Genomic DNA, 53,556 nt, shown 5'->3' on the forward strand with positions numbered 1-53,556 from the left:
TTGCCTGCTTAGCCCCATTTTACAGATGAGGAATCTAAACCGAGGCTCAAAGACATTTTGTGATTTTTCCTAAGGTCCAATTGCTACTGAGAGATGGGCTGGGCTGGGTCTAGATTTGGGCCCAGCTGACATCATGAACATGCTCTCAACCGCCATGCTGGAGGCTTGTGTCTGCACTTAGGTTCCATTTGACCAACGTTCTCAGTCACCATGGCAGTTTCCATAGCACCCAGCAGATACTTCTAGCTTGGTATGTATTTGAAATGGAAGGAAAAATAAGTGAACTTTCTAAGCAGGTATTTTCCCACTGGTGTCTCCAGAGTTTTATTCTGCAAAATATTAATAAATGAACCCAGAAAAAGTATTGAGTAGAAGCAAGTTTTGCTGTTTAGCACTTCTTCAGCCAGGCTCAGTCCATAGAGCATGCAACTCTTGATCTCGGGGTTGTGAGTTCGAGCCCCATGTAGGCTCCAAGTAGAGCCAACAGACCCAAGTTTAGGAGTTCCTCCTATAATGTATTTTTAAAGCCTTATTTAAGGTCCAAGTATTTCTTCTTAAGACATTTATACCTAATACAAATGCACATACACAGAACATCTTTTTCAAGGTGGACATTAACGTTTCCTTCAGAAGTGAACTGACTAACAAGGGCTCTAAAGAAAAGATTCTTGATCGATGAAGTCTTTTGCAGAAGTTCATTGTGCTCAGTGGTAACTGAGATTATTTTAGAGAATCTTAAGCAACAGATGTTCTGGAGTCTAAATCATATGGTGCCAAGCTTCAGATGGAAGATTGCATTTTCTGAGAATAGAGAGCTTCAGAACACAGGAAAAAGGAGACTAAATTCAAGCTCTTATCATTATTTCTAATTAAATAACTCCATTGTTCAGTTCCTCAAAAAATTAAACATAGAACTACCATATGATCCAGTAATGCCACTGCTAGGTATTTAACCAAAGAATACAAAAACATTAACTGAAAAATATATATGCACCCCTAGGTTTATTGTGGCATTATTTACAATAACCAAATTGTGGAAGAAGCCCAAATGTCAATCGATAGGCGAATGGATAAAGAAGATGTGGTGTATATATACAATGGAATTTTACTCAGCCATAAAAAGAATGAGTTCTTGCCATTTACAACAACATGAATGGATCTAAAAGGTATAATACTAAGTGAAATAAGTCAGAGAAAGACAAATACCATATGACTTTACTCAGATGTGGAATTTAAGAAATAAAGCAAATGAACAACGAAGAAAAAAGACAAACCAAGTAACAGACTCTTAACCATAGGGAACAAATTGATAGTTACCAGAGGGGAGTGGGGTGGAGGAATGGGAGAAATAGGTGATGGGGATTAAGGAGTACATTTGTTGTGATGAGCCCCTGGAAATGTTGAATCACTCTGTTGTACACCTGAAACTAATATAAAACTGTATGTTAACTCCTCTGGAATTTAAAGAAATAATAATAAAAACTAAAAATAACTCCATTGTTTAGGGGATTAAATAACTGAGTCCTGAACTTAGATCTCTGAAAACCTAACAAGCAAATAATATTGCTAGACTGGGAAGAAGATGCTAGAAAATTTCTTATGTCAGAGTAGGAGAATTCACAGAACCACAGATCATGAGACAAATAGCTAGACTTCACTCTTACTTTAATAATTACTTGCACAGATTATTCTTCGAAATTTATTGACACTTGCTTTGTGACCCAATATAGGGCCTTATATTGATGAATACTCCATTTGTATTTGGAAGAATGTATATTTTGCAATTATTGTATATAGTGCCTCATAATTAAAATGGAACCAGTTAGATCTGGTTCATTGATAATATTGTTCAAATTTTCCATATCTCTATTGCCTTTTTCTTTGGCCTGCATATTTTATCAGTTACAAAGATTACAGAAGATTACAGAGTATACAAAGAGTAACATCCAACTGTAATCACGGATTTGTCTATTTCTGCCTTTAGTTCTGTGCATTTTTGCTTCATGTTTTTTGAAGCTCTATTATTAGATGCATACTCATTTGGAATTGTTATGTGTTCTTGATAAATTGAGTCTTTTATCATGATAAAATTTCTGTATTTCATTTTGGTAATCCTTTTTTGATAATCCTTGAAATCTACTTTGATATTATCCACACTAGCTCTCTTATTTATTTATTTATTTATTTATTAAAAAAATTTTTTTAATGTGTATTTATTTTTGAGAGAGAAAGAGAGCGTGAGCAGGGGAGGGGCAGAGAGATAAAGGGAGACACAGAATCTTAAGCAGGCTCCAGGCTTTGAGCGATCAGCAGAGCCCGACGTGGGGCTCAAACTCACGAACTGAGAGAATATGACCTGAGCCCGAAGTCAGTCCCTTAACTGACTGAGCCACCCAGGTGCCCCACACTAGCTCTTTTATCTTTTTTACTTTTGACATGTCCAATCTGTCTTCACATTTAAAGTATGTCTTTTTAAGCAGCATGTAATTGGGTATTGCTTTTTTTTTTTTATACAGTTTGACGATCTCTGTCTTTTTAGTGTTTATCCAATTGAGTAATTACTGATAGTTAAGCTCAAATCTGCTATCTTCCTATTTGTTTTCTATTTTTCCTATTTTTTTGTTCCTTTGTTCTTTTCTTTCCTGCTTTCTTTTGTATCAAACACACATTTCTATTATTTCATTTTATTTCCACCATTGGCTTTTTATATTTTTATTTTATGTTATGTTTATATATGTTATGATATGATATACTTCTATAATTTATTTTTGTGATTGTTCCAAGGATTACAATATGCATTCTTGATTTTTCAGTCTATCATGAGTTACTATTATACCACTTCATGTATCATGTAAGAACCTTATCACAGTACCCAGTGGACCCTTGAACAACACAGGTTTGACCTGTGTAGGTCCACCTATCTGCAGATTTTCTTTCATAAATACAGTACTATGCTATAAATGTATTTTCTCTTCCTTATCCTTATGATTTTCTTAATAACATTTTTCTTTTCTCCAGCTTTCTTTATTGTAAGAAATACAGGATATAATATAAAATATGTGTTAATCGACCTTTTATGTTATCGGTAAGGCTTACTGTCAACAGTAGGCTATTAGTAGTTAAGTTTTGGGGGAGTCAAAAGTTATACATAGATTTTTGACTACACGGGGGTGTCGATACCCCAATCCCTGTGTTGTTCAAGGGTTAACTGTAATTTAATTTACATCCCCTTCCATCTTTTGTGCTAACCTTATATATTTACTTCTATGTATGTATAATAGATTATTTAACCTCACAATAATGCTGTGAAATGGCATTACTATCCACGAGTTTTGATTCTGGCTCTATATTTCCCATCTGCGTAAACTTGGACAACTTACTTACCCTCTCAGTTTCCTCTCTGTAAAATGTGGATAATGATTTTACTCATCACGCAGAGTTATGAAAATCTGAGTTAATCCATGTAATATACTTTCGACAGCCCTGACATTTAATAAATGCTCAACAAATGTTAGGTGCTGCTTTGTAATTATCCTCTGAAGGATAATTTGAAGAAACAGAGGCTCAGGGAAGTTAAGGGCCTTACCCAAGATCACATGGCTAGTAAGCTGTAGAGGTGAAGATTTTCAAACCAGTTCTACCCAACTCCAACCAAAGGCTTTTAACCATTTGACCAGATGTTGCTTCCTTATCTACTACGGAGTGAGACTGAGACAAAATGAGAATGAGAATAAGAATTTGATAATGGTCAAAGGGCTCTTGAGAGGTTTTATTGAGATAGTGCAGAAGAACAGTAAACATGCACTATGGTAGCTATGCCATCACCAAAACCACTCATCTCCTCCCACATCTGGGTCTTGTCGCCTAGCTGGGACTCAAACCCAGGTCTTCCCTTGCCACGTCTGGTGCCTCTTCCCAGTAATGGGGTTGCATAAATATTCCGCGCAGGCTCTATGTATTTCCTGTACTTAATTGCTTCTATCAAAAAAAAAAAAAAAAAAAGCTCCTATCAATGTTCATACCAATGGAGGAAACTCCTCTGATACAAGACTAGTAAAAGAACTACCCAGCTTGCCAGAGAAGATGAGACAACAGATCTATGCTCACGGTCTCTGTGGGGCGCTGCAAGGGTGGGGATTTGTTATCCTGTGTTCTAAACCATGACCGACCCTGTGCAAGGGCACTCTCTCTAACAACCTACTGGTATGCCTGCTGCATTCTAGGCAGAGAGAAGTGAGCTAAACCGCAGCTGAATTCTTAATACATCCTTATTCTGATCTAGAGAGCAAGTATCCCTCTTCACTTCAGCCCTTCTGGCTTCAAAAGCTTCTAAACCCAAACTACTCACTGGCCCAGGAAAAGGGAAGAGTAACAACCCCTCCCTCCTCTTACTGGGGTTTTCATGCCTATTTTCACTTTCCAGTTCACTAGGAAGATAGGCTAACAATTAATTCTGCCTCATCTCTAGGTCTATCTCTCTCTCTCTTTTTTCCTAGCAATTTGTGAGTGGTAACTCTATGTTTTAACAAAATCTGTTAGCAAGGCTACAATGTCCTTTGTTGTAGAGAAGCAGCATCCGTTGCTACAGAAGTTAACTGATTAACTGGTAGGAAATTGGTAGGGAAAGTGGGGCAGGGGTGAGAGGTGGGATACTCTGAGATCAAAGCAGTTTGGGCAACTGACAGGTAAATGAGACCCCAAATTATAGCTAAGGTATATGTCTATCACTGGCTCTAAGTTTCTAGAACCAGTGGGCAATCATGAAATACATAGTCTCTTTATATTGAACTTTTATCAGACAACTGAAATTAACAATGAAAATACTCATTTTTATTTTTTTTTTTATTAAAAGGATTTTGTTTTAATGTATATTCTTTGAGAGAGAGAGAGAGAGAGACAAAGCATGAGCGGGGGAGGGGGTCCGGGGGGGGGGGGATGGTGGTGCAGAGAGAGGTAGACACAGAATCTGAAGCAGGCTCCAGGCTCTAAACTGTCAGCACAGAGCCCGACATGGGGCTTGAACTCACAGATCATGAGATCGGGACCTAGGCCGAAGTCAGTCACTTAACCAGCTGAGCCACCCAAGTACCCCGAAAATACTCATTTTTAATAAGTCTACAGAGTGCCTTTGGTATGGCTAGAAAAGAGAGAAATCTTCCAAAGATCTTCTTCAGGGAGGTTCTCAGTACTTTTCCTCCAGTTTCCCACTTTTGTAAATTTTATAAGTTTCACATAATCTTCATGATAAGCACCACCACCTCCATGATCATATAACCTTCTACTTAGATAGGATTGTGTCATTTTCAGCATTATCTCTGCTATATTACTTTGACAACTCCAGAGAGGAAAAAAGCAATTTCTCTCATATGTCTTTTGCTTTCCCGAAGTAGGTGGCAAAATGCTAGAACCCAACATAAGACCTCAATGAGGGTCCGATGAATAAATGAGTGTATTGTATCATTTACACTCACAAAAGCCCATGCCGCTGGCAAGGCAAGTCTTATCACCATTTTGCTGGTGAGAAAACTGATGCTCAGAGAAGTCAGAAATCACTCAGTGAATTAGTACTACTTAGAATTCAGGTCTCCGCATACCTGGGTCACTCAGTCAGCTAAAAGTCGACTTTAGCTCAAGTCATGATCTCATGGTTCATGAGTTTGAGCCCCACATCGGGCTGTGTGCTGACAGCTCAGAGCCTGGAACCTGCTTCAGATTCTGTATCTCCCTCTCTCTCTGCTCCTCCCCTGCTCACACTGTCTCTCTCTCTCTCAAAAATAGACACTAAAAAAAAAAAAGAATTCAGGCCTCCTCATTTTCCATTTGGTTTTTCAGATATCATGTCTGGAAAATATTGCCAGATAACAACACTGGCTTTCAGTTTTTACTTTTTATTTTAATATTTTTCATCAATGTCTTTTTCTTTGTATATTTGGCTAGTGACCCCTCTTCAAGCAAATATATAAGGCACAATGGTCAGGCCTCCTGGCTTATGGTTTGCATTTAATTCAGGTGTCAATCTGTTTCTGTTATATATATATATATATATATATATATATATATATATGTAGTGAGAGATGGCACAAGTGAGGGAGGACAGAGAGAGAGAGGGAGACAGAGAGAGAAGCAGGGCTCACTTGAGGAGGGGTCATGTTCACCCCAAGCAACGCTTGAGCTCACCCCAAGTGGGGCTCATGCTCACCCAATGCAGGGCTCAACCTCATGAACCATGAGACCATGACCTGAGCTGAAGTCAGATGCTTAACCAACTGAGCCACCCAGGCGCCCTACTTCTGTTTTAATGTTATCTATCTTTATATATTATTACAAACTTATGAAAACTTTTTATTCTATGAATGGCTGTAAGTATATACACATTTGTATACAAGTGCCAAGGTATCTGTACAGAGACGGTGTTAACAACCATGTCTATGATGGAAAAGATCTGCAAACAACTCCTTTCTCTATGGAGAATGAAAGAGGTATTTACACACACACACACACACACACACACACACACACATTCATACACACATACGTACACATATATACACACTGACAAGAGAATGAATAAATTGTGCTATGTTCACATAATGGAATAGTAAGTTCAGTGAAAAAAGTAAGACTGAGAAACCACTTAAAATATGGCAAGATTTTTAGGGCTCAAAAACAACTAAACAGTATGTTTGATTTATTTGTTTAAGTAGACTCCATGCCTAATGTAGGGTTTGAACTCATGACCCTGAGATTTAGAGTCATGTGCTCTACTGACTGAGCCAGCTAAGCACCCCAAAATAATATATTTTAATCAGCTTTTCTTTTTTCTTTATTTCCTTGTTAGTTTCTTTGTCTATCTATCTATCTATATCATCTATCTATCTTATCATCTTTCTATGGTGTGTGTTTGTGTTTGTAAACCAAGGGAATAATAAGCACAAAGTTAGAGCAGTGGATACTCCTGGGAATGGAAAAGCAGGGAGATTGTCAAGGAAGAAGCACACAATTTATTAAAAATGTTTTAGTTTTGGGATCAGGAGATGGGTTCATGTATGTTCATCTTATTAAAATGAGATCATATATGCTTTCATGTGTTTCAAACAACATACTAAAATAATAAAAAACAATAGACAAAGGGAACAAATGATGTCAGAAAGCCATCTAACAAAGTAAGTTCTAGAAAGAGAAAATAATAAGAAAACATTTTGCTTTGAGTATGAAAATGCTCACTAGTCAGTGTTGCAAAATTACATTTTTTATTCTATTAAAAATCCTTCATGATTTAAATATAATCTGTGTAAATTTATTATAGAAGTTTAGATATGACAGTAATGAAGAAGTCTGACAGTTTACAAAACCAGTTCTGTCCCCCTCACCTCAGCCTCCAATCAATTCTAAGTGCTGTTTCTTGTTTGAAGCCCTATGCTCAAATGGGAGTAATTTTGCCATCAGATAGTAACACTACACTTTACATATGGACTGTAGATTGTTTTCTTGGCGTGCCACTTTGGAAAAATATAAAAGCAAACTCATCTGGTTTTAAATATATTTGGTAAGTCATCTATGACTTCTTGTTTTGTCCACTGAGAAACCAAAAGGCCCACTTATTTTTCTTTTGCATTCATGGTGCAAATTCTCACAGTTTCTGTGGAAAAGAAGTTAAAGATTCAATTGTCAGATTTGCGGTACTGATTGTGCTAATGTGCCTAAATACTCATGTGTTTGCAAGGATCGCCATCAGATGATGTTCAGAGTGAGAGTCTCTCAGGAACTTGGACAGAGGAAAGACAATATTGCTCCCATTTGATTAAACAGCAAGGAGAATAAAACCAAACTCAAAATCTTTTGAAAAAGAAGGGTGAGCAGGGATATTCAAACAGAGAATGAGTCATTCAAGAGAGAGGGCTGCTAATCCAGGAACCTAAGAGAAATAAGCCTGTCCTAGAACTCTCCAAGAAGTATCCACAAGGAAAGGTAATCCAATTCTGGGGAAAACCATTGCTATTGTGGAAAGGGATGTTGGGTGTGGTAAAATACGTAGGGAATCTCTTAGGAGACCATCCTCACAGTGAGATGCAGAGCCAGATAAGGGTGGGCAGGGCAGGCAGGTTCCAGGAACGACAATCTACAATATCTAAACTTGAGCTATCTCCACAAATGTTTAGAGGTAAGGGAAACATATTTACCCAAATTCCTCTTGAGGACAAGGCTATCATAAGTAGTTGGGGAAAAAAAAGTTTGAAACAAAAGATGGGACAGTTTGGGGAAGTGAAACACGTGGACATCAGTGGGAAGACAATCTAGGCAGAAGAAAACACCAGTGAGATAGCAGGTCAAGGGCTGAAAGGCAGCACTGGGGCCACGGGTTTCTTAGGAGGGAGAGTCCCAGTTAATTACAGGATTATATTAGGTGCTTGGAGACACTGACAAAAGTGATCTTTATTTGACCTTTCCTGCAGTCAGAACTCACTTCTAAATGCTTTAAATGTCAGAAATTTTAGGGATATGGATTTGAGTGTGCACCAAATTAGGAGCCTATCTAGTATGCCCATTTGTTTCCATCTCTTCTGATGCCGTTAAACATTTGCTGTGGCTGGCTCTGGGTAGGAGGGAAATTTAAATTCCCCCTGGAGCAATTTGGGTTGAGAGCTTGTGGGCCTTTTACCCTTGGAGTACATCAAAACGGGAGGTAGACTTGCCCTACTGGGAAATGTAGCCCAGTTTTGTACCTGTCCTTCCAATCCCTGAAATTGGATTAAGACAACCCCTGCTGTTAATGTCTTTAGGCACTTTTCCGGTAGAAGGTTACATGATAGCCTCAAATTACCTCTGCATTGTTTTCAAATAAAAGGTTCAAGAGACCTTAAAGAATCATCAGGCACTTAGATTAGGCAAACTTGAAGGAGAACCAGTAGTTAACAGCAGAAAATAGAGATAGCCACACAAGGGCTTTTGACACTGGGCTTGTCAGCCCAGGCTTTAAAATAATATTTATTGTGTTTAAGGAGGTAAACAGAAGATTGAAAACCTCAGCAGAGAACTGACAATTATTATTTTTTGTTAATAGGAGAGTTGGGGGGCATGGCAGATATGAAGGACCAAATAGAAATTCTAGAGCTGAAAAATGCAAAAACCATAAATAAGAACTCAATACATCCATACATCCTTTCTCTATTTTACAAAAAAAAAAAAAAATATTTTTGCTGACCTTTTCAAAAAAATGGACACTGCTGCTTTTATTATTTCCTTCTTCAATTCATTCTCACATTTAATATATCCTTCCTTTATTCTCTTTGGCTTTATTCTGATTTCCTTTCTAATCTCTTATTTGGGATACTTGTTTTTAATTTTTGTTTGTGCTTGATTTTGTTTTTGTTTTTTAACTATGAGTCTATATAAGACTAAAAATGTCACTTTTGCTCTATCCCACAAATTCTGATATAGAATGTTTTCACTATCATTCTGTTCTAATTATTAATTAACTTCCATTATGATTTCTTCCTTGACCCAGGAGTTGCTTATAAGTCTGTTTTAAATTTCTAAATACAGTATCTCAACAACTTTTTTTTTTTAATTTTTAAAAAATGTTTATTTCTTCTTGAGAGGAAGAGAGACACAGAGCATGAGTAGGGGAGGGGCAGAGAGAGAGAGAGAGAGAGAGACAGACAGAGTCTGAAGCAGGCTCCAGGCCGTGAGCTGTCAGCAGCACAAAGCCTGACTCCGGCTCAAACTGACAAATGGTGACATCATGACCTGAACTGAGGTTGAACGTCTAACCCACTAGGCCACCCAGGTGCCCCTCAATGGCTTTTAGTATTAACTTCTTTGTTACTAAATTCTAACTCAAAGTATAGTAGCAAAAACAGAACCTAGCAAACTTTTTCTGTAAAGAATCAAGTAGCAAATATTTTAGGCTTTGTGAACAATATATGGTTTCTGTTGCATATTGTTCAATGGAATGCTACATAGCCATTACAATGAGGTAGTTTTTTTTTTATATCAATGTGGAATTCTGAGATATATTAAAAAATAAAAAATGTATGATGCTAGTGTGTATAGAAGAATTTTATTATATTTACAAGACTGTATTAAATATTATATGTGCTTACATACACATAGAATAGCCTGGAGGTTATGTAAGAAATTGTTTAAAAAAAAAGTGTGTGTCTTGGGGAACACTAGGGATTGTGTACCAGAGATGGGAGAGTTACTTTTCACTATATAGTTTTTGATACTCTTTGAATTCCTTTTTTTCATATGTATTACCTAGTTTAAAAATATAAAACCTTCTTAAAAATGAGAGGCTGGCACACGTTTAATATATACTTTTTTCCTTTGTCCAGAAGAAAATTTTCACAATTAGGAATAAAAGAGGGCAGATGAATGAAATAGGTGAAGGGGATTAAGAGTGCATTTATTGTGATGAGCACTGAGTGATGGATAGAATCATTGAATCACTGCATTGTAAGGGCACCTGGGTGGCTCAGTTGGTTAAGTGTCAGACTCTTGATTTCGGCTCAGGTCATGATCTCACACTTTGTAAGTTCGAGTCCCACATTGGGCTCTGTGCTGACAGTGCAAAGCCTGCTTGGGATTCTCTCTCTCTCTCTCTCTCTCTCTCTCTCTCTCTCTCCTCTTTCTCTGTCCCTACCCCACTTTCACTCTTTCTTTCTCAAAATAAACAAACTTAAAAAGATAAAAGAATTAAAAAAATAAAAACTTTGAATCACTGTATTGTACACATGAAACTAATATAGCCCTATATGTTAACAATACTGGAATTTTTTTTTAAAGTACTGTGAAAACAGGTAAGAATACTCCATTAACACATAATCTCAATAGAATAAAGAAACACTCTTAGATGTTGACAGAACAAAAGAAAAACAAAAACCCTCAGTCTATATTTAAAAACTTGCTGGGTGTGGCCTTTAAAAGTTACATTTTGAACAGAATTTCTTCTTGCTCCAAGTTTATTGTTCATATTCCAGAAGAGTGTAGTTCTTTTGAAAAGGAGAGTTAAGTTGACAAAATTAAAATTTAGAAAAAAATAAAAAATTCTGAGAGACAGAACTGAAAATAAATTAGGAAGTTAAACTTCAAAAGCATCATGAGAGAAGCAGCAGAGTGCAGGGCAGAAGCTTAAACTTTGCAAATCTCTAGTCAGAATCTGGGTAATGTTTATCTATTGGTTCATTTTTTCAGCTATAAAATAGATAAACTACTTATTTCTTTGGCTGTTACGGATCAGCTGAGAACACACATCCCACAGACAGAGTATTGAACAGATGTTGCTTTTCTCCCTCTTCCCTTGGTATAATGTCATATAGAAGGAAATGTGGTGATAGAAATACTGCGTTATATATATAATTAGAAGAAAATGAGAAAATAATACACTTGCCAAGCAATTTTATTTTATACTTTACAGAACTGAATACCTGATTTAAATGGAAATGATTGTCAGGTGTTGTAAAAAGGAAACATAATAAAGTAAAAAAGGGCTTATTTCCTCTCTTATTTCAATCTCTTTACAGCAAGACCCAGTTTATTAAACCTAAAAAAGGAATAAGAATTCTAAGTGGGGACTTCTTTCACAGCAACTGGGATTTCTATTGGTCTTAGTTCACAGTTCAAGGAAACCAACTTTGTTTACTTTTGCTTCTACATGCTGTAGTCTAACAATATGTTAACAGAAAAAAAAAATCATGTGACAGTGTGGTTTAGAAATCAAAAGTCAGAATTTAATCTATATATTTAAGCCAAATATTATGGAAGTATACCTTCAGAGATTAAATTGTAGAAACAATATTTTTTAAAAAACCAAGAAGTAAACAACCTTCCAAAAAGATAACAGTGTACCTGTATTGATAAAGAAGAAGGTTGTTTTTTGTTTGTTTTGTTTTGTGTGTGAGTGTGTGTGTGTGTGTGTGTGTGTGTGTGTGTGTGTTTGTCATTCTCAATAATTCCCCCTTATTTATTGCTCTATCCCCATCACAGACAGCTTGGTCAAATATTTTCTCAGGTTTATCAGAAGCTAAATTACCTCAAATCTTTATGCTTCCTGTATCACCATCATCAAATACTTTGAAAACCTTCAATATTTTTTCTTTCATCATTTTTGAACATTTTCAAACTTAACATAGGAAGAAAAGTTTCCAAGTCAATTGTCTCAATAATTTCTTTCTTAACTTTAGCCATCATTGTTTTCCTTTTATTATTTTTTCAGATCAAGATCAGGAATTGCAATTTCAACTCTTTTGCATCTGTGATTCAATGCCCATCACACAATAAAAGGCCTCTTTAACTTTTCATTTTTGTGATATATGCAGTTCAATTTTAAAAAATCAGTGTTGGGATGCCTGGCTTAGTTGGTAGAGCATGTGACTCTTGATTTAGGGGTTGTGTGTTTGAGCCCCACATTGAGCATAGAGACAACTAAAAAAAAATCAGTGATATTGAGATTCATTAAGAGATAAGCTGATGCTCATTAAAGTTTACAAGAGTTTAAATGAGTAAATATTGATTTGAACTAGGTAGCACCAAACCAAAAGTGATGAGGAGCACTCCCCTTCCAGAAGCTAGGGGAAAGGCTTGTAGGCTCCTATTGAGCAGACATAGAAGACATAGCACAAACAAGGAAATTATTTGATTGATTATAACTTAAGCAATTTAAAAAACTTTTTTTAATGTTTACTTTATTATTTTTGAGAGAGAGAGAGAGAGAGAGAGACAGAGCATGAGCAGGGAAGGGGCAGAGAGCGAGAGGGAGACACAGAATCTGAAACAGGCTCCAGGCTCTGAGCTGTCAGCACAGAGCCCAATGCAGGGCTTGAACTCAGGAATGGTGAGATCATGACCGGAGCTAAAGTCAGACACTTAACTGACTGAGCCACCCAGGTGCCCTCAAGTGGTTGTTTTATTTGGGAAAGCCTAGTTGGCTGTTTGTGATTGGTTGTTCTTAAATTTCATCCTCTTGGATATGAATGCATTTACAATTGACTATGTCCTAGGTTTTGGTTTGCTTACATAGGCCATCGAGGCAAGAGAGTCACCTCAGTAATAGTCTCTTTAACTGCTTTAACAGATACGATTTACATTCAATAAAATATACCCACTTCAAGTGTATAGCTCTATTTAATATTGTACTGTAGGTCCTGGCCAGTGTAGTAAAGCAAGGAAAAGGAATAAAAAGCATACAATCTGGAAAAGAAGCTGTAAAATTGTCTTTATTTAAAGATGATATGATTAAATAAATAAGCAAACAAATGTGATATGATTAGCTATATATACAATACTAAGGAATCCACAAAACAGCTGTCACTGCTAATAAATGAATTTAGCAAGGTTGCAGAATATAAGTTAACATAAAAAAATCAATTGTGTTTCTATATACTGGCAACAAACTATTGGACTTTGAAATTTGAAAACAGTAGCATTTATAATAGCATTAAAGAATATTTTTTAACATTTATTCATTTTTTGAGAGACAGAGAGAGAACACAAGCAGGGGAGGGGCAGAGAGAGGGGGAGATACAGAATCCGAAGCAGGCTCCAGGCTCTGAGCTGTCAGCACAGAGCCTGAACTCATGAAACGTGAGATCATGACCTGAGCTGAAGTCGGACACTTAACCAACTGAGCCACCCAGGCACCCCTATAATAACATTTTAAAAACACAAAATACTTAAGGATAAATACATGTAAGACCTGAACACTGAAAACATTGTTGAGAGATATCAAAGATCTGAATAAGTGGAGAGTTATACAATGTTCATGAATCAGAAAACTCATTACTGTTAAGATGTCAAATCCTTTCAAATTTAATTATAGATTTTAGATGATACTAATCAAAATGCAGCACATGACTTGTAGAAATTGACAAGCTGATTATAAAATTTCTATAAAAGTTAAAAGAATGTAAAATAGCTAAACAATTTTACAAAAAAAATAATGTTGGAGACTTACCATAAAGCTACAGTAATCAATATCATAATCTGGTATTGGCATAAGGATAGACATGTAGGTACAGTATAAGTCTAGTTATACATGACTTATACATGTATGACTGATTGAGTTTTTAAAATGAATCTGGAAAATTTTGATATACAGTTGGAAAAAGAAAACCCTGACTTTTACCTCATAGCATATAAAATTATTAACTCAAAATGACTCAAAGCTTTAAAGAGATAAAACTCTGAAACTTCAATATGAAAACATAAAGAAGAAAATTGTATGCCCTTATGTTTCACAAAGATTTCTAAAATAAGACACAAAACACACAGAACCTAAAACACTAAAAATTGGTAAGTTGAACTTCATATAAATTTGTACTTTGGCTCTTCAAATGATCCTGAGAAGATAATTAAAAGCCAAGACACAAACTGGGAGAATATATATGCAAAACTTATTTCTGATAAAGGACTTGTATCTAAAACATAAAAAAATAAAAAGCTTTAAAACTCAATAAGACTAAAACTCGAGTTTAAAAAGGAGACAAAATATTTAAACAGATATTTCACTAAAGAAAATATATCAATGATAAACACCTGAAAAGGTACTTAACATCATTCATCAGTGGGGAAATTCAAATAAAAAACCACAATGAGCTACATCGACACACATATTAAAACGGATATAACTAAAAAGATTGATAGTTACTAAGTGTTAGCAAGGATATGAAGCAAGTGGAACACTCATACTTTGCTGGTGGGAATATAAGATGGTATAACCATTTGGGAAATAGTTTGTTAGTTTCTTATAAAGTTGTACATGCACCTTACTGTATGACCTAGCTTTCTACTCCTAAGTATTTGCCCAAGAGGAATGAAAACATGTCCACACAAAGACTTGTATGAAAATGATCATGGCAGCTTTATCCATAATATGCCCAAACTGGAAATAATCCAAATTTCCATCAACTCTTGAATGAATAAACAAATTGCAGCATACCCATACAATGGAATTTTACTCAAGAGAAAAAGGAACAAACTATTTTACACACCCACTCAATATGGATGAATTTCAAAAGCATTTTGCTAAGTAAAAGAATTCAGACACAAAAGACTACATACTGTAAGACTGTAAGATTCAAATTATATGAAATTCTAGAAGAAGCAAAACTATGGTGTCACAGACCAGATCAGTGGCTATCTAGGGTCTTTTTCTCAATTTAAGAAATCAAGAAAAATGGATAAGAGCCCAGACTCTTAAGGGTGGAGACAGAATTCCTTGGGTTGAAATCCCAGTACTGCCATTTTCCAAATTCAATTTTTCCTATGCCTAATATTAACAACAGTAACAATGACGTCACTGACATTATTTATGATATAACACAGAGGGGTTAAATAACTTGCCCAAGTTCACGTAGCACTATCTACCTGAGGAAAAGCTTCATTTTTATGGAGATACTTGGCAAAGGCAAATTAATCCTTTAAATACTATTTTTTTATATGTTTATTTATTTTTGACAGAGAAAGAGACAGAACATGAGCAGGGGAGGGTCAGAGAGAGAGGGAGACACAGAATCCGAAACCGGCTCCAGGCTCTGAGCTGTCAGCACAGAGCCGGATGCAGGGCTCGAACTCACAGACCGCGAGATCATGACCTGAGCCGAAGTCGGACGCTCAACCGACTGAGCCACCCAGACGCCCCTTTTAAATAGTATTTAAAACACGGAAAGTAAAATTCATTGAGCCATTGATTGAGCCTATGCAAAAACAGGACAAGACTTCTTTCCTCTGGGCTCTGAAAGTCTTTATGGTGTTGTATGAAGAAACAGCCAGAATAGTTGTGTAAGAGAAATAGACATGGGAAAAGAATTTTGGCAACTTAGTTCTGCATGGATATGAGGTGAAGGTCTGAATGAATTAGGAAAAGCCACAGAGAGAAGGAACCTTGGAAAGGTACTTTAATGTATATATTTTTAATGTTTATTTATTTTTGAGAGAGACAGAGCAGGAGTGGGGGAGGGACAGAGAGAGAGCGAGACACAGAATCTGAAGCAGACTCCACACTCCAAGCTGTCAGCACAGAGCCTGACTCAAACTCAAGGACCGTGAGATCATGACCGGACTGAAATCGGACACCAACTGACTGAGCCACCCAGATGCCTCAGAAAGTCACTTTAGAACATGGTTTCAGAATTGTCTTCAGATGAAGTTCTAGGTCCCTAGGACACTGTAGTGGAAGCTGATTTATTCCCATATAACTATGATTTAAGTGGGAGTCAATCTTAACTCTGTTCAGCTAATAGTTTTTATCTCTTTTAAAAAATAAGTTATTGAGATTGTAGTATGTGCATGACATTGTTCTGATCACACTGCCTATGTTAAATTATTTATCCAGTATTTCTTTTTTTTTTTTTAATGTTTATTTATTTTTGAGAGAGAAAGAGACAGAGCATGAGCAGGGAAAGAATCCAAAGCAGGATCCAAACTCTGAGCTGTCACCACAGAGCCTGACGTGGGGCTTCAACCCACAAACTGGTATCATGACCTGAACCGAAGTCTGATGTTTAACTGACAGGACTGAGCCATCCAGGCGCCCCCATCCTGTATTTCTTGTATTAATCAGAAGCATGCAGAAGGAGAGAAATTCAAAAGCTTTTTATACTCTTTCAAAAATGATGATGGCTGGTTAGATAAAACAAATCTGTGAGAAATGGAAAATATATTTATGCTTCAATAAGTATTTCTCTTGTATATAAGTGATTTTGCTTTCTCACAGCTAATCTCTGCCTTTACAGTATACTGATTTATAACCTATTTGTATCCCTTGTGAATGAAAGGGCGGGCCTACGCCAGCCGACTCCATCTTGTTCTGTGTCCTTCGCCTTGACCACGCCTCCTCCCCTTGAGTAACCTCCCGCTCACCGGTTCAAACTTCCCGATCAAAACACGCCCGGTGACCTGCGTAACAGGACTCCGACCCTTCCCCAGCCAGTCGGCTGAGGCCACAGCCATTACCTCACCAACTGCCCCTAGGCCCCAATAAAACCTTTGTCCTTTTGAAAGGGGGGTATCTCACCACTGTGTCAGTCGGTGCAGGTAGGGGACTGAGCTGGAGCTAGCTCGAATAAAGGCTCTTTTGCTTTTACATCGGACTCGGCTCCCTGGCGGTATTTGGGGATCACGAATTCTGGGCATAACAGTGAACACAATTTTATTCACCCAGTTTAAGGTCTTCTGTGAAACTACTCTTGGCAATTCAGAAACTCTTCTGACCTTGGTGGAAAGAAGGTTTGGAAACGTTGCCCTGGTTTGCTTGTTTTTCTCCAGTAGTTTATATGCCCGCATGCTTTAGGGAAGGATGGGAAGCCACCAGCATCTGTGGTTTATGTTGAGCAATCTACTTAGTGCATTAATGCTCTGAGTGAGAGTGAATTTGAATAGAATGGGCGGTTTTTCTAATTCTCAACCACTCCACCAGAGCCTTGGATTTCTGTTGCCTGAGAATGCCTTTGCTTTCAAAGGGGATTTCCATTTCTCTTCAGTTTTTATATTACCATGGAACTAATGGTTACAAAAATTCATGGCCCCTTCTGACACCCCACTGAGACTTCATTTCTTTCCTCCCTCAAAACCTCCAAGGAGGAGGAAACCATAACCTTCCTTTGAAAACCAAGCCTAATGAATCAAAAGCCTTTATGATAAAGGAAATCAATCACAGCTTGGGTTCTACCCGTCTTACCTACAATGAATTAGATGCATAGCATTCTGTACATATCCTTGCCTAAAACTTACTTTTCTGTGGCCAGAAGCAGTGCCTAGTGCCAACCAGGCCATGAATAAACGCTTCTTCTTTTTTTTTTTAATTTTTTTTTCAAAAAAATCAAAATTTAAACAACTTTAAGAATAGTGCAGATTCAGTAATTGTTAGTGATTTGCTATTTTTGCTTATCTCTTTTTATTTATACATATAACTATGAATCATTTGAAAGCCAGTTTTATTTTATTTAAAAAAATTTTTTTAATGTTTATTTATTTCTGAGAGAGAGAATGCAAGCAAGGAGCACAGAGAGAGGGAGACACAGAATATGAAGCAGGCTTCAGGCTCTGAGCTGTTAGTACAGAGCCCAAAACAGGGCTCAAACTCAGGAACCGCGAAATCATGACCTGAGCCAAAGTCAGATGTTTAATGGACTGAGCCACCCAGGCGTCCTGAAAGCAAGTTTTAGACATCATGCCCCTTCACGTCTAGATAGCTCTATAGCTAAGTCCTAAAAACAAGAACATTCTCTTAGTTAACTGTGAGAAAATCGAAAATATATATCGGTCTCTGCCCCTGGTTCCTGACACAGAACTTTTGAAACTCTTGTAAATTCCTAAGTGATAAGAGCATTAGGAGCATCTTTTGTTCTATGAAGTGACTCTGGGTGGGCTCCTGGATGGCTTCTGGATAGGAGTAGTCACCAGAAAGACCTAGTCTTGATTAGAAGCTTGGCATCTTCAGCTCCAACCCCCATTCTCCAGAGAGAGGAGAGGGGTTAGAAATGGAGTTAATATTTGATCATGCCCATGTGAGGAAGCCTCCATAAAATCTAATAATATGAAGTTCAGTGAGCTTCCAGGTTGGTGAATGCATCCACACCAGGAGGGTGATGAATCCCAACTCCATGGGGACAGAAGCTCCAGTACTCAGGACCCTCCCAGACTTCTCCCTATGCATCTCTTCATCTGGCTATTCATCCATATCCTTTACCATATCTTTGTATAAACTCATAAATGTTAAGTGTTTCCCTGAGTTTTGTGAGCATCTCTAGCAAATTAATCAAACCCAAGAAGGGGGTCACTGGAACCTCCAATGCAGAGCTAGTTGGTCAGAAACACAGGTGACAACCTGGGCTTGTGACTGGAGTCTGAAGTGGGTATGTTGAGGGAGAATGCATGGCACTAAACCCTTACATGTGGGATCTGACACTGTCTCTGGATAAATAGTATCAGAATTGAGTTAAATTGTAGGACACTGAGTTGGTGTCATAAAGAATTACTTGGTGTGGAGAAAAATCTCTACACATCTGGTGACCAGAAGTGTTTTCTGGGAGCTGTAAAGGAGATTCACAGGGAAGAAACACACAGGTGGAAAACTGAGGATTTCCCTTTTCTTTTTTTTACTTTTCTTTTTTCATTTTTCTTTTCTTTTCAAGAGACAGAGAGAGGCACGAATGAGTGAGTGTCAGAGAGAGAAAGAGGGAGAGAGAAAGAGAGAGAGAGAAACAGGGCTCACCTGAAGGGGGGACTCATGTTTTACCAGAAGTGGGGCTTGAGCTCACTGATGTGGGACTCCAAGTCAAGAACTGTCAGATTATGACCTGAGCTGAAGTTAGATGCTTAACCAACTGAGCCACCCCAGTGCCCCTTGAAGTTGTCCCTTTTTTTTTTCATTCTTTTTTTTTTTAATTTTTAATTTTTAATTTTTTTTTAATTTTCTTTTTAACGTTTATCTATTTTTGAGACAGAGGGAGACAGAGCATGAACGGGGGGGGGCAGAGAGAGAGGGAGACACAGAATCGGAAGCAGGTTCCAGGCTCTGGGCCATCAGCCCGGAGCCCCACGTGGGGCTCGAACTCACGGACCATGAGATCGTGACCTGAGCTAAAGTCGGACGCTTAACCGACTGAGCCACCCAGGGGCCCCCTTTTTTTTTTTTTTTAATACTTATTTATTTTTGACAGAGACAGATCATGAGTCAGGGAGGGGCAGAGAGAGAGGGAGACACAGAATCTGAAGCAGTCTCCAGGCTCTTGAGCTGTCAGCACAGAGCCCGACGTGGGGTTCAAACCCATGGACCGTGGGATCATGACCTGAGCTGAAGCCAGACGCTTAACTGACTGAGCCACCCAGGTGCCCGAGGTTGTTTTCAATAACCATAGTATAATTTTCAAATTTGGAAATGTATTATCATAATACTCATATAATATATTGTTCATATTTCAATTTCACCTGTTGCCCTCAAAATGTCCTTCATAGCCTTTTTGAGCCCCTCTTCTAGGATCCATTTCAAGATCATACATTGTACTTTGTGGTTCTCTTCATCCTCTTACATCTGGAGGAGTTCCTCAGTCTTTGTCCTTCATGGCACTGACATTTTTGAAGAATGCAGGCCAGTTGTTTTGTACACTGTCCTTCAGTTTGGGTTTTTTTCTCAGATTCAGATCATGAACTTTGGGCAGAAATGCTGTGTGTTGTGTTCTCAGTGTTCATCAGGATGCACATAATCTCAGTTTTCTCCACTACTGGTGACATTAACAATAGTCATTTCTTCAACTGAATGGGTAAATTGAGCTTATTTATCATCACACAAATGAATTTTATAATTCTTACCCTCTATTTTTACTATTAAAAGCAATCTGTTGTTCTTCAAAGCCTTACTCTGATGACTCACATAGGTGAGATTAAATCTGAGTGGCTATGAGCACAGGCTTTAGCACCTGACATATTAGCACAGATCTCTGATCCCACTTAGCAATTGTGATCTTGAACAAATGAACCAATCCCTTAATTTCTTCATTTGGAAACTGAGCATAATGAGTGTCTGCAGTTCATTTCCATGTACTAAGAATTAAATGGAGCAGTGGATGTCATAACGCACATATTAACTCTTGACCTAGCAGAAAGTAAGTACTCAATAAAGATTAGTACTTGTTGGGGTGCCTAGATGGCTAAATTGTTGGTTAAATGTCTGACTCTTGATTTTAGCTCAAGGTCGTGATCTTATGGTTTGTGAGATCGAACCCCTCGTCGGGCTCTGAGACAAGTGTGGAGCCTGCTTGGGATTCTCTCTACCTCTCTCTCTGCCTCCTCCCCGACTTGTGCTGTCCTTTTTTCTCTTAAAAATAAATAAATAAACATTAAAAAATAGTGATTGTTATTATTATAATTAACTCATACAATGGCAAGCAGAGACAGCTAGTTCTCCCTAAAACATTGTCAACCTCTTTTGCCATGGGCGTGGGACCATATGATCAATTCTGGCCACAGGAATCTGAGTGGAAGTGCTGTGTTCCACTTCTGGACTTAAGGCCCTCTGAGCCAGTATGCTGCCTCTGTCTTGCTCTCTCACTCTTCCATCATGACCTTGGAGGCTCTAAGTTCCAGGTAGAGTAGCTATAAGGTAGAGATAGGACATCCATCACATATAGAATTTAAATACATATGAAGTAGCCCTTTTGTCTTACGCCATTGAGATTTTAAAATTTATATTTTACTAGAGTAGAAACTAACATTTTCTTGATTAATTTAAGTGACATGTCTACATAATGTGTGAACAATGACTTGACAATTATTCAAAAGACTAAATAAGCTTTCAATTCTATCTTTACTGAGAGTTGACTCTATGTTTACTGAGAGTTGACTCTATGTCAAACTCTATTTGACTCTATGTTGCAAATATTTATTGAGCACCGACTATAAGCCTGATTGTTCTGGTAAGGAGCAAGTGAAACCAGAGTTCCTGTAATCATGAAGGGAATAGTCCTGTAATCACGAAATGACATAAGTAAGTAGTTGCAAAATGTTCTGCTTGGAAGAAAGGAGAGGACCATGGTGCTACGAGACACTGTAATTGAGGAATGAGGTCTATCACTGGCTCAGTGAGTCTGGATAACTTGGCTTGGCAGCCTCAGTTATCTCTGTAAAATGAGTACATTGGCCTTGTTTATCCTAAAGGTCCCTTTCAGTTCTAATATTATATTTCTTTGTGAATTCTTATTTTTTCCTTGTTTGTATGAGCACTTGTTAGTGAGAAAAAAACTAATTTAGCAGAAACACTGGCTAGCAGATAAGGCAACGAGACTTTCTTTCAAACCACTAATTTAAATCTAATACTGTTAGGCAGCCTCCCTCAATGTTTTTGCTGAAACTTTGGAATAATGCTTACTAATCATCTTCAGGGGAACTTTGTGAGCTATGAGTAAGCAAGTTTCATTGAGTAAGAAAGGCAGGGGGTTTATATCCATTTAGCAAAGATGACCCTTTCTAGGGTAGAATTTGAAAAGTACCTATAGAAAGCTGTGAGTGAAAATATCTCCTCCTTTAGCTACCTAAAACCCCATATTATTCATGACTTCAGAAAATGTTTGAGTGACAGTATTTACCAGGGAGAACATTTTCTAATAATTTTTTCCTAATACTGGAGTGTGAATGTCTTATAGCAGCTGGAAGTCTGCTAGGGATAAACAAAAGAAAGAGCTCAGAAAGATCTAGAACTTGGGAGACTGGGCCAGAGAATGCAGAGTTGGGTCTGAGTGCAGAGGTATGTATGCTCTGGGAGGGCCTTTGCTGGAAAGCAGAAGAGACCACCCAAATGAAGGACCAAGAAACAATAACTTTACTTGGCAATGTTGCCACAGGCCAACAATTAATACCTGGCATGTTCATTACCAACTAAATTCATTACTTAATACCAAGCACCATAATAACACGGAATAGTGATCTTACATAGTCTAAGGAAAGAAATATAATCTAAGTACTTTAAGCGAAAGAAGGGAGTGTGATTTTTCTCCCCAAAATGACTGGAGGTCTTTGTTATGAATTTCATAACATCTGTATGCCCTAGATAGGTGTCAAAGAGGAAAAGGACAGAAATAAAATGAGCACTAACTTCAATTCATGTGACTTTGTTTCCCACGTTGATGCCAGCGAAAAAGCCAATACATAACTGCAAAATAACTTTAAAAAAAATACATGACTAAGCAAAACTGGTATTAATAAGCCAGTTCTTCTTTTTTGTAAAGGACTCGAAACTTGCTAACATAATAGGAGCAGTTTTCTCATGCCCATAGCATCATTTTCACATCCCACATTTTGCCAGTTTGGTATTTCCTTCCTTATTGCTTAAAAGATTGTCAGAAATTTTGAAAGGAGAAAATAATTCAATTAAAATGTATGTAGACTGTACTTTGAGAATTCTTATAGGACAAGGAGAATTTTAAAAATCAGAAACAATTAAATATGAGTGTTTTGTTTTGTTTTTGTGTTTTAAAAGGGCAAGGGACTTTGGTTAATGTTCTATACCCATAGGGGAAAATGTTATATTTATGTTAAAAGTAAATATGACTTTTTCATCCATTCAAGCAAAGTAATTCACTTTATTTCATATGATTCTTGAGTTGTCTCAAACATAATGTCCACATGTAGCTTTTAAGGAATTAAAGGAAAATAAAAATTTCCCCACAATAATATGTATATCTACTTTTACAGAAAGGACTTTGGGGAGCCTGTGATTTTATAATCTTTTTCTTTTTTTATCAGTGAAATCATTTATATAATAAACTTTCATATGGAAGGTCATGTGTATAAAAGCACATGAAAACTGCCTTGATGGGAGAGGGGACTGAGGACCCCAACCCAATGTCAATCCAGTACTCATTTCACATCTTTCTTTGCTTCACTATTTCATCACCAAAGCCCAGCAGAAGATCTAGCATACAGTAGGACCTTGATGTATATTTGTTGAAGGAATATATTATGCTGCCTCAGTCAATATCAAATAGAGGTTATCCCTTATAATACACATTAGAAAATGTATAAAGATAAATAAATAATGTAATAATAGAAACTATTATTAAGTGTATTATTTTAAATAGCAATTGGTCAGGTAATAGTTGGCCTTAAAATATGTTTTAGCACTTGGCAAAGCAATGTGAATTCATTTTCATTTGAGAAGTGTATTTTGAGTTCAACAGTGTGCCATGCTGAAGTGAACTGGAAAGATCAAGTAGCTGCTGTCCACTTTGCCCAGACACTTGTTCCCTAGTCCTTGCATGACTGGCTCCTTCTCATCTTTCACCCTTCGGACTTCAGTTGAAATGTCACCTTCTTCAAGACCTTCCCTGACCCTTCTATCTAAAATAGCCCCTTCTTTCCAGTTAGTAACCTTTGATCACATTATCCTACCCATTTCTTCCATAGCATTTATTGCAATCTATAGATACCTTGTTTATTTACTTGTTTATATGTTGAAACTGACACATTCTTCTCCTTTGCAGGTAAGTCCCCAGGACGAGGCACAATGGTTGGCCTTTCACCAGGACTTAATGATATTTGTTCAGTGAATGGATGAATAAATAATGAAACGTGTAGTGTTCAAGGGCACATAGCTGCCCATGATGAACATAGAATTTAAAAGAAGGGGCATCTGGCTGGCTCAGTTGGTAGTGACTCTTGTTTTCAGGGTCATGAGTTTGGGCCCTATGTTGGGTATATAGATTACTTTAAAAAAGAAAAAGAAAGAAAGAAAGAAAGAAAGAAAGAAAGAAAGAAAGAGAGAAAGGAAGGAAGAAAAAGCTTTAAAAAAGTTTAATTTCAGGTTGTACTTGAAATGGCTGTGGATGGAGGAGTTCCCCAGCCCTGGGAAGGCAGTCTGGAGAAACAGAAGACTTTAATATCAGTTAATATCTGCTCCCTGCTTGAACACCACAGACTCACTTTTTTCCATCTGTTATACTTATCCTCACTTTTCTCAGTTGTAAATGGCAATAATACATCAATTTTGAAGTCCATTAATAAATGTCAAATTTGATGTCCATTAATAAAAGTCTGTTTTCACCATGCATGCCAATAAGGCTCATGTGAGGCAAGAGGACTCCATAGGAGTGCTTCATTGTGTGTTTTTAGCAGTGGAGATGGGATGGCATGTGTGACTCATCTTGAGCCACTGAATACAGTCTCACTAAATAGACTCAATTGGGAATATTCGGACTTCAGCTGAAGAGGGTCTACCAGAGATCTGTTTGCATGAAAGACCCAGGAACTTTATAGGAAGACTTATTCCAAGGGAATTACTGGTGAAGAAAGACATTTTTGAGTGTCGCATATTATTTATCACTCAGATCTGAAGGGCTTATGTGTCATGTCAAAACCAAGACCTGGACAAGTTGCTCTGACACAAAAGTTTTAGTGGAACTACCAGGGGAAGAAGTGCCATGCTGTCTTGTATTGTGACTAGCATGGTATGAACTTCTCTGTTGATGGCACCAGAGGGTTCACCTATATCTCTCTTCATCTCTTGGAGGCTCAGAGGATAGATCTGTGGGATTTGCAGGGTGGGGCTGGAAATCTTCCAGTCACACATACAGGATAGAGCCCAAGAAACACTATTTATTGATGTTAATGAATTTTCACCTTCTTATTATTCTGCAATGGAACAATTTCCCACTGTTTAAAAAGAATAAGATAAATTTACATGTATTGATATAGAACATTTGCCAAGATACATTAAGTGTAAAAACATACAGAACAGTGTAAATATAATGCTACCATCTATATTAAAGGAAATGTACATATACAGGCACACCTCAGAGATACTGCAGGTTCAGTGCCAGACCACCACAATAAAGCAAATATCACAATAAAGAAAGTAAAATGAAGTTTTTGGCTTCCCAGTGCATATATAAGTTATATTTAACTATACTATAGTCTACTAAGTGTACAATAGCATTACATATAAAAACAATGTATAGTTGACACAATGTGGAGTTTAGGTGCACCACCCTCCATACAGTCCAAAATCCATGTTTAACTTGACTTCTCCAAAATTTAACTACTAATAGCCTATCATTGACTAGAAGTCTTACTGACAAGTGTCGATTAACATATGTTTTGAATGTTATAAACATTATATACTATATTCTTACAATAAAGCAAGCTAGAGAAAAGAAAATGTTAATAAGCAAATCACAAGGAAGCCAGCTTGGCTGGCTCAGTCAGCAGAACGTGCAATTCTTGATCTCAGGGTTGTGACTTTGAGCCCCACGTTGGGCATAGAGAGTACTTAAAAAAATTCAGTATCTAAAAAGAAAAGAAAAGAAAATCACAAGGAAGAGAAAATATGTTACAGTACTGTACTGTATTTATTTAAAAAATCTGCATATAAATGGACCCATGTAGTTCAAACTCATGTTGTTCAAGGGTCAACTGTACATATCTTAATCAATAAATACTTTATTGTTAAGAAATGCTAACCATCCTCTGAGCTTTCAGCGAGTTGTAATCTTTTTGCTGCTGCTTGCCTTAATATTGATGGCTGCTGACTGATCAAGCTGGTGATTGTAGAAAGTTGCGGTGGCTGTGGCAATTTCTTAAAATAAGACAACAATAAAGTTTGTCACATTGATTGACTCCCATTCACAAATGATTTCTCTGCAGCACATGATGCTGTTTGATATCATTTTATGCACAGTAGAACTTCTTTCAAAATTGGAATCAATCCTCTCAAACCCTGCCATTGCTTTATCAACTAAATTTATGTAATATTCTAAATCCTTTGCTGTAATGTCAACAATCTTCATAGCATCTCCACCAGGAGTAGATTACATCTTAAGAAACCGCTTTCTTTGTTCATCCATAAGAAGCAAATCTTCACCCATTAAAGTTTTACCATGAGATTTCAGCAATTCAATCACATCTTCAGGCTCCACTTGTAATTCTAGTTCTCTTGCTATTTCCACCACATCTGCAGTTACTTCCTCCTCTGAAGTCTTGAATCCTCAAAGTCATCCTTGAGAGTTGGAATCAACTTCTTCCAAACTCCTGTTCATGATATTTTGACCTCTTCTCTTGAATTAAAAATGTTCTTAGTGGCATGTAGAATGGTGAATTCTTTCCAGGAGGTTTTCAATTTACTTTGCCCAGATCCATCAGAGGAATCACCATCTATGGCAGCTATAGCCTTGCAAAATGTATTTCTTAAATAATAAATCTTGAAATTCTAAATTATTCCTTGATCTATGGGCTACAGAATAAATGTTGTGTCAACAGGCAGGAAAACAACATTGATCTCATTGTCCATCTCCATCAGTGATTTTGGGTGAACAGGTGCATTGTCGGTGAGCAGTAATATTTCGAAAGAAATATTTTTTTCTGAGCAGTTGGTCTCAACAGTGGGCTTAAAATCTTCAGAAAACCATGCTGTAAACGGATGTGCTGTCATCTAGACTTTGTTGTTTCGTTGGGAGAGCACAGGCAGAAAGGATCTAGCATAATTCTTAACGGCCCTTGGATTTTCAGAATGGTAAATGAGAATTGGCTTCAACTTTAAGTCACCAGCTGCATTAGCACCTAACAAGAGAGTCATCCTGTCCTTTTAAACATTGAAACCGGGCATTTATTTTCCTCTTTAGCTATGAAAGTCCTAGATGGCATCTTTTCTCAATAGAAGATTGTTTTGTCCACATTGAAAATCTGTTGTTTAGTGTAGTCACCTTCATTAATTATCTTAGCTGGATCTGGATAACTTGTTGCAGCTTCTATATTGGCACTTGCTATTCACCTTGTAATTTTATGTTATTGAGACAGCTTCTTTCCTTAAACCTCATGAACTAAACTTTTCTTCTTCTTTTTTAAAATTTATTTTGAGAGAGAGAGAGGGAGAGCACACACCAATGGGAGTTGGGGATGGGAAGAAAGAGAGGGAGAGAGAGAATCCCAAGCAGGCTCTGAGCTGTTGGCACTGAGCCCGATATGGTGCTCAAATTCACGGACCCTGAGATCATGACCTGAGCTGAAATTGAGTCAGACACTTAACTGGTCAAGTGACCCAGGTGCCCCTGAACTAATCTCTTCTAGCTTCAAATTTTCTTCTGCAGTTTCCTCACCTGTCTCAGCCTTCATAGAATTGGAGAGAGTTAGGGCCTTGCTCTGGATTAGGCTTTGGCTTAAGGGAATGTTGTGGCTGGTTTGACCACTAAACTTTCTAGACCACTAAAACTTTCTCCGTATCAGCAATAAGGCTGTTTCATTTTCTTTTATTAAAAAAAAATTAATGTTTACTTATTTTTGAGAGAGAGAGAGGCAGAGAGAGAGTGAGACACAGAATCCAAATCAGGGTCCAGGTTCTGAACTGTCAGCACAGAGCCCGACACAGGGCTTGAACTCACAAACTGCAAGATCTGACCTGAGCCAGCCAGGCACCCCAAGGCTGTTTCATTTTCTTATTATTTGTGCGTTCACTGGAGTAACACTTTTCATTTCCTTTAAGAACTTTTCTGTTGCATTCACAACTTGGTTAATTATTTTTTTTAATTTTTTTTTTTTAGTGTTTATTTATTTTTGAGAGAGAGAGAGAGAGAGCAAGAGAAGGGCAGAGAGAGAAGGAGACACAGAATCCAAAGCAGGCTCCAGGCTCTGAGCTGTCAGCACAGAGCCTGTCACAAGGCTCGAACTCACAAATTGTGAGACCATGACCTGAGCCAAAGTCAGACACTTAACTGACTGAGCCACCCAGGTGCCCCACAACTTGGCTAATTATTTGATACAAAAGCCCTTGCTTTTGGCCTATCTTGGCTTTTTACATGCCTTTCTCACTAAGCTTAATCATTTTTAGCTTTTGTTTTAAAGTGAGACACATGTGGGGTGCCTGGGTGGCTCAGTCAGTTAAGGGTCAGACTCTTGATTTCAGCTCAGGGCATGGAGCCTGCTTAAGATTCTCTCTCTCCTTCTGCCCCTTCCCCACTTGCACTCTGTCTCTCACAAAAAAAGGGAGGGGGGCGTCTGGGTGGCTCAGTCAGTTGAGCATCTGACTCTTGATTTTGGCTCAGATCAAGATCCCAGGGTCATGCAGTAAAATGAAGCACAATAAAGTGAGACATACCTGTATACGTGTATATGCATAGAATACATTTTGAAGGATACACAAAACCATTTACAGTGATTGATTTGAGAAGGTGACTCTGGGTATAGAAGTCAGAGTAGGAGAGAGATTTTTCATTCTTTACTCTTGTACTGTTTGAATTTATTTTTTTGGATACATAAACATGTATAACTTAAAATTTTTTTTAATTTATTTGAGAGAGAGCAGGGGAGGGGCAGAGAGAGAGAGAGAAAGAGAGAGAGAGAGAGAGAGAGAGAAACTCAAGCAGGCTCCGCACTGCCAGTGTGGAGACCAATGCAGGCCTTGAAATCATGAACTGCAAGATCATGACCTGAGCTGAAACCAAGAGCCCCCCAGGCACCCCAACATATGTTATCTTTAAAGTAACTATGCATTGCAAAAAATAAAATTTAAATTGAAAATGACTGATAAATTAGGCTGAACTCTCTCATATTGACTATTACTATCTATCCCAAATAAAACAAAAAGAACACATCATTTAGAAAATAACATGTAAATATTTTCATATATACATATCTTTTTATAAATAATAAGGACATTTCTTATTTTGGGTAGATCAGTTTTTTTTCCCAGAAGCAGCACACCGCAATAGTGCTTAAGAGGCCTGGTTCTGATGCCAAACAGCTCGGGATCCAATCTTAGCTCTGCCACATTCTAGCTCTGCACCTTGGGTAAATTACTTAACCTGTCTAAGCTGCAATTTTTTTGTCTTTAAAATGTGGGAGAATAATAATGTATATTTTATAGGGCTGTTTATGAAAATGGAATGAAGTAAAATGGAAAAATGTGGTTACCCAGTGACAAATACAGGTAATGAGACACATTTAGAGAAGTTCTATTTGTGTAATTACCATCTAGTAATTTCCAGTCAGTGGTTGAATTTTGAGTCTCTCAAGGATGGCCAACCAAGTGAGAGTTGAGTGGGGTGTGGATCAAATGTCAGAGCTCTGCAGACAGCCCAGAAGAGACTGGGCTACCTCCTTCATTTACGTGTGTTTCTTTTTTCTTTTTAATTTAATTTTTATTTATTTTTAATTTTTTTAATGCTTATTTATTTTTGAGAGAGACAGAGAGACATAGTGTGAGCAGGGGCCCTCCCCCACAGACAGAGAGAGAGAGAGAGAGAGAGAGAGACAGAGAATCCGAAGCAGGCTCCAGGCTCTGAGCTGTCAGCACAGAGCCCGATGCGGGGCTTGAACCTATACACCATGAGATCATGACCTGAGCTGAAGTATGACGCTTAACCGACTGAACCACCCAGGTGCCCTTATGTGTGTTTCTTGATGCTCTTACCATTCATAGTTTTCCCATGTCTCACTTAAAAAGGTGGAAAGGACCATGGATTAAAGAGAAGGAGTAGAGTTCAAGCCTGACTGTCACCAATGAGCTGGGTGACATCAAGGCCGCGGTGTCTCCACTTGTAAAATGAGGAGACTGGCCCCAATGATCTTCAATGTTCTTTCAGATTCTATGGAGATGACAGTTTTTAATAACAAAACCCCCTACTTTAGCCCTTGTGGTATCCATCAATTGTATCTTCTGTGTTGCTTCATTCTGATGAACTCAGATTGGGAGGTGACAGAGAGCTTTGCAAAGCCTGAGCTAAAAATAACCTCTTCCCATAAATATTTTATTAGAGCTAGAGAACTAAATAAAATAAAGATAATTAAAAATCAGTATTAATGTCTGCTTCCTGAGACTTTTCACTTTATTATTTATTTTGTGAAGAGACGTTCCCATCAGAAGTGGGTAAACTAAATTAAGAATGGAAATCCTTTGGAATTGAAATAAAACACACTGATTTAGATTACTAAAACCTACTAAAAATGAGACTAATATCTCCATTCAAGTGATACAGCACTTTTACTAGTTGTACTCGCTTAGCTCACGTTTTCCAGCATTTTGCAGAAGTGTTATGCCTTACGCTTAACCATGATTAAAGTGCTCTACATTTGTGGAGCTGTCGTTTCACAGTCTATCAAGAAGTTTTACAGTCTGATAACTTATAACTCAAACATCTATCTGGTCAAAAACTTGATAATATACAATATAGCTCTTTTCTCTTGTCAAAAATGGTAAATTGATATTTGAGTTAAAGTCTAGTTTATGAAATAATTTTGCAAGTTAAGAAAAAAACTTTAATAGAAATGCAAAATAGGGTACTATGTTCTGAAATGCTTCTAACTTTTTTTTTCCCACAATAGTGAGTTAGGCAATATTCAAAGAACTTCCTTATTTTAACTTTAAAACAACTTCTCTATATCAATAAGAAGGATTCTTTGTTTTTCACCAGAGAGTTTACTTTATTATTTGATATGCAACATGGCATTGGGCGTAAAGCAGGTTGTTTAACCAGGATATTGAAATCATGATAAAATACCAATTCATATTGTATAGGACCAATCTTTTATTCCACATAATGTGAAGCTCTCATTATATTTCTCATATATTATGTGCATTTGGTTTTGGAAATTGGGACAGAAACAGAGGTAGCAAATTTCATTGTTTCAGAAACTAAAGGGAGAAATTTGAATTTTAATATAAACTCATTTTAGATATTTTAATATCATTTATTTTTAAAAAGATCAAATTGTTGTTTAAATTTTTTTTTTAACGTTCATTTTTGAGACAGAGAGAGACAGAGCATGAACAGGGTAGGGGCAGAGAGAGAGGGAGACACAGAATCGGAAACAGTCTCCAGGCTCTGAGCTGTCAGCACAGAGCCCGACGCGGGGCTCGAACTCACGGACCGTGAGATCATGACCTGAGCCGAAGTCGGACATTCAACCGACCAAGCCACCCAGGTGCCCCTCAAATTGTTGTTTAGATTGAACTGGGGAAATTCCATATTGCCTCTTTCCTCTATATTCTGGAAAAGAACAATATAGTACAGTAAAACATTTGATTTCTCTCTGGAGTAGTAATGCTGAAGTGAGTCATTCATTCATTCATTTATTCAACAATGATTTGTTGAGTACCTCCTATATGTGAGGCATTGTGTTGAGCCTCATAAGAAAGAAAAAGAAGGATATAACTGGGTACTCACATACAAACAATGTTAACCAATAATTATTTGTAGATGATGGGTCAAACACGAAGCACCAATAATGGATACTTAATTTATTTTATAATTTTTTAATGTGTATTTATTTGTTTTGAGAGGGAGAAAGAGAGTGTGAATGAGGGAGAGTAGGACAGAGAGAGAGGGAAACAGAGAATCCCAAGCAGGCTCCATGCTGACAGTGCAATGTGGGACTTGAACTCACCAACAGTGAGATCATGACCTGAGCCAAAATCAAGAATATGATGCTTAACCAACTGAACCACCCAAGCTCCCTGGATACTTTAGTAGAGTAAAAAAAGATTGAGTAGGGGCACTAGAGCAGTCAGAGAAAGCTTTGCCCGGGAGTAAGATCCTGAAAAGATGGGTTGGATTCAAATAGGAGGAAATAAATGGAGAAAGCATCCCAGGGAGGAGAGGCAATATACAAATTGGTATAGTGTCAGTCATGCAGAAGGAATGTCCAGAAGATATTAAAAAGGTTGTAGAGGACAAAATTTTATAATTACTTGAAGGGTGGCCGGTCTGTGGACCATTAGCATTAACATCCCCTGGGAGCAAGTAGAAACACAGGATCAGAATCTGATCTTGCATGTTCAAGGTCTTTGGGTGCTTTGTATATATGTTAAAGTCTGAGAAGCTCTAATGTAGTCCAATCCTTCATTTTGCAGAGGAAGAGAACTACAGAGCAGTAGGTGTCTTCTCTGATAATAGTGGTTAACTTTACTTTAGAACTAAAATCCAGAGGGTCCTGGAAACAGTGAGTCCACCCCACCCCCCAACCTCAATTCACAATTTTTGCCTAAACTGGAGAGAGATAGTAAGTTGGATTGAACTGTGGAAGTTTTTGAATACCATGTTAAGAAGCTCAGGCCTCATCCATTTATGAATTCAACAAACATTTACTGAACTCCAACATGGTAACATTGGGGATACACAGAAGAGTAAGAAAGGTCTTGCCCTTAAGAACCCCACAATCTTCTGTAAAAGTAAGTAACCAACAGTTATAAACATCTTTGTGCAATGAGTTTTAAAGGCTTATGATAGATTAACATGAGTTTTATTCAGTTAACGTTTATTGAGTACCTAGTACATGCTAGACTTTAATTAGATGCAAAATGGTGATGTTTAGGGGTATTTGAGAGTGGGGAGAAAAAGATGGATCAGTTAAGTGGCTACTGTCTAAGAGTAGGAAGTAAAGGAAGAATGGGAAGGGTTTGGTCACTGTGAAGGGCCAGAAGAAGGAGCAAGTCTGTATTAACCAGAGGTGGTAAGGCAAGATAGAATTTGGATCACTGAGCAAAGAAATAGGGAAGTTGGAAAGTGAACCAGATTTAGGGGTGTTTGTTTTACTTTTAGAAGAAAATATAGGTGTAAATCTTCATGAGTTTGGATTAGGCAGTAGATTCTTAGATTTGACATGCAAAGCACACTACAAAAGAAAAAATAGGTAAGACAGACTTCATCGAAATTAAAAGCTGTGCATCAAAGGACACTATCAACAAACTGAAAAGACAACTCACAGGATTGGAAAAGTATTTGTAATTATATATTTGATAAAGTTCCAATATCCAGAATACATACAGAAAACTTTTATACCTCAACAATAAAAAAGACAAATAACTCAATTAAAAAATAGGCAGTGGATCTGAGTAGACATTTCTCTAAAGAAAATATAGATATTGCCAATAAGCACATGAAAAGGTGTTCAGCATCACTAGTCATCAGGAATACTTAAAAAATTTTATTAACATTTATTTATTTTTGAGAGAAAGAGACAGAGTGCGAGCAGGGGAGGGGCAGAAAGTGAGGGAGACACAGAATTTGAAGCAGGCTTCAGGCTCTGAGCTGTCAGCACAGAGCCTGATGTGGGTTCTGAGTTCAAGTCCCAGGTTGGGTTCCATGCTGGGCATGGAGCCTACTCAGAAACAAACAAACAAACAAACAAACAAACAAACCCCAATGAGATACCACTTTACACCTATTAGGATGGCTAGAATTTAAAAAGTAGAAAAGAAGTATAGGTGAGTATGTGAAAAATAAGAACCCTGAAACATTCTTGATACAAATGTAAAATCGTGGAAAACAGTTTCAGCAAACAATGCAGCTGGAAAACAGTTTGGTAGTTCCTCAAAAAGTTGAACATAGAAAAAAAAAAGTTAAACATAAGAGTTACCATATGATTCAGCAATTCCATTCCTAGGTTTATACTCCACAAAACTGAAAACATATATTCCCACAAAACCTTGTACACAAACGTTCATAGCACCATTACTCAAATAGCCAAAGAACGAGGACAACTCAAATGTCCATCAACTGATGAATACACAAAACATGGCATATACAACAGAATATTATTCATAGAAAGGAATGAAGTATTTGATAAATGCTATAACATGAATGAACTCTGAAAACATGCTAAGTAAAATAAGACAAATACTGGGCAAATGTTGTATGGTTCCACTTACATGAAATATCTAGAATAGGCAAACTCATAGAGACAGAAAATAGATTACAGGTTATAAGAGGCTAGGGGAGGGGTGGACTGGGAAGTTATTGCTTAATGGGTACAGAGTTTTTGTTTAGGGTGATGAAAATGTTCTGAAATTTGGGTGATCTTTGCAAACCTTGTGAATATACTAAAAGTCACTTAATGTACACTTAAAAATTGTGAATTTTGGGGGTGCCTGGGTGTCTCAATCGGTTGAGCATCAGACTTTGTTCAGGTCATGATCTCACAGTTTGTGAGTTTAAGCCCCGCATCTGCCTCTCTGCTTCAGATCCTCCGTCCCACTCTCTCTCTGCCCTTCCCCCGCTCATATTCTCTCTTTCTCTCCCTCTCTCAAAAATAAACAAACATTAAAATATTTTTAAAAATTGTGGGGCGCCTGGGTGGCGCAGTCGGTTAAGCGTCCGACTTCAGCCAGGTCACGATCTCGCGGTCCGTGAGTTCGAGCCCCGCGTCAGGCTCTGGGCTGATGGCTCGGAGCCTGGAGCCTGTTTCTGATTCTGTGTCTCCCTCTCTCTCTGCCCCTCCCCCGTTCATGCTCTGTCTCTCTCTGTCCCCAAAATAAATAAAAAACGTTGAAAAAAAATTTTTTTTAATATTTTTAAAAATTGTGACTTGTAGGGGTGTCTGAGTGCCTCTGTTGGTTGAGTGTCTGACTCTTAATTTCGGCTCAGGTCATAATCAACAGTTTGTGAGTTCTATCCCTGCGATGGGCTCTGTGCTGACAGTGCGGAGCCTGCTTGGGATTCTCTCGCTCCCTCCCTCTCTCTCTGCCCCTCCCTCACTTGAGTGCACTCTCTTTCTCTCTATCTCTCGAAATAAATAAACGTTTAAAAATTGTGAATTTTATTGTATGTGAATTACATCTCAATAACCTTTAAAGAGAAACTCTTCAATGTTGGCAAAATGCATGTCATTGAAAGGAAACACGTGAAATATAATCTAGATCTTGCTTTGTGAAAATCACACACCTACTTATGATTTCAAAATGCTTCTTAGTTTATTTTGATTTTTATTTTTTAAGTAGTCTCCATGCCCAGTGTGGACCCCAGTGTGGGGCTTGAACTCACAACACTGAGATCAAGACCTGAGCTGAGATCAAGAGTCAGATGCCTAACTGAGCCACCCAGACACCCCAAAATGCCCCTTAGTTTAAAATACAATTATAAATACACAGTATGATAAGCCCTTTTGAAGCTTATATTTATCATATACTTATTATATTTCACAGGTTTCTGCTTCATAGAATAAGATCTGAGCAAAAGAATGTAACTTCCACTAGGTAATGGAACATATAGAAATGTTTAGTTTCCAGCTTTGGAAACTACAGATTCTTGAGTCATGGTCATGTGTATGAATATCAATTTACCAAATGGATAGATCATGGTTCAGTTACAGAAAGCATCATAATCTAGTTACTCCAGGCCTGGAAGTCAAATGATTAGGGTTGCTTTCCTGGCTGTTTCTTAGGTTGTTTCTACTACATCTGTAATTGAGGTGGTTTTGAGGAATTGAGGTTCCTCCTAGCTTTAAAATTCTGAACTTACTTGATCTTATTGTGATTTTAGAGTCAAAGGAGTTTTGAGCTTGTATTGCTTGCTTGGACTGCATTAAAACATTCACATTTTAAAATTTAGTTAATTATTATTGGACCATGAGATTTGAAAAGGATTAAATTGTCCACTCAGCTTTTGATAAATTGGACCAATCGATCTCAGTCTATGGAGAATTAGTATGAAGCAATACCACCACCTGGTGGCTTTTTCTCAAATATGACAACTTTCGTTTGTTTGTTTAAGTAGGCTCCACACCCATTGCGGGGCTTAAACTCACAGCCTTGAGATCAAGAGTTGGATGCTCTGCTGACTGAAGCAGCCAAGTGCCCCAACAACCTTCTTTATTTGAATATGATAGTTTGGCCTCTATCAAACTATGACAGGTGGTTTAGATATGCCTACTTTAGGAAACAAGTTTAATAATATTGCACAATATATGTTTATGTTAACTAATGCTTATGGCATTGGCCTTAAAAACTTATAATTCAGCAAATTCTCTCAACAAATATGTTTAGTGCCCAAGTATTAGGACAAAGCAGTGAACAAAATAAACAAAAATATTGGCATTCATAGATGTTACATTCTAGTGAGAGGAAGTAGACAAAATATAATAGGCATAATAGACAAGTAAATTATGTTTAGTGGCAAGTTCTTTTAAAAAATCAGGATGAGGATGGCACACCTGGGTGGCTCAGTTGGTTGGGTGTCTGGCTTCAGCTCAGGTCATGATCTCACAGCTTGTGAGTTCCGGCCCTGCATTGGGCTCTGTGCTGACAGCTCAGAGCCTGGAGCCTGCTTCGGATGTTATCTCTCCCTCTCTCTGCCCCTCCCCAGCTCACACTGTCTCTGTCTCTTTCAAAAATAAATAAACGTTAAAAAAATTTTAAAAATCAGGCTAAGGTAGGTTGCAGTTTTAAATAGGATGACATTTGAGCAACGACTTGAAAGGTGAGGTCAATTTTATGTGCTTATCTGAAGAATAAAATTACATAGACTTACAACTAAATATTTAGCCTTAATTCTAGCATGCTGCTATAATTCTGCTTCCTCAAGTATCTCTTTTTACTAAGCAGGAACTGTAATACCAGGCCAATATTAATAGGGATGATTACATTTTGAAAAAGGACATTGAAAAAAAAAAAAGGAAGAAAAAAGAAAAGAAAAAAGAAAATGATGTTGCCCTAAAGACAAGTATCTTTACTTTGTAATGTCTTTAGTTAATATCAGAAAAGAGACATAAAATGGTAGCTTTGTTATCTTACTTTTCACAACCTTACCTTTACACATTGAAAATTGTGTTCCTATGAAAGTAGGAACTGCTCTAGTCTTAGGAATTGAGAATTGAGAGAAGGGAAAAGGTAGAAATGAGATGATACCACCAATAAATATTAGTTAAGTTTCCCTAAGCTGTTTATGGTTTTGTTATTTATAAATTTGCCAAGGTACTTTGTAAAATTATTTACATTTTTGGACTTAAATGCTCTTGGGTTAGTGAGTGCCTCTAAAAGTTAGAACCTTGAGAGTAGGTACTGTTTTAGACTATGTTGTAGGTGTAGCATAAGGCCTTGAACACAGTAAATGGTCAGAAAAGTTATTTTATTTGTCCTAAATCTACATTAGAAAAACTTTAAAGATAACATCCTAATATTTTGGGATTTTTCTTTAGGTCAAAGTTTGCTGAGAATGGAGAAGAGTTTTTGATGCAACCAGGAAATGAGATAAAATCTTAACAAAGAGTTAAATGGGTAAACGTAAAAAATAAAGTTTTGATCCAATTGCAGAGGGTTTTTTTTTTCTTAAGTTTTATTTATTTATTTTGAGAGAGAGAGGGAGGGACAGAGAGAAAGACAGAGGTAGAGAGAGAATGCCAAGCAGGCTACTCACTATTAGAGCTGACCCCATGAGGGTTAATCTAACCATCCTGGTATCATGACCGGAGCCAAAATCAAGAGTGGGATGCTTAATGGACTGAGCCACACAGGCTCCCCTTTTGTTTGGGTTTTATCATATTATTGTTTCCAAAGTGACTTCTAATTAGGTGCTTAATACACATTATGAAAGGCTGACATGCCATCCAATAGTATTAACAATGGTTTTAAATTTGTAGATAGCACTTCAATTCACACAGTGTCTTCACATAGGTAGGTCTCATTTGCTTATTTGGTTCAGAATATACACTGCAAATATAAAGTTTACAGCATAGCTTTCCTTTCAGTTCCTCTTTTTTTAATGTTTGTTTATTTGGGGGTGGGGGAGAGAGAAAAGAGAGTGCACTGGAAAGGGGCAGAGAGAGAGAGAGAGAGGGAAAGAGAAAAGAGAGTGCACCGGGAAGGGGCAGAGAGAGAGGACACAGAATCTGAAGCAGGCTCCAGGCTCTGAGCTGTCAGCACAGAGCCCCATGCCAGGCTCTAACTCAAGAACTGAGATATCATTACCTGATCAAAGTCATACACTTAACCGCCTGAGCCACCCAGGCGCCCTTCCTTTTAGTTCTTTAAAGGGAATTTGTATTTTCACAGAACTACATGCATTATCCTGGACATCTGACACGGACAAAATTTTAAGTAGCAATGGTCAAGATTTGCCAAGTGGCAGCAGCTAATCTTGGCAAAGACAGGCAGGGGAAGAGGATGAAGAACAGGAGAAAAAGGTCAGTGGAATCCCAGCCCACTGAAGTCCAACAGCTGGCACATTATAATGCTTACAACACACAGCCTTAAAAAAGGTCCAGGTGTTCAGATAAAGAGTCGCTCAACTCTCTCCTTCTCAAAACAACAGAACAAAGATAAAAAACAAATAAAACCTTCCCTTGCAAGAAAAATTCTGTGAATTTATTAAACTGATAAGAACAGATGCTACACTTGATCTTAGCCAAAAGGCCGAGAAGCGATTTTGTGAATTTATAATTTAGAAGCGGGGAAGGGAGGCGAGGGCAACAGGCAGGTCTAGTTTCAATGCCTAGGCAGCTGGAGAGGTCTGAAAATTGAAACAAAAGTCAGTCCATAAACTTCTGTTGAATGGATGAAAATCTCTATTATAAATAAAAACATAAAATGCCAAAACCATATTTGGAAGGAGACCCAAGAAAGAGTTTACAGTGGTGACTTCTAGGGAGAACTGTGGTATTGTGGCTACGGATCGGTTTACTTTTCTGTGTACCTTTACGAATTAAGACACACACGCTCAACCTTTAAAAAAATTACAGTCTAGGAGAATCCCTTCTTCCCATCGTCCAAGTACTGCTTCCTTTCTCCCAATACAATTCCCTGTCAAAACCGGCATTACTGTCGACCGACGCCCGTGGAAGGAACCAGCCCGCCCGCACTGCCAAGCACACAAAGCTGGTCAGGTGCTCGGAACTAGGTGGAAGAACGGAGTGAAGGGCTCTAACGCTGACCCAGCACGCCACTGCGACACTAAAAAACTCCAGTTAGCGACCTCCAGCGTAAGGCTGCTTTGCACTGGCGGCGCGGGGCTCTTCCTATTATTATTACGTAGTCCTATTTCCGTGTGGGAGAGAGCACCCAGGGAAAGGTGCTTCGCCCCCGCAGGACGCTTCAGGACCTGCAACTTCTGCCACGCTGCACCCGATGCCTGCGTCCAGTCGACTGGCTGCTGCATCGAGGCGCAACTCGAATTTCTGGGTGACAGATTCGCCACTTTTGGGGGTCAGAATTTAAAAGGAAAATTCGAATTTGCCTGTTTGGGAAGCCCTTTCAACAAGAAAATAGAAGCAGGAGAAACTTGGGGTCCTTGAATATTTTTTATCCTCTGGCTTTCACCTTGCGCGCCCGGGACTTTTGTCGAAAGCGACGACGCGGACGCTCAGGTCGCCGTTCCCGGCGCGTAGTCGCAGCGGCCCGTCGCTCCCGCCCCCGCCGGGAGTCCGACGTGGAAGTTACTGGCGGACCGGACTCCCAAGGAAAGCGCTTCCGAGCCGGAGCCGGAGGCCGAGGCTTGCAGAGGTGGCGGCGCCGAGGCTCGAATAGGAGTCGCTGCCGAGGCCGGGGCCTGTCTCTAACCACCAACAAGGGCGGACAGGCGGTTCATCATGGGTGAGGATCTGAGGAGGGCGCCCGGGCGCGCTCGAGGGGCTTTGGCCCGAGGGCCGGGGTCTGGAGGAGACGTGTCGGCCTGGGAAGCTCGGAGTAGCCAGCTTTTCAGGGGCAGGTCGGTGAGGACTTAACTCACCTTGGCTGTTCGCCTGTGGGAGTGGACCCTGCCTCGAGCGTTCCCTCTGCCCTCGCTCCTGTCCCCTTTATCCCAGAAGGGTCAGGGGGCGGGGGCGGCGCAGGTCCGCCCGGCGCTGCGGCCGGGGGAACCCGGCCCCGAGACCTTTCCCCTGACCATGAACTTTTCCCTGTCCTTCTAAGACCCAGCTCGATTTGGGGGTCAGAGTTGGGCTTGGGAAGCTTGGCAACTTGTCAGTCGCAGGTGCGCTGAGGTTTCTTGCGTGAAAGATAAGATTTGACCCCAAAGTAGAAGCTTGATTCTCTTCCTGGTCGCTGGAACTGCGTCAGTGTAAAAAATCCAAAGGAATTGTTGCTCATAATGTTTTTAGTCCGCTTCTTATTTGCCTGCTTGCTGTAGCTTTTCATGTAGATAATAGAGTAATGTGGAGAAGGAAATGGGGAGGGTAGTGGTCATAACTGGTCAGTGAGTGAAATTTTAATCTCGATTTTTTTGGAGTGCTGATTGAGGGAACTACATTTTCATCACAAGTACCAACCGAAGTCTCCCTCCCCGCTGAAGCCCAAATGAAAGTGCAGATTTTTAAACTGGTTTACACCCCTCCAAATGGTGCACGTTCGATGACTGACTTTAATTCCTCTACGATTTTCTGGAGGGGGGTTTACCTGCCCTGGAATATCACAGGCGCTTTCCTGCTTTTTTCCCCATAACTCCTTTCAGTTTTTTTTTTGTTTGTTTTGTTTTTTTAAGGTTTTCTTTTTAAGTACTTTCTACATCCAGGACGGGGCTGGAACTTACAACCCCAGGATGGAGTTGCCTGTTATACCTACTGAGCCAGCCAGGCGCCCCAGTTTTGTTTTTTTTTAAGGTGTAAAAAGGTACTATGGATTTTGTCAAGTCACACCCCTTCTGCTACACTTTCTTTCCCAGGGTTCTCTGGCCCGTGGTGTCTTCATTTTTCCAGACTTGCAGCTCTTAATTGTGCCATTTCTTTGTCAAATAACCATGTATCGTGTAGCATCATTTCTGTTGTCAACTTTTTTTTATATTGTTAATGTAACTTTCAGTCTTCTCTAATGGCTTTTGGTGGAGAAGGCCCAAAGTGCTTTTTTCTGGAATCATTAAAGAAAAAATGTATTTTAAAAAAGCTTCTTTATTTTGTTGTAAAAAGAATAATACTCTAAATCACCATTTATTTAAACACAATCCAAATGAATCAGTACCTTAATCTGTTACCAGCAGGCCCTGCTGAGACAAAGGATAATTTTTTTAATTTTAGTTTTTTCCACGTTTCTTGAGGTATGAATGACAAAATTGCATATATTTAAGTATGACGTTTTGATATATATAATATATATACACATTGTGAAATGACTACCGTAATCAAGCTAATTAATACATCCTTTTTTGTGTGTGGTGAGGACACTTCCAGATCTACTCTCTTAGCAAATTTCAACTGTACAATTCAACATTGTTATTAATTGTAGTTACCATGCTGTTAATTAGGTCTCCAGAAATTACTACTATTGTAAGGAAAGTTTGTACCCTTGACATCTCTCCCATTTCCCCCACTCCCCCAGCATCTGATGACTACCATTCTACTCTGTTCACAAGTGCTTTTATATTACACAATACCTTGCATATAGGAAGCTTTCTGGAAATGTTTCAAGATACATTGAATGTAGCTTTATTATTTTTTTAAATGAGTTTTCTGCCAAAAGTAGGTTTTGTTATTTTGGGCTTCTGTGCCTCAATTTATTTTGCTAATTCTATCGCTTACAGAGAAATCTCAGTGATTGAAGGTAGTTATCATGGTGCTACTGTACAATGATAATAATTGCTTTTTGTATGTAAGGATCTCATTGTCCCAGTGTCATTCTTATTTGTCCTTTGGTGTTTAGGGGTTGTGAGGAGATCATGCTAAGGTATCCATATTCTCATGATTAGAAAGTGAGCTCCATGAGGAAGGTAGTCCTGTTTCTCTTATGCTGCAATGTATCTTCTGTGCCTTCCTAATACAGTATCTAGGACATAGTGACGATCAGTAATTACTTGTTTGGTGTTGAATAATGTATATCATTGGGAGCAAACTTAATGAACCTATGAATCAAGGAAAATACTATAGTATTTAATTTGGTATAGCTTTAATTTTTTTTTTTCTTGAGAGAGAGCCTGTGACAGTGGGGGAGGGGTCCTGGGAAAGGGAGAGAATCTTAAGGAGGCTCCAGGCCCAGTGCGGAGGCCCACCTGGAGCTGGATCTCATGAACCTGAGAAGATCATGACCTGAGCCAAAATCAAGAGTCTGATGCTTAACCAACTGAGCCATCCAGGCACCCCGGTATAGCTTAAAAACGGCGAGATTAAATGTTCTGTGGACCTAGTTCAGAAAATGATAATACATTTTTTTCTTTTATTATTTTTTTCAGGTGGCTTTTTCTCAAGTATTTTTTCCAGTCTGTTTGGAACCCGGGAAATGAGGATTTTAATTTTGGGATTAGATGGAGCAGGAAAAACTACAATTTTGTACAGATTACAGGTTGGAGAAGTCGTTACTACGATTCCTAGTAAGTGTTACTATGATAAACTAATTGTAGGGGTTTTTGTTTTCCATCTAACATAACTTTATTTCTGAATAAGTAATTCATACAATAAGTTAATGTTAAGGTTTGTAAACTTCTAGTGTGGGCATAATATTGATAACATTTTTCATAAATTTAGAGGCATTTTGTAAACCCCTGTGCATGGCTGGGTTTTGCTGTTTAAAGCTAATTTTAAAAGTTGGATAGAGTTAAGGCACTTAATCTCATTGAGGGCTAGTATCTTTATTGATAAAATGAAGATAATAAATATACCCACTGACTTTGAGGGGGGGAATAAGTGAAATATATAAAATACTTTGTAAACCCGTTTAAAGAATTATACAGATGTTAAGTGATACTATTGCATCTGAAGTGCTTTTTTTTCCCCCCGTATGTTACTATTTATATATATATATATATATATATATATATATATATATATGTATGTATTTTAAACTTTATTTATTTTTGAGAGACAGAATGTGAGTAGGGGAGGAGCAGAGAGAGAGGGAGACACAGAATCTGAAGCAGGCTCCAGGCTCCAAGCTGTCAGCACAGAGCCTGATGCAGGGCCCGAACCCACGAACCATGAGATTGTGACCTGAGCTGAAGTCAGACGCTCAATCACGCTCAATAGACTGAGCCACCCAGGCGCCCCTATTTGTTATTATTTTAATTAAGATTTGTTTCTCTTAAGGAGTTCATTGCTTTTAAAGATCTGAATTGAAGACATTGACTGTTGAATTAATCTGGTACCTGAAAATATCAAGAAAAGAAACACCTCAACTTTAAATCAGTTGTTGAAATCTTAGAGGAATATTCCCAAATAATCCTGTTTTACTACATGAGAAAACTATTATTTATACTTTTTTTTATTTGTTGGCCTGAATTGACTTCGAGAAGGTTAATATATTAAACTAAGTTTAAGAGTTTGTTGAAGAGTATTTTAAATTATGCCTCTAAAATCACTGTCATGCAAGGTATTTCAATATTTAGTAGTATTTAAATTTCCAGATTAAAAGAGAAAAAGGTCTAGCTTTTATGAAAGAAGAACCTTTTAAGCTCTGTGGCATCTGATTTATTTTTGCCACCATCAGTAAATTTCAGTTCCCTTGATTTTCACTTCTCAAAATTGCCCATCTCTGCAGTGGTTAAGTCTTGGTGGCCCCTGCAGTGCACACAGCCCAGTGGATTGCATTTCAGGGAACACACTTTACAGCCCACCCTTGTCCTTTGCATATAAAAAGTGTATAAAAAGGTAAAGATAGTGATTACACTCCTGCCTAATTCTAAGGGACACATCATGTACCTGCACTTGATCTTAGCCAAAAGGCTGAGAAGCGGTTCATATACTTGCTTTTTAATTTTCCACTCAGGTTTATTATAGTTACTTTTTAGTTGTGATAGGCATACTTATATAAACTCATTAGCATCATTTACCAATGTAGACTTAAATTTAAAACAAAAATTGTCCAGTTATAGCTATAAGTCATTTTTTACTTTGTTTTAAGATTATGAAATCTTATTTAAAAAAAAATTTTTTTTAATGTTTTTATTTATTTTTGAGACAGAGACAAAGCATGAGCAGGGGAGGGGCAGAGAGAGCACGAGACACAGAATCCAAAGCAGGCTCCAGGCTCTGAGCTGTCAGCACAGAGCCCGACATGGGGCTTGAACTCGTGGACTGTGAGATCACAACCTGAGCTGAAATCAGACACTTAACTGACCGAGCCACCCAGGCGCCCCAAGATTATGAAATCTTATTCATCCAAATTTTTCAGCATCTTCTCCACCTTTTCTTAGGTTCCTTTCAATGAAAATAGTAGTATCCTGCCTTAGCCATATGGTGCCACACCTCCACCTAAAAAGAATGGCAGGGAAAAGAGATGAGACACCTCCCATCTGAGCATCCCACCATGACCTTATACAAATGAGCTTTTGAGGAAGTCTGCAGAGAGTGTGAGATTGCCACCCTTAGAGAACCCAGTTTCTATAAAGTGGTATACAGCTTTTGCTGAATCCTTAACCACTGAAGCTTAAAATGTTGGCTTTCTTGGTTTTGTTCGATTTATATTTGCTACCTATCAAAATTCCATTTTTTTTTGTAATACATCTACATCTGTTGTTTCTAAGCATAAATTTCTGAACACTTTTGTATGCCAGGATTGTATTATATGGAGAGTTTAACATAGTAGAATTCCCACTGAGCTAAAAATTCTGTATTTGTAGAGGTAACGGGATTCTTACATAATCTGAAAGTGGTACTGATCTTGCTAATTGATTGTGTGTGTTTGTGTGTGTGTAGCACAACTGTTTTATATTAAATGGAATAATATTTCAACCAGTAATGTGATTCAGTGGTAATTCATTAATTGCTAAGATGCAGTTAGATTGGATACTTTGAAGGTAGAATCCATTAGTCTACATATACTACTGATTTTGATTTCTCTTCTAGCTATTGGATTTAATGTTGAGACAGTAACATACAAAAACCTTAAATTCCAAGTCTGGGATTTGGGAGGACAGACAAGTATCAGGTATGGTACAAAGACCAGATTACTTTCTAGTATTGAATGTTTATTGGCCCTTTAAGGGTGAAGAGCAGTAAACACAAATATGTCTTCTTTTGTAATTTAACAATTATTTATTTTTGAGAGATAGAGTGTGAGCAGGGGAGGGGCAGAGAGAAAGGGAGACACAGAATCTGAAGCAGGCTCTAGGCTCTGAGCTGTCAGCACAGAGCCAGATGCAGGTCTCGAACTCACGGACCGAACCGTGAGATCATGACCTGAGCCAAAGTCGGACACTTAACCGACTGAGCCACCCAAATGCCCCTCTTTTGTAATTTAAAATAAGGAAGAATTTCCTGTTCTCTCAATTGAATTAAAATTTAAGGAAGCCAGTTTTCCAGATACCACCTAAATGAAAAAAATTTTCAGGAAAATCCCAAGACCTAATTACTTGGGAGTTTTTAACTAAAAATCCTCCATTTAGTCAGTCACTTTGTCTATAAGACAGACTGTTTTGGATTTTATAAAAATACCTTTCAGCCCACCATTTAGTGTTTAATGTGAACATAGATGCCTTCTGGAACGCAGGTCTCCTGCCTAGCATTGTGTGCTTGGCATGGCAACTGTGAATGTTTGGTGACTGTCAGTGGTTGCTCACTGTGGTGCCTGCCATCTAAAAACATGGGTAGTGCAGTCTCCAAATATCCTGCTGCCTTTTTTACTCATTTTATTTATTTTTTAAAAAGTTTATTTATTTTGAGAGAAGGGAGAGTGCAAGTGGGGGAGGGGCAGAGAGAGGGGGAGAGAGAATCCCAAGCAGGCTCTGTGCTGTCAGTGCAGAGCCCAATGTGGGGCTCGATTCTAGGAACCGTGAGATGATGATATGAACCAAAATCAAGAGTCAGACACCCAACCAACTGAGCCACCCAGGTGCCCCTAACTTGTTTTATTTTTTGAACCACTTTTGAGTCCTCCCTAATTTTGAGTCCCTCTCTAATTTTAGCCATTTCTACTTCATGAAGTCTTTAGTAATCAACTTAATGTCTGTTATATAAAATCATACTAGAAGTTTTTTTAAGAACCCGTTTCTTAAGGAGTTCCTAGTTAAAGATTTATAAGATATAACAATAAGGTCTGGTATAACTTTATCTTAGTACATTTAGTGATTTAGGTTGATTATAAATGTCTTCTCTTAGCCTGAAGTCTGAAACTCCTCGATCCTGTGATTTAATGTTTATCATTCCACCCCCATCCCATCTGAAGGATGTGATACATATCCTTCAGAAACAGTGAATCATTATGGCATTAATTCTTTCATGGGTGGGGAAGATTGGCATATAAGCCCCCCACCTCCCATCATTACCAAGTCCTAGCACATAAATTAACATAGCAGGTTCTTTTTCTTTCAAATAATAATATATTCTCCCTTGCTGAATTTTCTTTAGGCCATACTGGAGATGTTACTATTCAAACACGGATGCAGTCATTTATGTGGTAGACAGTTGTGACCGAGACCGAATTGGCATTTCCAAATCAGAGCTAGTTGCCATGTTGGAGGTAAGAAAACTTTATTCAGATGTGGGGAAATCTTTTACATTTGCTTGCTGCTCTCATTATTACCACATGCAGGAATAATGAAAAGGAAAGCAGGAATTTTTTTTCCCCTCATGCCTTTAGTATCATTTTCTTTTATGCAAATTATTTCCTATTCCAGAAATTCTATTGGAAAGAGGGATGGAGACCAAAAACAAAACAAAAGAGAAACAAAGAATCCAGCCTTGTAACTTACTTTAAACTAGATTCCTTGATTTCTAGGAAGCTCAGAGCTGAACTCTTTCTAAACTGAAGGAACTATTCTAACTTACTTTTATGAAGTGCTTTCTATAGAATGTTCTGTTTCTACTTGTATTTCTAGTTGTATAAATTAGCTTAGAGAAGCAGATAAGGGTATACATAGTAAGCATATTTGTTTGTTTTAGAATTTCTGGGTATTTGGCACAACTTTGATCCTTGTTTACCTCTTCCAGCTTTATTGTTCTTTACTCTTGCCTGTGTTTCCAGTGCTTCAGCCATACTGACCTTTCTGTTCTTTGGATACACTGAGCCAGCACACTGGACACTTGGTTGAGGGCTCTTTGCACTTGTTCATCTTTCTGCGTGTAGTGCTTTTCCTCCAAATCTGCATGGCTCCTTCTTGACATGTTTTATCTCATGTTTCTGTTCCAGAGAGGAAGCTCAGTTATTTTCTAAACTTATCCTACTTTATTTTTTGTACCACTTACTGTTTCTTTCCGTAATTTAATTTAATTTATTTTAAAATCTGTTTTTCTTTTTAAATTTTTTATTTTATAGATAGCATGAGTTGGGGACAGGGGCAAAGGGGGAGAAAGAAAGACTCTTAAGCAGGCTCCACACACAGTGCAGAGTTCAACATGGGGCTTGATCCCATGACCCTGGAATCATGACCAGAGCTCAAACCAAGAGTGGGACACTTAACCGACTGAGCCACCCAGGTGCCCCTCTTTCCTTTATTTTAAAATATATTTGTTTACTTTATAAATCTCCCAACCTAAAATGTAAGTTCTTTGAGTTTACCCTAATGTCCCTGATGTGTAGAACAGTGTATAGCACTTACTAAAAACTCAATACATTGTATTCACTGAAGTTTATAGAATAAAAATTTATTGGCTAGCTGAATTCAGAGGATGCATTAAATAATCAAAAGTTCAAAAAAATCTCCAATTGCTAAATAAGCTTTTCATATGTACTAATGGTTAATTTAAGTAATAATGACACTGCCTTATGCTTGAGAAAATTAGATACCTAAGTTTCCTTTTCCTACCAAAACTATGATTCTGAAGTATCCAATCATTGAATGTTTAAGTTCTAGGCCATTTGATTACCTACATAGAAGCTTTCTGAGAATGCTTTAGACTTCTGATTTCCTGATTACTGACTTAATGGCTGAGTTATAAAGTGAAGGCCTAATAGTTTCAAACTTTTGCTTAATTTTTTTTGCAACATAGCATCATATTTATCATAAGAGCTTCTTAGACCAAATTCAAGTATAAGGAATTTTAAGGGACCATTTAACTGCTTTTAGTATAATGGATTTTTAAAAAAAGGTTTGTTTAGATGTAAGTCACATGGTATAATTGATTTTTATCATATAAAGTACTGCATAAAGGAAATTGATTATTAACTTCAGTTTGTAATTCTTGTGCTGGTTTATTATTTGTGATATTAGAATTTGACTTGTATAATCATGAGAAAGAACTAAATTATATTCATTTTTAGGAAGTATCTTAATTGTTTCAGTCAATATATATAAAGTACATATAGCATGTGAGTCGGGTCTATTATCTATTACATTAAAACTTACAGGCATATAAATCAGTTTAAGTTTTCCCATTTTTGTATGCAAAAATACATTCTAAATGGAGTAAGAATGAAATGTAAAGAATGGAAATTGTTAACTCCAAGAATATGTAAGTGAATATGTTTAAAATTTCTGGATAGGGAAGGTCCTTCTAAATCAAAGGATTGGAAGGAATTAGAAAAGATAGATTTAATTATATTAATACAAACAAAAACCTCGCAAATACAACTTAGGGTAAAGCAGGGAACCAGGACATAGTTTCATAACCAGTGACTAAGGATTTGTGTTCTTAATCATATCAAGACCTTTTGCAAATAAATAGAAAACTGAACAGAAGGAATGAATCTACAGTGCACAAGAGAAAACTATATTCTAATAATATTTGCATTTCTTATACTCTGGTAATAAATAAGCATTTAATGACATACTATGTTTGGAAAAATATACTATACATAGGTACATATTTCTAATTTTTTCAGGGCTGCATTGAAGAGTGGTACTGTTATACACTTGGTGGAGTCTAAATTGTTAACCTTTCTGGAAAGCAGTTTATTAATACATATAATAGGAGCCTAAAAAAATTCATACTCTGATTCTATTTTTAGAGAATTTGTTAAAGAAAAAGATTTCTGTGTTATGACTGCATCCCTTAGGTTTCTATAGTAGTCAAGTAAAAAGAATCTAGTAAGAATTTCTGGAGAACAGTTACATAGTATATGGTGCATGCATTCATAGTGCAGTGTATATTTAACCATTAAATTTTTTTGTTTAAAAATTTTTTAAAATATTTGCTTATGTTTGTTTTTGAGAGCAAGTGCACATGTGCGTGTGTGAGAGAGGGGCAGAGAAAGAGGGAGACAGAGGATCCTAAGTGGCCTGTGCACTGACAGCAGAGAGCTCGATGTGGGGCCTGAACAAACGAGCTGCGAGATCATGACCTGAGCTGAAGTTGGACACTTAACTGACTGAGCCACTCAGGCGCCCCATTAAATTTTTTTTTTTTTGAAAAAATTTTGGTTGTTTGGATAAATATCCATGATATAATGTTTATTATTTTTTTAAAATATTTTTTAATGTTTATTTATTATTGAGAGAGAGAGTGTGAGCAGGGGAGGAGCAGAGAGGGAAGGAGACAGATTTGGAAGCAGGCTCCAGGCTCTCAGCTGTCAGCACAGAGCCTGATGCAGGGCTTGAACTCACAAACTGTGAGATCATGACCTGAGCCACAGTTGGACGCTTAACCAACTGAGCCACCCAGGTGCCCCAAATGTTTATTTTTTTAGAGCATAGAACTGTGTGTATATATATTGATCTTCAAATATATAAATGTATTTACTAAATAAACTGTAAGTTCTAAATTACAAAGCAATAGAAAATACCCACAGTGTTAACAGTGATTATGTTTGGAAGGTAGGATTATGGATGAAGCTTGTTTTCTTCATACTTCTCTGTAATTTCAAATAATTTATAAAGAACATCGTATATTCATAATTAGGAAATATACTTTTATTTATTTATTTTTTTTTTTCAACGTTTTTTTTTTTTTTTTTTAATTTATTTTTGGGACAGAGAGAGACAGAGCATGAACGGGGGAGGGGCAGAGAGAGAGGGAGACACAGAATCTGAAACAGGCTCCAGGCTCCGAGCCATCAGCCCAGAGCCTGACGCGGGGCTCGAACTCACGGACCGCGAGATCGTGACCTGGCTGAAGTCGGACGCTTAACCGACTGCGCCACCCAGGCGCCCCAGGAAATATACTTTTAAAGTAATGTATTTGTTAGCATTTTTCCCCAAATTGAAGGGGGCAAATTGATGAGAAAAAATTAAGTAGCTTCTATTTTATTTAGGAAGAAGAGCTGAGAAAAGCCATTTTGGTGGTGTTTGCAAATAAGCAGGACATGGAGCAGGCCATGACTCCCTCAGAGATGGCAAATTCACTTGGGTTACCTGCATTGAAGGACCGAAAATGGCAAATATTCAAAACTTCAGCAACCAAAGGCACTGGCCTTGATGAGGCAATGGAATGGTTAAGTATCATGTTTCTAGAAGCCATTTGTGCATTTGTTTGTGTGTGCAGGTGTGCATATGTGTGATTTCCCTTTAGTCTTAAGGACAAAATTCAGATTACTTAGCATATCATATTAAGTTCCTCAAGGCTTTTCTTCCACTGGTCTTCATATACATTGGCTTTTATTTCAACCACACCCACCTGATTATAGTTAGATAAGCCACCTCTCTGCCATTTTATTTTATTTTTTTTAGCTTTTTTCCTTCTTTACCTCATCCTCCAGTTCCTTATCCTTTAGGACTTAGGTTAAGACTGTCTTCTTCTCAAGAACCTTTCCTTGCACGTCTCCGTGCCCAATGCCTACCGCACTTGTAGATATCCTTGTCACAGACCAGTAGTAATGTAGTAGTTATACTGTCTTATAATTGATTTGTGATCTGCTCATTAGATTTTCAGCTCCATGAGGACTGAGAATAGTTTTCACCTCTGAATTATCCACATCTGGCCTTGCTGCAGTAGTTACAGCCTGGAAAGTAGATATTTGGTCTTTTATTTTTTTTTTATTCATTCAGAGCATAGATAAAAGTAAAAGCTAAGAGAGGCCTTCATCAAAATTGAGTCCATAACTTTATTCTTCTGATATAACTATCTTAGCTTTCATCATTTAAAGTGCTTTGGAATCCACTTCCAGTATAAAACCTACTATAAATGATCATGTTTTATACCTGAAAGTTTGAGGTTAATTTTATGAAACTGTTCATTTTCTTTTCACAGGTTAGTTGAAACATTAAAGAGCAGACAGTAATTCAGTCACTTCATTCCTCTGAAATGAAAACTACATCACATATCCCTTTGGAAACAGTTAAGTGTGCTTCGTGCTACTAAATGTTAAAACTCTGTGATTGTTGGCATATACTGAACTGACTGCAATATTTGTAATAAATATAAGTATTCGGTTGGAAGGGTAGCTCACCATGATTGAACCAACTGAATGTCTGTTTTGTGTAATGTAAAATCCTTCCTTTCTTGTGTTAAGTATATATATTCTATTTGTATGGAATTCTTATTCAAATAGAGTCCTATTAAAGAATGTATTCTCATTGAGGAAAATACCCTCCTATTTTTGAATCAGTGGTTGCATCTTGTTTGTATAAACACTAATAAATATCTTAACTCATATATTTCCCCATAAAATGAATTAAGTTTTTTCCAGAGATTAGATTCAATAGGCTAGGAACATAGTTTGAGTTAATATGTCTTCATTTGCTTAATGACTACTTTATTTAAGGTGTTTTGTTTAAAAGCTTTTGGTTACAGGCATGAAGCTGAAATAATTATTTTGGCAGTTAAAACCTCACTCACCTCTGTAATTGTCATGTTTTAGTACCATATAGTTGTTGGAAAATTTTTACATATAGGAACCCTGTCATATAGGTAGCACCAGTTGTAAAGGTCTTCATTTTATGGATGTGGACCCAAGATTTTGATGAGTTGGCTTGCTCAGGATCACCTAGTGAGGTGGGAACAGGACTCAAAGTGAGATTTCAGGGTCAGAAGCTTGTCCCATAAACTATACCATTAATTCCTGAAAATGTCAACACTGGCAACACAGACAACTGTAACTGCTTAAACAAAATTATGCTAATTGAAGTAGACAATACATTTAAAATAATTTCTGTAAATTTGTCTATACTAGTAGAGGTAGTAAAAACACTCCTAAATGGTTATATTTGATGGAATCCACAACATATTAAAGGAAATTGAAAAAAATCTATTTTAAGAAGCATTGTAAAAGATGTCTTGACTGTCTTTCATTTCTTTTATCTATAATTGGACATGTAAATTTGGTGAAAAGTAAAAAATTAGTGGTTGTACAGGGAGAAATTAAGCATTCTTGGTTTTAAAAAAATACACTTACTACTAGGCTATCAAAAAGTTATGTTCAAAGGAACTTTTCAAACTATCCAGTCCACTACAGGATTGGCTACAGTTGTGACAGAAGTAAACATAGTCCCTTGTATTTACTAAAACTAGGGAGAATCTTTAAGTTGGACAACTAGCATTTAAAAAACCTGATGCCCCTTACTAGTGTTCTTGGGAACACCAGGGGTCCATTACCTGTCCCTGCCACAGTCTTTCTAGGTGTTGGCCTCTAGCCTCTTTCCTTCATACTTTTGGTCATTCAGATCAAATGAATGTGGCTTTTTCTTTTCACCTGTGAGACTTTTACTTTTTTTTTTTAACTTGTTCCCCAGTACCCACTCTTAATTTGGTCTCTGAAGTATTTTCTGGAGATCTTTCAGGCCCAGGTGTTCTCAGTGCTACATCTAATATTAACTGAGCATGTAATTAACTTTGTTTCATCGTTTCCAAATCACTCTGGATGTACAGACTGCCCTTTTCATATTTATATACTTAGAATCCAGTGTGGTGCCTGGCATATTACTGCACCTCAGAATATGTGCATGGTTGAAATAGTAGGTATATGTCAACTAGGGAAATAGTATCTCTCCCACCTATACTTGGGTTCCCTTCTGGTCAGTGGCACATGTCTGGTGCTGGGTTTATATCTAAGTGGCTAAGTACGCCCCCAGCCAGCAGTCTAGGAACACTGTGAGAATGTAAGTGTGGGGCAAGAGAGGCCCTGGCAGGCAGATGTTGCCCAGCACATTGCTCTTGCCATCTTGAATACTGAACGCACATGAAGTAGTAGCAAAGGCAAGCACTTGGATGATCCGGATCTGTTTTATCACAAAGAATAGAATATCACAAAAAGCATACATGTACTTTAATGTGGTATAAATTATGAGGTCCTTGTGTAGCAGGAAACAACTGTACAGGTAAGTTACAGGAGTTTGAGTGCTATTTATAAAAATCTACTGAATATTGTTTAGGAGAAGCTTGAAAATGGGAAAAGCACCAAACTTAGAACACATGAATTCTAGGCACAAATGGTCATTCCTTCAATTTTTTTCTTATAAAACAAGAGACTTGGACAGATCCTATCAAAGGTTTCTTTTAGTTCTAATATTCTATAACTCTGGTAGTTGTGCTATGTCGGGTGTTCACATTAAAAAAAAAAATTGAGAGTGGTGGAATTTTGTTATTAGAATACGAGGTACACTTTAAGTTGTGGAAATGTAGCCTCCTTGAAAGTAGGGACTG

At 37.7% G+C, this 53,556-nt stretch overlaps 1 protein-coding gene and 1 pseudogene across 1 annotated transcript; one reads left to right on the top strand and one right to left on the bottom strand.

Annotated features, from left to right (window-relative positions):
* Nucleotides 1-38,443: 38,443 nt before the first annotated feature.
* LOC128775225 (U2 spliceosomal RNA) lies at nt 38,444-38,614 on the bottom strand (annotated as a pseudogene).
* Nucleotides 38,615-39,566: 952 nt separating this feature from the next.
* Nucleotides 39,567-51,570, top strand: ARL1 (ADP ribosylation factor like GTPase 1). Its single transcript, XM_019446576.2, has 6 exons — nt 39,567-39,778; nt 42,342-42,479; nt 44,950-45,031; nt 46,450-46,561; nt 50,231-50,409; nt 51,166-51,570. The coding sequence occupies exons 1-6, from the start codon at nt 39,775-39,777 to the stop codon at nt 51,194-51,196; spliced, it is 546 nt and encodes a 181-aa protein (XP_019302121.1). The 5' UTR covers nt 39,567-39,774; the 3' UTR covers nt 51,197-51,570.
* The last annotated feature ends 1,986 nt before the right edge of the window (nt 51,571-53,556 follow it).

The sequence above is a fragment of the Panthera pardus genome, unplaced genomic scaffold (genome assembly GCF_024362965.1).
Source record: "Panthera pardus isolate Hobbes unplaced genomic scaffold, ASM2436296v1 HiC_scaffold_6, whole genome shotgun sequence".
Taxonomy (NCBI): Eukaryota; Metazoa; Chordata; class Mammalia; order Carnivora; family Felidae; genus Panthera; species Panthera pardus.

Excerpts from the sequence above, each read along its gene's own strand:
- ARL1 (XM_019446576.2), top strand. Across the intron at positions 45,032-46,449 it reads GGAGGACAGACAAGTATCAG|GCCATACTGGAGATGTTACT; the intron begins GTATGGTACAAA and ends AATTTTCTTTAG. Across the intron at positions 46,562-50,230 it reads AGCTAGTTGCCATGTTGGAG|GAAGAAGAGCTGAGAAAAGC; the intron begins GTAAGAAAACTT and ends TATTTTATTTAG.